The 72,089-nt window shown below is 29.0% G+C and overlaps 3 protein-coding genes and 1 long non-coding RNA gene across 4 annotated transcripts in view; 1 reads left to right on the top strand and 3 right to left on the bottom strand.

Annotated features, from left to right (window-relative positions):
- LOC107445907 (EF-hand domain-containing family member C2) overlaps window positions 1-24,764 on the bottom strand; it is a 33,888-nt gene extending 9,124 nt beyond the window's left edge. Inside the window, exons 1-10 of the mRNA XM_087165620.1 lie at window positions 24,520-24,764; window positions 21,907-22,050; window positions 20,506-20,656; window positions 18,741-18,955; window positions 8,398-8,649; window positions 6,495-6,635; window positions 3,088-3,232; window positions 1,974-2,136; window positions 346-488; window positions 42-235 (exon numbers count right to left, since the gene is read on the bottom strand). Of these exons, the coding sequence (XP_087021746.1) occupies window positions 42-235; window positions 346-488; window positions 1,974-2,136; window positions 3,088-3,232; window positions 6,495-6,635; window positions 8,398-8,649; window positions 18,741-18,955; window positions 20,506-20,656; window positions 21,907-22,050; window positions 24,520-24,555 (1,584 nt within the window). The 5' untranslated portion in view covers window positions 24,556-24,764. The remainder of the gene's footprint in view (window positions 1-41; window positions 236-345; window positions 489-1,973; window positions 2,137-3,087; window positions 3,233-6,494; window positions 6,636-8,397; window positions 8,650-18,740; window positions 18,956-20,505; window positions 20,657-21,906; window positions 22,051-24,519) is intronic.
- A 2,914-nt stretch (window positions 24,765-27,678) lies between these two features.
- LOC147807764 (uncharacterized) lies at window positions 27,679-33,891 on the top strand. Its single transcript, XR_015434570.1, has 4 exons — window positions 27,679-27,765; window positions 28,857-28,914; window positions 32,481-32,592; window positions 33,698-33,891. It is a non-coding gene; the product is annotated as an uncharacterized LOC147807764 (long non-coding RNA).
- A 1,106-nt stretch (window positions 33,892-34,997) lies between these two features.
- Strip (striatin interacting protein) lies at window positions 34,998-55,399 on the bottom strand. Its single transcript, XM_016060532.4, has 16 exons — window positions 55,043-55,399; window positions 53,422-53,491; window positions 52,788-52,862; window positions 51,706-51,961; window positions 49,707-49,873; window positions 49,179-49,303; window positions 48,438-48,626; window positions 47,211-47,564; window positions 46,366-46,437; window positions 44,485-44,559; window positions 43,365-43,462; window positions 42,406-42,633; window positions 40,246-40,312; window positions 40,059-40,163; window positions 37,608-37,812; window positions 34,998-35,660 (listed from the first exon to the last, which is right to left on the bottom strand). The coding sequence occupies exons 1-16, from the start codon at window positions 55,043-55,045 to the stop codon at window positions 35,389-35,391; spliced, it is 2,361 nt and encodes a 786-aa protein (XP_015916018.2). The 5' UTR covers window positions 55,046-55,399; the 3' UTR covers window positions 34,998-35,388.
- A 2,036-nt stretch (window positions 55,400-57,435) lies between these two features.
- Window positions 57,436-71,120, bottom strand: LOC107446008 (proteasomal ubiquitin receptor ADRM1). The gene is made up of 8 exons (XM_016060544.4): window positions 70,699-71,120; window positions 69,405-69,521; window positions 67,716-67,944; window positions 66,620-66,898; window positions 63,754-63,792; window positions 63,077-63,237; window positions 60,229-60,331; window positions 57,436-57,620 (listed from the first exon to the last, which is right to left on the bottom strand). The coding sequence occupies exons 1-8, from the start codon at window positions 70,900-70,902 to the stop codon at window positions 57,514-57,516; spliced, it is 1,239 nt and encodes a 412-aa protein (XP_015916030.1). The 5' UTR covers window positions 70,903-71,120; the 3' UTR covers window positions 57,436-57,513.
- Window positions 71,121-72,089: the final 969 nt, after the last annotated feature.

Here is a 72,089-nt window from a genome sequence, read left to right as displayed (position 1 = left end):
TAGCAAATTTTATTATAATAATGAAAGTTACTCATTATTACCACATCAGCATTCCTTTCCATGTAATCGTAAGTATACTCATCGGCTTCCAGTAATTCAAACGGTTTTCCTCGAACGTATATCACATTACCAACATACATGTCTAAAGGTCGATAAAAACATCGCCCTGAATTCTCGTGAATTGATTGCGGTTTCGTAACTTTCATTCTTCTAAATCGAGGAAGCTCCAAGCTGCCTGAATCACAAAATAAACTTTTTAATTAAAGTTATTTTTTGCTAAATGAAACAAACACAACGTGAAAAAAACAACACAAGTGTAAAGTATATAAGCTAGGTAGAACTTACTGTCATGATGATTATCCAGAATAATAATTGACAAAGTATTGTCTTCCAGGAAGAAACACACAACGAATCTGTGCAGTTTTTCAACGGGATCCTCTGTAATTGCCCGAGCGAAGAATTTAAACTGGTTTACATCGTAGCCGTACCTAAAATTTAAAGATATGTCCATTTCATTAGCCAAAGAGGTATCGAATATCAAAAATTGCTAACCTCAAAAACAATAAATAGAAAACCATCAGATGAGTCTACTGCTATGGATTCGACAAAATGCTTTAAAAAACAGTAGAAAATTACGAACTAAAATTTGCTGATTTTGGGTTAATTTTTCTGATTTTTTAAAAGGCTTAACTGAAAGAAAGTGGCTTAAGGATTTAAATTATTCAGAAGTAGTAGTGAGTAAAATTTCTATAAATCGAATTTTCTACATCATAAAACAGATGTTTTGAGAAGTATCTTTTGTGGGGCATCAACACTGCGTCACACTCTTTTTTTTTTTGGCTTTTTATTCTTTTTTTTTTTTGTAAAAAGAAGAAAAAGAAATAAAGGGAATCACCGAGACTCCTTTTTGAGCTCTAAACTTTTTTCGAATAAAACATACAAAACTGAAATGAGAGAACACGGCAAAGAACAAAAAGTAAAGATTTTTTTTCCTGTTACTTGATTACAGACATAACTGTATAAGACTTAATTGTTGATTTTCTTAGAACTGTATAAAATTCAACTTAAATTTAAAAAACATAAAGTTTTTATTTATAATTTTTAAGGACCTTATATTTTCAAATTTTACTAGTATGTTAGATTAAGCTGAATTTTTGCACTGATAATCTCTGCCCGACTGTATTGAGATCAAAGAAAAATTTGGATTTATGAAGATAGTGCTGTGGATTCACTTTGGGAATTCTGCTACCGAGTGCCGAAATTTAAAATGTAGAATTTACATAATTTTAGATCGAAATATGTCTAACTGTTTTCTGGTGACTACGAATTTCTTGTTTCTCTCTTAAAAATTTCACAAAAAAAAATCTTAAAATTGCAGATTTGTTTAAAATAAAATCATACAAATATCCGTTTTATTGGGATAATTATTCATTCAATGTCTCCGATGTCAAGAATATGGACATGTTCAATTCAAGTACGACAAGCTTAAGAACTGTGTAAAATGTTTAGAAAAGGATTTCTCTTCCGAACGCAACAAACATGTCAACACGCCTCCTAAATGTTGCCATTACAATAGCAGGCATACAGCAAATTTGTCTGAATATGCTGCTCATTCTTTCAGAAAAAGATTCGTTAATCTGCAGAAAAATATTCATCTATAACTTCTCAAACATAGAACTCTTGAAAATTCAAAATCTGGTTCAATCACTAATGACTGAGGGACTTTTGCCCACTATTTTTACCAGATGTGTTCTTCTAAGATGATCATTTTTCAACGTCATCATTCTTCAACTGATTACAAAAGTATTTATGTTGACAATTGTGACTAGGTCCTATAGAGCTAGAAGAGTTCTTCGTTAGCTGAAACGGAGTAACAACTTATTTCTAATGCTCCATTTGGATTATTATAATTTTTTTATTACTTTTTATATTTATTGGGATTGTCTCAGCTTAAATTATTTTTCATTAATTACCTGCTGTGTTTGAAATAATTAATTAGATCCCTGTTCTTCGGTCTTGGATGAAAAAGATTGTGAAGTCCTATTGTCTGTTCAGGCTCTCCTGCTCCTTCATGCTTGTAGATGAGTTGGTGATTGTAGCCTATTTTTTCTTCTGGTCTAGGAATCGGAATTAATTCTGAAACCAAAAAAATATTTATTTACATACATCCAACTCCTCTTACTTTACCAGGAGAATTTTCTTATAACCAACCGCTACCAATCACTATGTAATTTAAAAATGCATTCCTAATATGATAATCGTGAAATAAAATGTTCAAAATTAAAAATTTTAAGCTTATTTTATTTGTCATTTGGCAACCACTTTATTGCAAATGTTCTAGAACTTCTAAGAAGGGTAAGGGTACATCCTAACGACTCAAAATCATATGGCTATACAGTATCGGAAACACTTTCTTGAAGAGATAGATGGCATTGGTAGTTGCCGGAAAAATTCGTGATGAGCCTCGATTTCTCCAGAATATTTCGAATCCCATGACCAGTAGAGGGGAGGTCTGCATTGTAGTAGGTTGAAGAAACTTCGAATACTTTCTTTGGCCCATGTTTCATTTATTTTCGTACATTTATCACTAAAACAATATTCACCTACTGACTTTTTCCTTATGATGAGTTAAAGTGCAGGACTGCTTCTGGAAAGCATTTCCGACAATGCATTGCTACAAGACTTCTAGCCGTTAAAAATGCACCGTACCTCACGTAGAAGTTCTGAAGCGTTAAACTAAGATACTCTGTGTTAACTTTTAAACTATTGAAGTAATAAGTTCAAGATTGAGAAAAGAAGAGATGGTTCAAGATTTACGTCAGTTATTTTAATCACCATCATATTATATACTCCAGAATATTTATGTACCCTTACAAGAAAAAGAAGTTTAATTAACATAAATTTTATTTAGTAAAGAGATTCAGTTGAAGTCTTAAATGTCACAATTGAAAAATTTTTTAGAGTCCTGCATTGATAGTTGGTTACGCTATATGACAAAAAGAAATTACTTTTAATCACACACATATATGTATGTAATATTGTCATACAAAGGATGGAATAGAAGAATTGAACTTTAAAGTCACATACCTTTATTGTATGTATATCGGTAATAATTTTTCGTGAAATCATCGCAGTCATGCAGTAAGACAACTGCATTAAATATATTCAAGGGAACTCCAAGATCTAGATCTTTGTCTGTGTAGCAATCAATAATTTTTCGCCTTCCATCAAGCTAAGAAATTCAAAGAAAGTTTTTTAAAAGAGATGCTAAAAATATTGAATGTTTTAGCCAAACGAGGAAAAATATCTTAGATAAACTATTCAAAGTTTGATTTTTTCCCCAAAATTTAAACTACTAATTTGGAAAATAAATTGCTACTAAGTTTGTGCAGCACTATCCTGGTAAATCTCATAAATTTTTTTTAGGAAAATATTACAGTAAATCCTTATTGGTTTTCATTAAGCGGTTCAGCAAGCACATCATTTTCTTCTTTTCTTATGGGAGCCAATAAAATATCATTTTTATCATTTTATTTATTTTTGATATATAATTTTATGATTACCAATTTTCGCAGATATGTTGGAAACAGTTGCTTAACCATTGTGAGGCAGTCCTTGTAAAATGATGGTTTCTTTTTTTTTTTTTTTTTTTCTTTTTGGAAAAAAAAATTAGTAGATCAAAAGTTCCTTCTATCGCAATATATTAAGAGCGTTTTTCGAAGTTTTTTCATCAAAGCAAATAAATAAGTCCCCGTTTAAATGCCTGACACTTGAGAAAAATCTCTATGTTTAATCTTTATATATATTTACCATCTTGTCGTAAGGATTTATCGGTGTTTCATAACGGAGAAATAACTTAAATATTTAAAGTTATTAATTTTTTTAAAAAATCGCCAATATGGTGAAATTTTTTCACCTAAATAAAAATTATAAAAATCAATAAGTAGTTGAAACCAATGACCCTAGATAATCCAGCATTCGAATAACTTTTCAAATGTTAAAAATTTAGTTTACAAATGCATTTCATTTTCACAAAACTGTGGCTTTTTTTACATTGACGTTTCGGCCTTTTCTGAAACTACAGAGACAGCTGGTTAAAGATAGGCTAAACTTGACCTAACAGTCATGAATAACTGTTCCAAACTCACAGTAGTTAAGAAAATTGCATTATATTGCAAAAAAAAACTTTTTTTATGCAACGACAGACACTTTAATACAGCCTAAATACAATAAATATTTACATCAGAAGTCAACGTACAGTGATTTTTTAAAGTCAAAGTGGAAGGAGACAGAAAAAATTATCCACAAAAGAATATAAGCAAATATGCACGATGTATTATCTTTTTTTGGTACAAATGTTTTGCATGCATACACTACTTTTTGTGAATGTGAAATTATGGGTAAAACTTGGTTGATGCTGAAGCATTGCCATCGCTTACAATTCTCATCCATTTTTTTTTTTTTTACATATGCAGGTCTACCAACCTTTACTCTTTACGAAAAATTATTTCCTTTGTGGTAGACTTAATTGAAATGCAATTCTATATAAAAATTAACTTTTCACAATTGCTATGGCATATACTTATTTTCGTTTCTATAACTAACTCTTATGTATGATAGATTGATTTATTTGCATTTAGAGGTAGTCAAGATCATATTGAATAAACCGTATTGAATTAAGACAAAATGTATTATATTTATTACCCCTTTAAATATCTAAATAATAATTGTCCGTAGTTGTTGGCAGCTATGCACAAGTGATAGCAAATTTTACGTTTGATATTTTGTTCTTGAATTATTGCATTTGATTTAAAACGATGGACCATTCTAATGTTAAATCAATATAATGGTAAAAAAGGACTAATAAGCATTTGATAGGGTTTCAGATGCTAGCGTAATTTCAAAAATTGTAATTCCACTACCACTAGGAAAAACGTCTATCAGAAAAAGTAAATGTTTGAAGCTACGCATTGGTAAAAAGCAGTGCAATAATTTCCAACCTCTCTAGTTACGGAGATCACCATTTTTTTTATAGATATATAATATACACAGCTTAAAACAATTAAAGAATATCGTAAGTCTTGTATAGAATAACAGTATTAGCAATTTTTTTTGTGTGCATGAAAGGGAAAAGATAGTCACAAATGCAAAATTGTATTTTTTTCAAACTTCGTGGAAGAGGCAAATTTTGAGTTGGACATCGAAAACGACTCTTTAGCGACAGCTAATTTTATTTGGCTTTTTACTTAATGTAAGACAAAGCAGAAAAGTATGGTCGACATTCAGCAAGCGCGTTGTTTCGGTGAGTGCGATGTCTCAACGAAGTCATTTAACCAAATAAGAAGCTTGGAGAGTTGTTGACTGATTAGAGGGGAGCCAAACACAAGCCAAAGTAGCAGAAGCCATTGGAGTTTAACAAAGTGTGATTTCCAGGATCCAACACCTTCGCTTGGCTACTGGCACCACAGTTTCGACACAAGCTGTCCGATTCCGCCTTCAAGTTGTAGGTCTGTATGCTCGCCGACCAATGGTGTGTGTTACGTTAACAGCAAGGCACTGTCTCGCCCGCAGGGAGTGGACAACAAAGCATGTGAACTGGAGGAGAAATGAATGGCGCGATATTCTTTTCTTTAACAGGTCCCGTTTTACTGTTTATCCTAATAATAGACGTATTTTTATCTGGAAGGAACGCGGCACCAGAAACAATCCTGCATTCGTGCACGAAAGTGTAAAATTTGGCAGTGGGGAAGTCATGGTTTACGCTGGCATCTCGATTGATGGGAGAACCGATCTCCATATCATTCGAAATGGAGGTCTGACCAGTCAACGATATAGGGATGAGATCCTGAGACCTATTGTAGTTCCTTACGCTGCAGCAATTAGAGATGACGTCATGTTAAAGGACGACAATTGCAAGTCACATCGCGCGAACTTGGTGAGTGATTTCCTTTTAAAAGAAGGAATCATACGAATGGATTGGACAGCATGTTCTCCGGACATGAACCCAAGCGAGCATGTTTGGAGGAGTCTAGGTAGATGAATTGCTAAACGCCTAACACCCCCACAAACTCTCCAAGAACTAGAAAGAGCTCTTCGGAGGAGTGGGACAGAATACCCCAGCCCCTCATTAATAACCTTATTCACTGGATGTCAACTCGGTGTTCAACGCTGCTGGCCGTCCAGGGAAATCATATTCCCTAATAAAAATGATTTCTTTTAGGGAAACACCTTTCTTTATTCGTTTTTCACATATGCACAATTTTTGTTTTGTTTTGCATCCAAATGATGAATAAAACGCATTTTATTTCTGCCAAGCAAATGTCAATTTCATCTCATTCATATAGCCTACCACGTCTGTCGATAATGTATCAATCATTCAAATACTTCTCCAGGTGCAAAATCAACTCACAACCTCAATATCCTTTGATTGTTTTGAGTAGTATATATATACATAATGATTAATTGAGAAATAATGATTAAAAATTTTGTCTTACTGGATTAGAATCGGCTAAACCAGCTGCAGGGTTATGAATCTTGTAGTATTGTCCCCCAATTAATACAGTCTTTACGTCGTGGGCTAAATTCAACAATGTTGGATCTCCCATTTCACCAATGCAAAGAGATGGTTTCATTCCCTGTAAAAAACAAATGCAAAATTCTAATCACGAAAGAATAACATTCGCTTTAGTTACAAAAATCTGAGGAAAAAAAACATTGGTTCAATTTTGAATTTATTTTTACCTAAATAACGCATGAACCATGTTTCCGTTTAGTTGAACTATAGTATCGAGTTATCAAAATTAACTTAATAAGTACCTTTTTTCTTTAATTAGTACATAGTAGCATAAGTTTTTTTATTTCAATTAAAAAAATATAACCAATATTAACTAAGCATTTAGTATCATGAGGAATATGACCCGTTTTTACGGATCACTAAAGAGAATAAGTATCTTGCCCTCATTAACTTTGCTTTTTAGCATATTTTAAAATAATAATCAAGCATCATTGGTTTTTAGTATGATGATTTTTTACGATTTCTTTAAACGAATAAGTACCAATGGTCCATTGATTTTGCTTTTTTAGCTTATTTTTTTAATTTTAATTACCTGAATTAATAAAGCATCATTAATGTTACTAACCGCAAGTTGATTTTTTGCGTTTTTCCCTAACGAATTAGTGCCGTTTTACCATCAATTTTGTCTTTAAATACATTACTATTTTTTTTTATTTCGATAATCGTTGATTTTAAACTATATGCTTTTACAGAAACTCGTTTTTAAATAATTACAATAAACAAAATAAAAACGTTTTTTTAAATAACTTTAGGAATACTCATTTGGTGACGTAGTCCTCCCATGCCCACAGGACAAACAGACAGACATTCACTTATATCATATATATATATAATATACAGGGTTATTCGTAATTCCCTCCGGGGTTTCGAAACGTTATAGTAAAAAAAAGAAGACGAATATGAAAAAAAGAAACATATGAAATTATTCCGAAACTATTCAAGTTTTACTTACATACATTACAAGTGTTCCATGTGTGAACCCTTGGTCACACGGCATACATTAATGCGATAGTCCAGTTCCTGCCCGGAGGGAATTATGAATAACCCTGTATATCCTGTCTGTCTTATATACAACATTTTTAAACTTGTACATTTCAAAAGACAAATACACTGAAAATGCCATTAAAAAGAATGTAGTCTCGGCAGAGAAGCCGATTGCATAATTAAAATCAGTGATACAAAAGCATCAATGATCCGTTTAAAAAAATCTCATGCAAAATAAAAGGAAAGAAAAGAAAATTGTTTATGTAATATCAGAATATAATATCAGAATTTATCAACTTGTCTATTGTTTGTGCTAATTCACAGATGGTGCTGCCATTACATTACTTTTGGAACTTGACTCTTTCCAAAAAGGAGTTAGTTTTCGTTCTGACCGGCAACGAGCAAGGTTGTTCGGAATAAGATTGTTTATATCGTGTTTTCATATTTTGTAAAATAGTTTGTTAAGTTTTATTTTGGAGTTTCTTCAGTAAGTCCATAGTAATCGAACCGCAGTTACTACAAGCATGATTAAGCTACATGTCTTTACTTCGCTCTAAAACTGCTGTAAAAAATTTTCCGCTGTGTTTTTTTTTTTTTTTTTTTTTTGCAATGATTACACGTAAAACCGAAAAGAAAGTTTGTTATTGTTAAACTATGCGCATTACGTATAAAGAAAAGCCCATCAGGTTTCTTTTAGATACCTGCCCCTGATTCGGGCTGTAATATCGAGTTCCCCCTTCACTGTTCTGCGCTGTATAGCCGTTTCCGGCTCTTGCGCCAGTAAACTCTATATTCTACGTTTTAACCAGAAATAAAAGTAAATGAAATATTGAGTTTACTTTCGGTACAAGAGTTGGTCGCAGAATAACGCTGGTGGTCACTTTTTCTTCTTTCCGACCTCTTTCCTCAACCAACTTGATTTTACTGCTGGCAAGATCGTAGCAGAGCGTGATCTCTTTCCTCTCTTCAAAAAGACTTTTACCATCACCGTAGTAGCCATAGAATCTCAACTGCTTCGGATGATACTTTAAAAAATTGGCCCCCTTGTATTCCTTTACGAATGGCTTTCTGTAAGACTTGGGAGTATTCATCTGTATATACAAAATAATATTTTTTTGTCTTAACACATTGCAAGCGGATCTCGTAAAAATACGTTTTTGTAATTTATGCGATCCATGCAAAAGTTTAAAAAGTGGTAGCAAAACTACTTTGTCTCCGCTCTGTTTTTCAAAGAAATTGTCCGTTTATGATTACCACAGACATAAATGACTCAGAATATACGTAATCAGAACTATAATCGTTCGTCATAATTTTTTTTTTTAATTGAAGTTGTATCTATAGTGACAAGTTTGTTTCAACTTTCATGAGAACTTGCCTACCACTTTCTTAAAATTTTAATACGCAAATTTTTTAGAAAAGTTGTCCGCAGACAATGTGTTAAGAGCACAAATAACGAAACAAAACAATACAAAGAGCAGACTAAACAGGTCTGTTTATACTCGAGAAAAATATTAAACTGGTAGTAAAACTGTTTCATACCTTGCTTGTTTTTTGGGAGAAATAATGAACCTTAACTACCAAGATATATTTAAAGTTATAATGCTTGTACAAGACTGTTTCCCAAGATAGAAAATAATTGCATACCTGCCAACTTTTAATCCCTTCCATTGTGATTTTTCCCAGTGGTATTAAAACGGAATTAAAATTTCACTTTTAAGCAAAAAGATACGTTGTATTTGAAAAAGCTTAAGCTTACACGCATGATAGTAACACATAATAATATATATGCTTAATTTTTTTAAGAACAGTGGTGATCAAAATCATTTAAAAATTAAGTTAATAAAAGAAAAAATAGTATATATTTACTACCACTTTAAATATAAAAATAACATTTTACGCCAAATGCTTAAAAGTTGGCAGGTATGAATAACTTTGGGGAATAACAGACATTTGTTCTTTGTGGAAAAAAGCTAGAAAGAGAATGATACATGCTAAATGCATATTGTCATCCTGATAACAATGAAAAATTTTTATTTCTTATCTCACGGCTGTACTAAAATTTTGATAACTAGGAGGTCTCGCCCCCTGCTCGCTGGCGCTCACCAACCCCCGGAACTGCTTTCACAGTTCATTTCGGATTGCTTCGCAATCCAATGCTCGCTTTGCTCGCTCATTGAATACGTTCTTAACGTCTAGTTTTTGTATACTTTTTTGAAGTTCCGAAAACTTTTCACTGTAGAAAATTCTAAACCTGTACAGTCCGCAAAAAAAAAAACGAATCACCCTGAATAACTTTCGTTCTAATGATCGGATTTTCACGAACTAAGTGTCAATCTTAATGGTTCCTGGGGGTGACCTCAAATATGCTAATTAATTAGTGCTAACTATTAATTAAGTTACGAAATCAGACACAAAAACGTACTTTCTCTGAATAAACATGCATTTTTTTTTACATATTTGGATTTCTTATCTTCAAAATATAGGGGGTAGCCGCAATCTGGGAAATGTGGTCCCCATAGTTTGGTCAGGAGAGCGATTCAAAGTTCGTACCCCTTAATGTTAATTTCGCTTTTTGCGTTTTCAGTCATATTTTCAAAACTAATGAAGCAATTCAAAAAAAATTGCACCCACTCATAAAACTCATTTACCCAAAGATAATTTCATGCAAAAAATAATTTTTAATAATTATTTATTATTTTTTATTATTTAATTAAAGTGAGGATGAAAAAATATTGAATTATAAGGTATGAATTTTTTTATACCATATTAATCTACATATTTTTCAATTGAAAAATCTAAAGTTTCAACTGTTTTTATTTATTAGAAGCTGAAAAAAATTAAAATTAATTATTTTTAAAAAAATAATTTGGCGACAATAAAGAAATAACTAATTGGGGCGATTAATATTAAAATGTGATAAACTTGGGAGGAACTTGACTTCGCGCGCGTAGCGTAAAATTTCATTCATATTTTTTTCGCTAATAATCGTTTGCTAATCTTTTTATTTTTATTTCTTTCACACTATAAAATACGATGTTTCTTTTTTAGTCATTTAATAATTTATTTGCAATTTAGTAAAGAATTTTGAATAAAAAACACTTTATTCAACAAATGTCTAGTTTTAAAAAAGCGTGCTTCTGATAGAATACACCAGATTGTGCTTATTTAATGTGATTATTTTTTATTTTTTTAATTTTGTTTTTCAATAACTGATACAATTTCAATAATATACATACGTATGCATAGATTTGGAATAATATATTTATCAATTTCTTGAATATATATTTTATAAATATTAATAAAAATACGCAGTCAACATTTTTAAACATCTCTCACAACATCGCAAATTTCTCAACATCTTATAGGGTAAACTAAACAATGAAGGAACACTTAAGCTTAGCTTGCCTTTAAAAAAAATTCATAAAAATTTCAAAATTTGTAATTTTAGCTAAATGATGGTTTCGACATATTTGTTATTAAATGCAAATTATGTAAAAAAAAGTTAGATAACTTACATAATATTGTTTTAAGCTTTTGGTGGTTTAAATAATAAGTAGTAAGATGACCAAGTGAAGGAACAGTTCTTACCAGTGAATAAACACTAAATTTTCCAGAGAATGAACACTTAATTTTGATAATGTTTAATGCTCGTTAGGAATCCATAGGCCACACAAATGTCTAAAAACAAGATTTTTCTTGGAATTACGACATATAACCATAGTTAATGTGGAAAATTTTACTTTTTTTTCAGTCATGGAATGGAAAGTAAAATATGCTTGAATACATAATTTTAAAAAAATGTTTTTCATTTTTTTTCTCACAGTTTAATAGTCCGTTCTAAATTATGAATGTTTATCATTGTGTAATCTGATGATGTTTTTATTATTATTATAATTCGATCATTTTTTTGTTTAATCTTTTCCTCATATTTTTTAAGCTTTTTTTTAAATCTTTTTAAGTATTTTTTTTCTCTTCGTCATGAGTAATTTATTTCTTTTTCTTTTGATTTAACCTTCCTCTTTTTTCCAAATTTTTGGCCAATGTAAATGTATCTTCGAAATTTCTTTTGATTTTCCAGTTCCATTTCCAGAATTCCTCACTGGATAATAAATGAGAAAAAGGAGTTTCGAAGTTTGAGTAAAACCCATCTCTCATTGACTTATATGTAGTAGTTACTTATGAAACCAATATGGGATAGGGGCCGCTGCGCGGCCCAGGTGCCCAGTTCTTTTTAAATAAAGCGAAGCGAAGCGAAACCAATCGTTTTTGCAACTAACAATGCCTCAAGAGGACTTATCTCAAAATCGGTTTTCAAGATACTTTCATTATTATTGTTAGTTGTCTCAGCTTCAGAGCCAAAATTTGATTATAAAATTGTTCTTTTTGAAATAAATTCTTCAATATTGAGAAAAGCGCAGGCTATTGGATATTTGGGAGATTAAACTTTTCTGTCAATGTTCCTTTAAAAATTTGCAACATAACTTGTGAGATTTCCTTCTCAAGCTTCTGAAGAAATAGCGCATCGTTACTCTCGAAGCATGTGTTTTGTTGATAAGTTGTCTTGCTCATTAACTCTTGGTGTCTGTTTTGCATGCATTTGTTACAGTCAACGTTTTCTACATCGAATGAAAAAATATCGCATTTCATAAAATCATTTTAACTTCACCAGTTGATGCCTCAAATCTTATTTAAAAATGGATGTAAAATTTTCTAGACATATTGTTTTACAATTCTTTTGTTTTCAAGATCTAACGAGATTTCCAAGAATTACGTAGAAAACTAAACCAGAAAATTTGTTTTGAGGAACAAAACTTGCTCAGTTTCAAATTAATATGAGATTTATACCTATCCAGAAGAAGCAAAATTAGGAATTTGATTGCATTTTTAATTAGCCATGGGTAGAAACATTTGCAATATATTTGTAAAATGTTGCTGCGGTCATCGTTTCATTTCATGAATAGCTTTTTCCAATGAAATATGTAGCAGGGACTGATTCTGTAATATCTCTACGAATTCTTCTGTAAGGAAAAACTACCAATGGAGGTACTTTTTCTTTCCTAGGTACTTTAGAATATAAATCCTTATAATTTTTAAGGCCGCAGATTTTTCCCGTTTAAGGGCAGTATTCAACTCTTGTTTCATTCGCATTGTAAATGCAATCACTTTATAAAAGGATGCCAGGGCTACTTCCCTCCTAAAGATTCTCTGAAGTTCTTAAAACCAGTATTTCGAATATTATTCTCTAAGGGAAGTTTTGCCTTTTGAAATTATCTTCGCATTGCACTGAGTTATCGGTGGATGTCACCTTAAAAAAACTTCACCAATTTTTCACCTAGATAATTGTCTTTAAATGGATTTTTCCTACCAGTTCCCGTTAGGACATTAAAGACGGCAATAGGATAATAATTTAGCTAATTATTGGCACAAAATCCTGCAAAGATTCCATTCAAGCTTTTATTATTATATTTAGTTGTTATATTTAGTTAATAAACATAGTTTATTAAGGAGTCTAAGGTATGATGTAATAACTAATCACTACATTTATAAAGATAAATAATAAATTAATTATTATTATAATTCTTTAAATAAATTTAGCAATTAAATTTGCATATTTAAATGAAATAGTTATAGGAACTATTCATACAACATTTAACAGAATTTTAGGAGTCCTCTATGTCGCTGAACTACTAATTATCCAAGTAAAATCATATTTCACACATACTATTCATTCACTGGGAAATCTATTCTCAGTGAAGGAACATGCCTGTTCCTTCACTGGTTAGAAGTTGTTTTTTTTATTTTTAACATAATTTTGATTTATAATAGATATGACAAAAGGTACAAGAAAATTAAAATTTTTCTTTTATTTTCATTAACTTGAAAAAATCCCAGTAAAGGAACACTTGTTTATACATTGGTTTTTCATCGTTCTGTAATCCAGTTAATAAACACCCCCTAATCTCAGTACTTGCTTATGTTATGATGCTTAAAATAAATAAAACGTAACTTCAATGACCATATTTTGAATTCTTTTTTTCACAATGAAAAGAAAAAGCATTATTATATGCAATTAATTGTAGTTTAAACGGATAACAACAAACACTGACCTTATAATTTTGTCAAAGAAACAAGGCGTTGAACAGATACTAACAAATTCAAATCTTTTTCCAGAGAAGACTCAAAGACCAGATAACTAAATGTATTGTTAAAGGACTTCCTATTGTTAGGTAGTAAGCTACTCTTACCAATCAATCTAAATTAAAACGTTTAAAATCTTATTTCTAAGAAATATCTATGAAATGCTCCTTCATTTGTTGGTTTACCCTATATCATCCTAATCTTAAAAGAAATTTCCGGAAGTGTATCGCAGAACTATTTTACCAACTATTTAATAAAATTTTAACATTTTAAAATTCTTATTCTTTTCTATTTTACGTTTATTATTTCTTCATTAATATACTAATAAGTTTTTTAGAACTTTAATTTACATTTTCTTTAATTTAGGTTTCCTTTTCAAATTATAGTCAAGTTTTTTTAAAGAGTTATTGTCTGCTAGCTAAGAATAAAACCTTGTTAAGAAATTAAAAACATTCAGCTGTTTAAAATTATTTAATGCAAAACAGCTGATTATTTACTTAGCATACTATTTTTTGAAAAAAGGATATAAATTATTGATTGTCTTCTTTTTTTGTTTCTTGTGACTTCAACTTAGATTATCTAAAATAGTGTTGATGTTTTATAAGTCACTACAAAGTGGATAAAGATACCGAACATAAAAAGCTGTGGAATACGTAACCAATTTTTTTAGTGTCTTAAAATATCTCAGTATCTTAAATGTCGTCCTACTATCTTAGTTGTGAAATTAAATTTTTAATTATCTGACCACGTGTGATTCACTAATTATTTCATTATATCTTTTACTCTTTATGATACCAAGTAGATTTTTTTTCTGATAATATACTAAACTATTTTGTTTAATTTTTTACTTTAGCATGATTTCCAAGATATTATTGTAGTATAATTTGTTATCAGGAAAATGCCTTATTTTGTTAATCAGGAAATACTAAAAATTGAAATTTGTAAGGATTCCGAAGCTGTGCACACAATACACAATTTCCGACCTTATTTAAATTAAAAAAAAATTTAAAAAAAAAACGTGGCAAGTAGGCTAACATACTTTTTACAGAAACTGTGAAAACTAATTTTTCCTATACATATTTCGTCAAAAGAGGATAAGAATGATATTGCTCCAAGGGACCTACTCAATAATTTCGCTATTTCCAGAATGAAATCTGTTTGATCGAAACATATTATTCCTTGAAAATTACACGAGGGAAAAATTAACTTTTATTATTTATCTAAGCTTATTCCATTTATTTAATGATAGCGGTATTAAGGTTAAGGATATGCGTCGGAAGCTCCGTTTATTATTATACTATAAATGCATTAAATCATGTAGCTTGAATAATTTATTTTAAGTAAATTATTTAATAATTTTAAGCAAATAAGGGTGTAAAAATAAACTCGATCGAAATACTCCGAAAGTATACCCTGAAATATATGTAGAATAAACTTTGGAATCGATATATAAAAAATACCTTTTCAAACAACTTCGAGTAGGTTGGAAACGCTAACTTGTTTAAAAAAGTTGTCCTTGTTACTATTTAATTTCGATTCCTGGTACTAGGGGACATTCCATTTTCACATTCGACTTTTGAAATTTCAATTGTAAACGGAATGTTTTTATGACCTTAAACTAAAATGTTAAGGCTTGCAGCAAAAAAAAAAATTTTTTTTACTGCATTAATTTTTTTACAAAGTAGTGAATTATTATTTTTTCAATCTAAGAACCTGTGCCTATAACATATGTAAAACTTATTTTAATATCGAGTGAAATAATTTAATATGTTGTGTAACTAAATGGATAATCCCAAGAAACTGAATCGAAAATATAAAAACTTCATTGATTTAAAAAAATAATAGATGATAATAAAAATAGACATGTTTTGAGCGTCAATAATAAAAGTCACAAGTTATCCAAGCCTGACAAGTCTTGAGAATGGGCGATTATATTTGAAAACTCGAAACATGTCGACTTTTACTTCCCTCTTCATATGTTTTGAAGCCAGTTGAGTTTTTATCGTCAATTATACTGTTTTACATTTGGGTCTTGATCATTATTTTGATAAGGATTTTACACTAGTTAAAGTAAACATATGCATTTTAATATTTTATCAGGATTCATATGGTCTTTAAAAATGTAAGAACATCAATATTGTAAAAGTTATAAACTTAAAAATTAACATTTTGATACCAGATATTTTGAGTTAATGAAATTAAATATTTTATCTCTTAAGTTTTTGTGCCCCCATTTCAGTATCTTAAGGATCTTACGAGCTCTGTTTGAAAAGAGATCATCAGATATATATAAGAAAGCAAAAATAACCATAGTAGCAGTATTTGGTGGTAAATGTAGCTTATCGTAATTGAAGAATATGCTGTGCGACATTTTATGGTGAATTTGCGAACGTATAAGTTTCAGAATGTATCGAAACATGAGGATGCTATTTGCTAATCATCTTTATCCAAAGGAAACGATGTAACCTAAATATCTAGTAGAATGAAGCGATTTTTTAAGCAATGAATCCTACAATTTGCAACATATTATTTCAATATCTTATTCTTAAACATAACATATTTCAATCTTTTTAAAATGCCACTAAACATTCAGCAATTCTTTGAGTTATAGAAAAAAGAAATATCGTAAATTATAGAAAGCCTTGTGAATGTGCATTAGAATTATTATACAATCTACATTTTATTTTTCAAGCACTTTTTTTTTCTTCAAATTTTCTTGCCTAGAAGACTCGATTAAAACTGTAAAAATGATTATCCCTAAAATTTTGTATATAGCTATAATAAGTTATGCTCATTTTATTTTAGTATAAAATCCTCGAATAAATATAGTAAAAACAGTGTAATCTAAACAATATCAGATAAAAAGTTCAAGTATTTAAATTCTAAAAACTATCATAAATAATTTATAAATCGATTCAAATTTACTTTTCAAAGGAGATTAAAATAATATTTTTTTTGCTTTTTGGACAGAAATCCCCTAAAAAAATTGTTTATGGCCTGGAAACTTCGAGATATTTTCTATTAACAATAAATTAAGCCCCTCCGAGCAATCACTGAACATTATTTCAATTTTTTTACTATCAGAGTTTGGTTGCGTAGCAACCTAGTAAAATTAAGCACCCCTCTTTTGAATTAGTCAATGGGTTATCTTAAAATATTTATTTGCGCAGGCGACTTTTTTTGGCGGTTTTCTGGACTGTCGCCAAATATATAAACATTTATTGCGGCCCAATTTACCACCCAATTTTTTTAAAATTTTGTCTACCCCCACTAATTCAAGGGTCTAGATTCCAAATATGTAAAAAAAATTATATGTTTATTCAGAGAAAGTACGTTTTTGTGTCTGATTTCGTAACTTAATTAATAGTTAGCACTAATTAATTAACATATTTGAGGTCACCCCCTGGAACCATTAAGATTGACACTTAGTTCGTGAAAATCCGATCATTAGAACGAAAGTTATTCAGGGTGATTCGTTTTTTTTTTTTTTGCGGACTGTACATTTCAATATTAATTTGAAATTGCAAACAGTTCACATATTTTTCTTAATCACACTATTCTAAATTTCAGTTGTTGAGAAAAGTAACTGTTGTAAGTTTTGTTTTAAAGTCTTTCCCACCAGAGGGCTAAAGCCATGTGTTGTAAAACAATATGAAATAGTAGTCTGCCACTGAACGCCGGATGTAAAGCATCGGCTTTGATGAAGATAATTTTGTATTTTTAATTCTCTGAAGGGCGCCACCTTAATAATATGGAATTTGTAAAATAAATGTATATATTTTTGATTGTTGATGAAGCCCATCATTTTGTGTTTTCATCATTGCTCAGAAGCAGAACAACTTTAAGTTTTTTATTTTATCACAAAAAAATAAAATGTATAAAAAAACAAAGAAAAGAGTAAGAAAATGAGTATAGTCATAGAAAAAGTTAAAATTATAATATAGTATTTGTCAGTTAAAATAAAACTTTTTGTTTAAGTCATTGCTAACAATTCAAATTTCTCCGAGGCAATTCTAAAGTTTAAATTAAGATAGTATTGTTAAGTTGAAACACAATATTTTTAGTTTTGATGTCAACAATACAATTCAATTTTTCCCAAAAACGATTGTTTCCATTGTTAAGTTCAATCTCAACAATTTAAATTTTTCTTAGGCAACTCTTAACCTCTAAATATTACATTTTTACTATGTACACATTTCTAAATGTCAGTATTCAACCACAAAACAACTTAAAGTCCTCAAATTTAGCATGAAGTTGTAAAATGTAATGAAAGAGGTTCATAGCAATAATGAAAGTAGAAGTAAAGTTCTGTAAAATTAAAACAATATTTTTAATCAATGAGCCAAGTTCTTCAAGAAGCAGTTGTAGAAGTAGGTTGTTTATTTAAAACTTTTTATAGAATTTCTTTAAGGACACAATTGTTAATTTGGGCATTTGACGATACAACACTTACAGAATTGAAGGATTTGTTACGTCAAGCGCTCAGGTATCATAATTTTGATCTAGTTGCGCTTCTATGTCATTTTGATTTATGTTGCTAAGTTAACTTTCAAAAAATTCTATGGCTGGCAACAGCATTTTTATTTTTTAAGTTGTTCATTTTTATTTCTTTTAGAATTCGTTCTTTTTTTAGCGAAATGTTTTTAAAAACAGAATTCTTTGCCAACTGTTTTCTCTATGAATGAAGAAAATAAAGTAAATTTTTAACTGTTGTGAAAAGAATCTTATTTAGTTGTACAAAGTACTTCAGCCAAAATTTGGGAGCCACGTAAGAGAATTATATATATTAGATCAGAAACACATCATTAAAAGGCAGAAGCTTTGATATTTTCAAAACAAAGCAAACGTTGCCACCGGCGGAAAAGAAATACAGCCAAAATTTGGGAGCCACGTAAGAGAATTATATATAATAGAATAGATAAAGTACTTTGCAACGTTTGTTCTAGAATTTAAATTTCCCTAGTCTCTTACTTAGTTGAAATCACCTAATTATGATGGTAAAAGTTTACTTAGAGTTCTAGTCTATATTTAAATAACGTCATACCTCTTCCCTGTCCATCGTAATGGCGTCATAGACATCTGGTTGTGGTGATCGCACCCTGAATCCCATTTCGGTCAAGAAATTTCTTGTGAACGGGTCACAGTTTATCAAGATGTATTCCCGTCCATTCACAATTAATGTGTTTCCAATGTTCAGATCATCGATGGTGTAGTACCCTCCGTCCGGATTCTTAAATTTTCCTTTTCCAACAATGCAACCTTAAATGATTCATATTTTATACCTCCTTATATTTATTTAGGTCTATCAGAAAGTTCTGCCCGCGAAAGTGCGCACTCCCTTTTCTTCCTTTCTTACAGTAATGCAGAAGGTTCTTTTATTAAAAAAAAAAAGTAGTATAAGATATTTACCCTTTAACTCAATGGTAATATTCTAGCTTCATGTGATACAGCATATATGCATGGTTGCCAACTTGTATGGTTGTTGAGAAAGATTTTAGAGAGTAGTAGTCTTATAATGCTTATCGTATTAAGATTTTTCTAAAAATTAAGCTATTTTACTAACTAATATTTCCTAATATAATATAAAAAACTTAAACTGTATAAAGCATATGGGCACCAAATGCCGCTTGCGACCCCTTTCCCATTCATCTTTAGCTTGATATTTGTGGTGTTTCGATGAGGTTGTGGAATGCGAATGAAGTAAAGAAGTATTCATGTGGATCATTGAGGTACTAACTGTGTAATTATATGTAGAAGGGTGATAAGACTATATTGCAATATAATATAGTCTTCGTTCGTTGTAGCGCAACTGGGCGCCTGAGGCCATTATGGCCCTTTTCCCATTCATCCTGAAATTAGACTAAGAAACATACATGACAAAAATAAAGTTTGGGGAGAAAAATGGAGTTCGTAATAGGAAAAAAAATGGCACTTTGCCATTATTAATAATGTAGTCTTCGACTTGATATGTATTGTAGCAGAGTGCCTGCCCGCAAAGCGGGCATCTCCCTCCTTCTTCTGATGAAATGGTATAATGGCTGAGACTCTTTCTGTGTGCTGTTATCAAATGGAAATTTCGTATAGGTACTTAGGTACTTGTAATGTACCGATCTGGAAACCGTACTCTTGGCTATGGTACAATTTGATGAAAAACCCCCACCTTTGAAAAAAGTGTGGCCCTTTGCAAGCCACACTTTCCCGCTTTCGTGATGATTTGAAGTTGCAAGGAAAAAACCGTAAAGATAAGTTTATTAGGTGAATAAAGATATTTTGATGAAAAATAAAAATTGTACGTATACTCGATAATAATGAGTAAAATTATGCAATTTAAAATTATGCAATTTTTCGCATCTTTGCACAGTTTGTAAATTCCTATACGCAACTCAATAATTGGAATTGAATTTATGTTGATTTGATTAATATAATTCTACAGTGATAATTATTAGAAAAAATGTCCGTTTAATTTTAACATTAATGAAATATCATTATTTTTATAATAAAACCTCACGGATCATTTTGTTTATTAAAAGTCTGACTTTAAAATATAAATCAGTGGGGCGACAATTAAATAAAACTAATATATAACAAAACTATGAATATAATTAAAAGTTTCGAAAAGAAAGCTTAAGAAGAAAGTGATACATAAAGTAAGTCAAAGCATTTTTATTCCGACCTCAAATATATTGCTTACGGGATATTTTTATTAAGCTATTTTTACATTTTATCCTACCTGTTGTCACCTTGTTGACAATTGTGAAACTCAATAAAAAATAATAAAAATACGCACTTATGGTGAAAAGAAACGTTACCCTGAAACAGTCCGCTGTTCTTGTTACATGGTTCGTATATTTTCATTTCATCATCTTCTAAAAAGTAAGAAATGTTACATTTACGAAATCTTGTCGTTGACTTCTCTTCGTCGCCTAACTTTTCTCGATAGAATGCCGTGAAAGTCAAACTCTGAAAAAAATTGGCAAAAATTTAAACACAGTATTTAATTTCAGATGAATATATTTAAAAGGAAACAATAACATATTATAACCGTCGCTGAACAGTCAACCCAGTTTAGGGTTTACGACTACCAATCTTCAACTCCGTAGCCTTCTAATTTTGAACCCAATCCAGAAGACGAGGGAACTCCTGGATCAAGTATTGGGAGAAATTCGCCTTCATGGCTGACTTTTTGATGGAACTAATCCGCATTTGTGTTACATGAAAAGGAAGACGAAGAAAACCTCCCACGGTTACCCTGATGGCGAGGGGACTCTAACCCATTATCCGTCTACCACTGAGGATATTATCCGTCAGCACTGTGGTCGATGCGAGCCAGGTGTGGAATTCGTATCGACCAGCCATCACTGGGATTTTAACCCGGTTCACATCGTTGGAAGGCAATCGCTCTATCCCCTGAGCCACCACGGCTCAAAATAATAGTATAAATACTACGCATGATTTTAAATGCATAGCATTGCAGATATGTATCCATATATTTAAAACTTCATATGTCTTTAAATAACAATCTCCGCTTATTGTTTTTTTTTTTTTTTTTAAATTTCCATAACAATTTTATTGTTTCCGAACGCTTACGCCAATTTACTGTGCTGCATTTAGTTTTACAGAAAAATTTGTTAAAGTAGGATTTTATAGATTTCATAAGTAAGTGAATTATCACTTCTTGGGATTACAATAGCTTTATTTACTATATAAATGAATTCTGAGCTAGTGCATCTTTTCCTTTAAACATATTAATCCAAACTTTTCCATTTTATTCATTCTAAAATTCGAATTTGTAACTTAAAAACTGTCTTGTGGATAAATATAAACGAATTATAGATATAGAATAATTGATTAATAAAACATTTTTTTTTCTAATTTTGCTTTTAAAATGTACTAGAAGTTATGGCGAAATTGTGGTTTCTTTCCTTTTCCGTTTATATATGTCGTATTTTTATACCTAATTGTTATTACTTAAATACAATTATAAATTAAAGAAATGCGTCTAGATGTTAAAATAGATCAATTTTTGCTCATTAAAACCTTTAACATTTCTAATAGTCTCAAAATATATTTGTCAATACTTTTTAATTTTAACTTGTTTCCTCAGTAAATAATCGAATACTTATTGCAACATTACTTTAGTTTGAAATATGTAATTAAAAAATTCTAATTCTTTTTTATAAATAACGATTAAATAAATTCTTAATCCTTACTGGTAGGTTGTTGTAGTTAAAAGTGTCATTTCCCACTAGATAAGAGGCTCGACTTATTTTAGGTCCCTTTTCTTCTAGATTCTCTTCAATTTTCAATCCATTCCGAAAAACAAAACGTTGAGGTTTGTGGAAACTAACTTCGACCTATAATGAAAACAAAATCTTATGCTAGAAAAAATCGAAGAGTGCTAAATAGAAAGGTAAAATCACTAGCATGAAATTAACAAAGAATAAAAATGGACTGCAGTTCTTTCCACAAAAATAGAATATTAAGTCCTTAACTTGTGCGCTCGAGTTAATTCGAGCGCGATTAACAGGCTAAACTGTGCACACTCGAGATAATTCGAACGGCGTTGTGTTTTATACTGCTATAGTTTTTCACGCTTGAATATACTCGAGAATTGAAAATAACAATGTGAAAGCTAAGAAAAAAAATCGTTTTATTGATATTTATCATTTACATAGGATTGTAAGATACAACACTTATTTATTCAAGAATAAAATATACAGAGATGCCAACTTGCTCCGGACAGCAAATGTATATTTTAAAGAGGAGTTTATCAATTGTGATTCTTGGTTTAATAATTCAATTTAGTGGATTTTTATCCATCACTATTATATAATTCACCTTTTTAGAGTACTTATGTTACGCTATACCTTCTTTCTTTTTCCTTTTATTAACAAAACTGGGCACCTGGGCCGCGCAGCGGCCCCTATCCCATACATCATGAAAATATTTACAGACAGTGAATAAAAATATTTTGTGTTAAGCAACATTATGGTAGCTTTGTCAAAAAAAAAAAAAAAAAACCAAGCAATTTGCTTGATAAATAAAACATTTTGCATTGCAATAGACTTAGATATGAGAATTTATATACAGGCATGATTTGAAAATATATTATGCTATACCTTTTAAAAAGCAAGCAAAATTAGTCAAATATTTGCAAAATTTACTTTGTAGTTATTTACCGTTCTTTTTTAATTATTTTGGCGTGTCCGGAGCAGTTGGCTTCTCTGAATATGGGACAATTGATTTTTCTCAAACAAAAGCTCTCAGAAACATAAGCGCAGTGTATCAAAATCGTCCATCATAAGAAAAGACAATGTTCGAAAGTGTGTATTTTTACATTAAAAAAAATTTTCTGGCTGGTTTTTTTCAAAATATCTGTGCGTTACCGTGCAAAATATCCTAGACAAAATGCGGTCAATCTGCGTTATGCGTGCTAATTTAACCGAGTCAAGGGCATTCACTTGCAGGCCCGCACGAAGATTTTGAATTATTTTGGAAAAATAAGCAATAAAATAAGTTTATTCGCTAATACGAGGAAGGACCTAAAGTCAAACAGATGGATAAGACATTTTACATCCGAACAAGAGCTTTAGAGAGCGAATTAAACGCTTACTATGGTGATGAGCCAGTCATGTAATTCGACATTCATTAAGCTAACAACAAGATAGTTTAAATAGACTAATTAAACAAAATTGTTTAAGTAGACTAATGAAATTGAAAAAGCGCGAGACATGAATTGAAATCACAAGAGCAGCAGATTGAAAAATTTTGAAATGACCATCGATTGAAAGAGGAGCAGTTAATATCTTTGAACACATTGTTTAAAACGATTAAATGTATGTGAATCAGGGGTCGGAAAGTTTTTTGCAACTTTGTAACTATTCTCCGATACACTAGCTGGAGTTGTCTTTCTAGGACGCACTAGCTAGAGTTGTCTTTCTGAGTCGCACTAGCTGGAGTTGTCTTTCTAGGACACACTAGCGTGAGTTGTCTTTCTGGAGACTTTTTCCTCAATGCCTAAATGAAGGACGCATGCCTAAATGCATGACGAGGAAATCGTTTTTTTTTTTCCTTTATTCGAAAAGGGGATAAATGTTAAAATTAGGTTAACATCTTTTCATACTTACCCTTTTCAGAGACCGTGAAAAAATTGCTCAGACTTTTATCGATCAGTTGTATTATGGATTCATAATTTGGATTTAGATCTCTTTAAATGATAATAATAATAATTTTTAGTGCGATGTCAGATTCATACTGTATTTACCTTTTTCTACATCTTAAGTGAAAGGAAAGTTTAGTACCTTATTTTAAGTAATCAAATAAAATTTCTGCGAAGTGTTTTTTTCCTATTTGAGATTTCGAGTTTTTATAGAAAATATATTGTGATTACGTAACATTTTTATTTCAATTACAAATCTTCACGACTTAATGTTACTTTAGGAAATTTTAAAAATTTAAGAAGTAAAGTGTTTAACATTTGCTCGTATAAAATCATTAAAAGATCAGCTTAACGAAAGTAATAGCAATAATATTTTATAGAATAGCATAAAATTGTAAATAATACTCTTAATTGTGTAACTTTAGAGATTTTTTTAAGTTCCGTATTTAAAATTTCCGGGAACCAGTGGCAAAAAAATTATCACAAACAAATTTCAACAATATTACATCAATTTGTTCATTTTTGTATGTACGTCCGCAGATGCATTCTGTGTTAGAAAGCATTAAAATACATGATGTCTGAAAAATTAAAATCTAGTCCAATTCGTCATTAACTTATCCACCGTATTAAAATATTAACATTTGAAAGAGATGAAATTGCTTACTTGTTTGACCAAAAACCCCGGTACAGCAGTAAACATATTTTTATTTCGAGAAATTCTGCATACAGATTCTAACGAGATGTATGATTGTAAAGAAATAATTATTTAGTTATTTTAACAAGAAATTACTATAAGAGAATATTAGTGATAGATTTGTTTATTTGTCCAACGATCATGCATGTGTAATATTACAAATTCCCCGATGTATTAAAATTGATTAAGTTCTTGGATTTAAAAAGAATAGTGCTCTTAGAAATATGAAGTTTAAAGTATATTTAGGAAATCTGAAAGACGAACTAACTTATGCGGACTTCTTTTTTAGTATTTCCAAGTTGCGAACAAAAATTATAATTGTTTCATAGAATCATTGCCACACAAATAACTGGGTACTTGCACTTCAAGAAGAAGAAGAAGATTACGGATGCCCATACATGTGACCTAGCTGCTTGTTTATAAGCAAAATGACGCGTTAAAGTTGAGATAAGTTTCTACACATAAGATAGCATGTTGATTAACGTGAAGTTAATTAAATACAATACCGCCGTTTCGCACATCGAATTTATTGAACTATAATTCTTTCTCGTCTACATCTTTTACTTCACTTAGATTCATTATTTGTTTATGTATTTTTTGTGACAGTAATATATTTTCGTTTTGTGTACCTGTCAACTTTGATGCATTATTAGTTTGCTACGTGCCTGATTTTGTGTTAAGTAAAAAATGTATTGTGAAAGAATGGAAATCTTTGTGAAAGAATCTTTGGGTAAGAATATAGAATGACACTTAAGAGAATACTTAAGGAATCGGCTTACTCGAAATGGAAAGGAAAGAACAGTTGCTAACGTAAACAAATACCAGGTTTCAGCAACCAATCAGGATCGAGATACTCGCATTACGTCACTTGCAGGCATCCCATTGCCAGATTGCATTAAAAAAAATCGTAGTTAAAGCAGTCGCTGCGGAATACGAGTAAATTCGGAGGTTTACGCAAAACAGATCAAATGGGGTTAAAAACCATCAAATTTGCTTCATAAAAACATTGACAGCTTCCTACCTTTAAGAAAGTGAGGGAAATGTCACTAATACACAGTGGTGACAATCAGGTGGGAAAATACATAGTGGTAATCGAACTATTAGTTCAACTGAAAAATTCTGTTCAATTGGGTAGTTGCGACTCGAGAAGAAGTGAAGCGATTATGACTAATCATGTGATTTAAATTAGATTTAATTGGCTACTTTTAAGCAACGTTACGCGTGTGTGTTGAAACTGATTGACTTCTGTCGGACAAATACCACGATTTAACTACGATGACGTCAATTACAAGTATCCAATCCTTCTTTTTTGATGAAACTATCCCACATTTGCGTTACATGGAGAGGAAAATCTCGAAAACCTCCCACTGTTAGCCTGACAGGAAAGAAACTCTAACCTATGATCTGTCTACCACTGAGGATATTTTTACGTCAGCACTGTGGTCGGTGCGATCTGGATGCTGAGTATTAAAATTAGGTAGACCATTATCATTGACTTAAAGAGTAAATACTTACCATTTTCTTTTGTAAAAAAATCTTTTGTATTACTTTAAAAAGAAGCGTATACTTTTCGGCACGCCTATTAATTTTAATTACTAAAAGTGAAGCTAGCTAATTTTCCTAACTCATTTGTAATCGTCTTAACTGTTTAATCTTTTAAGTTCGCTGAAAGATTTTCTTTCATATTTAAAGTAGTAATAAAGTGCATGATTTAATATTTTTACTTTGGCTCAACAAAGTAAATTTTTAATAATTTTGACCGCTACTACGCTTGTAATAAACTTCTGCCACCTCCAAAAATTCCCCTTCTTTTAAAGTTTTTCAAAAGTGATGCGCTCAACATTTTTCATCTTTAGAGTGGCATTTATAATTTCTACATTTTAACCCTCTAGAGAAAGGTAATTTTTAATGATTAATAACGTTTAATAATATTTGACGATGTTCAAATGATTCATGTGTCGTAAACAATTTTAAATCGGATTTTTGAATGATTTACTAGGTAAGTAACAACAAAAATTGTCTATTATTTTACGTCGCGTCTATTATTTGGCTTGGCGTCATTTTCTCTCTATGTCACATTAGAATTTCGCCACTATCTTACAAATTTTTTAATTAAACTGTTCATTTAAGTTCCGTTTGAGATATTTATCCTTATAACAAAAGAATATTCACAAAATTAAACACACGTATATACAAATTCGTAACAATCGACCATATGACTTTTGATATAATAAATTTGATTTATCACTCCTAATCTGGGAAATATGGTCCCAATAATTTAGTCAGGAGAGCGGTCGAAAGTTTGCACCCCTTAATGTTAACTTTACTTTTAACTCTTAAAAAGAATTGAAACATTTTTGCACACATTGCCCCTTTCATCCACTGTCCTAATTTCAAGACGCTATCATAAACGGTTCTGAAGTTATAAGATACACAAACAAAATTATTTCATTATTATAGATGTAGATAAAATATTTAGAACAATAAATGATAAATTAAATAACAACATAAAATTTAATCGATTAAAACGAATGCATCAATACGTAAAGTAAAAATACGATAATTAAATCAGTAATAAAAACTACAAATTAAGAAAAACATTAAAAAATTTAAAAAATATATAATTAATTTTATTTAAAATTGACTAATTGGTGGTAGGTAATAAAAAAATCTAAATGTTAAATTGATAAACGAATAAAAATAATTATTCTTTTATCCGTTTATTTTTTTTTCAATCATAAAGCAGATGAAATAAATAATAATTAATAATATCGCAGGTGTTAAATAAATAAAAATTACTGTTTAAAAAAGTTGAGTTTTGAAAAAAGCCAGAACAAAGAAGTTGTATTTAGATACTTGAAAATATTGTTAGCATTTTTTTCTTGCCTTGAATTATTTTGAGATAATAAAGAGAAACATAAATTTTCATCTCATCTATTTATCTTTTCATTTTATTCATCGCATAACTGCATTTAACTACCATTATGTAGCTTTCATAAAGAAATTCTATGAAAGACAGAAGTTCGACATCTTTTTTTCTTCTCCGTTTACCCAATAATCTACCTCGATTATTGCTGTATACAACATGATCAAATATATAACAAGATCAGGCAAAGGCTTCGCTTATAACAGGTTTATTGCGTTGCGCCCAAGGAAAAAGAAGAAGAAGAATCACTTTCACCCAAATCATTCTAATACCTAATAATTCCTTATAATTAGGGCTGCAGGTTTGTCGCGGCGCGAATTTCCGCGATGATTTCCGCGAAATTATCATCTTTTTTCCTAAAATCCGCGAATTTCTCAATATGTCTTGACTTGCGCGAAAATTGCTTAAAATTTGACTTTTTTTTATTTATTATTTTTATTAAACAGAATTTTTTATTTTTCTGAAACTTAAATTGAACATGTAAAATTGATTAGATATTTAGGGGAGTGAACCAATAGCAAAATGACATGAAAATAGTTCGGAGATAAGAGAAAATCACAATCTTGTCAACAAAGGTGGTCTTTCTACACTTAGGGAGGGTAATTACCTTCCTGAAGTCAGTAAGAGTACAAAAGAAATTGGAATCACAAAAGAAGGAAAATTTTATAAATCAAATCTTTCACAGAAAAACTGTAATATTTATACTATATTTATACATTTTTTTATTTTATACATGCTATTGCACTGGGCAATGAAATTTCTACTGCCTTTCTACATATCCAGTTAATTTTTCCTAGGCAGCTTCTTCTGATCTCTTAAATATGGAAAAGTTTCCTAGATGAAGGGGGGGGGACTAGTAGTTAGTAGGGACTTGTAACTAGTAGTTTGAATGCAGAATGTTTGAGTTTTCACAGCAATTACTTCTTACAAAGCAACGGTCAAGGAATTGCACGTTGGTGAAGGAAAATTGATCGAGTTTTGGAAATCAAAGACCAAACGCTCCAAAATTGGCAAAAGTGACAATTCGAAGTTTGTCGGTGCCTAAAAACAGCGTTGACGCAGAAAGATCGTTTTCTAAGTATAAAAATGTATTAAATGATGAAAGACAAAGGATAAATGAGAATAATCTGATAATGTACAATACTTTGTACCAAAATTCTGTTCATTTAAATAAAAATATTAATATTGCTTGAAGTTCAAAGAAATACTTTTGTCGCGTATTTTTAAGCTTTTTTTATTATTTGCGCAATTTTTCTCTTTTGCATCATTTATATAATAAATTTTTTTATGTTTAGAATTTGTGTGATTTTTAAACTTTCCCGCGATTTTTCCGCGAATTTGGGGTCTTGATAAATAAAACATTTGCCACCCTACTTATAATCAAACACTTTATAGTGTAAAAAGAATTCTGCTTTAAAAACTATGTCTACCAGAAGTGAGTAAGTAACTATTTTACTTTAATTTTCAAAATCTGTGTACAGTAAATGATTGATTTGCTTAAACACTAATTAAACTATGAACCAGCTGCATTGTTTCGTTTTATACGTTAGAATGAATAGATTTGCTCTAAATACATTATTAAATGCACGATATGCACTATATATATATTAATGTAGCGTATAGACTCTATGTTGGCATCAGTAACAGTATTGTTTACATCTTAATGGTTGTGATTTAATATTCTGAGCAGTGGCGTTCTGTACGGCGACGAAAACGGGGATTCCCCGTTAAGCAGTGGCGTTCGGTACGGCAACGAAAACGGGGATTCCCCGTTGCTCCGGAGCCAGTTTACTTCAGTTCTTAGTACTACATATTGAAAAATAAATTTAAATAAAATTCAGAAATAAATAGTAGGCTAAAGAAAATAATGTTTTTTTAGTGAAAAATAACTGTTTAGAATCGTTACACTTTGCATTTACACATTATTCAAAATTGCGTTTTTCATAAAAATTTAAGTTGCTTTTATCGTCTCAGACAAGATTGGAAAAAAAAAACGGTTTGTTTGAAAAAAAATCCCGAAAAACTAGATTTTTTTTGTTCGGGTTTTCTTTTTTTTTGGGGGGGAGGGGTATTTTATTATTATTTTGGTTACTCATATTAAGCTTCAAATTAAAAGTAATTTAGCAATTAAGAAATTTCGAACAACTAAAGATGTAATATTTTTAACTATTGATTAATATTTTGATAAAGAAGACAAAAGTATTAACTTTTGCTCATAAATAAGTGAACAGAATTGAAAGTTAATATAGTAACTAAAGATGTTGAATATTTATTAAACTCCACTTGACAAGCAAATAAACATCTAATATCTAATTGCTTTTTTTAGCAATGCATGTATGCAAAAGTTAGTTCACCTCCTTGATTGTTAGTATATAAAGAAATGTGATTCAGAATTATTTACATTAATGTCCTAATTTAACAATATATTTAACAGTTATTTTTTTTTATTTATATAATATGAAAATTTTAATTTAAAAATTACAATAATATAAACATACTGCATACATAAAAAAAACTAATTTATTTACACTGACAGAAAATATTTTTAAAGTTAAACTGAAAAAATAAAATTTAGAAAATCCCTCATTATACTTTTGATTTCAACATACATAGTGCATTTAATAAGTAGTTAAAAATAAATTTGGAGAAAGTTGATCTCTTTCAATAATTACATTATTTAACTAATTTTTAAAACTTCAGAACATGGGATGTATATTTTATTTTAAGCATTTTTAAGAGACATTGACTTAATGATTTTAAATTTACTCACATTATTTAACTTCAAGGATGGCAAGTTTCTTCCACAGTTTAAAAAAACTAGTCCAGAAGAAATCTGTTTCTTCCAACCCAAGTAAAAGAAATTCGTTTTCAAAAAAAAAAAAAATCAAATCTTTAAAATATTTATAATTTTAATATAGCTTAAATATTAGGATTAATTTTCGAGTTATTTACTCATAATTTTTTAATAAGTGTAAACCAAATAGAAAAAATTATGGAAAATTTATTATTTTTTTTATGAATTTTGTTAAGAATTAAAATAAATAGTTTTTTTGTTATAGAGTACACTAAAGTTTAATTCTATAATTGTTCTAGCTGAATACCCGATCTTCCCATGGAGTGAATAAAACATATGTAAAGTAAAGAGTCAATAAATCATTATTGAGAAACACTACGAAATCTTGCTCGAAACTGAAAAACAAATACCGATTCTATTAAAGAGCTTTTTAAAAGAACCAGGAAAATGAAATTTTTGGGGACTTAATGAATCAGAGAAAATAACAAAAAGTGTTTGCATCAATATGGGTATGTTTAACGTTTCAGTGTTTTTGCCTTCATTTTTAATATTAACATAACTAATCCACATCAGTTTTTAGTATGTTTGAATTTTTTTAAATTACGAATTAGGCAGTGGTAAATAAAATAAAGCAATGAATTATTAGTCTCGCCTTCTAATAAATTGGTAATAAAATAGTTCGGATACAATTTTTTTTTCGTTCTAAAAATGTCACTTACCTGGTTCTTCCACTAAATTTTTTAAACTTGCTGAATTAAATGTAAATTTTTTTTGATATTATTTGTTGCCCTTTTCGGTGGCTTTAAGTTATTAAAATATGCAAAACTCGTTTTTTGTAGTTCATCTCATTCGATTAAAGATAAAACGTATTTCGCATCACTTGGTATGATCTATGGCTCGCTGTCAACTCATAATATTCAAAATTTACCACTATTAAGTAATTTTTTCAGGTACATATCCCTTTCGAGGAGATGGTAAACACTTATTTCCAAAGTATCGGTATTAAAACTGCTTAGTATTGGTGCTGTTTTAACATTCACCAAATATATCAATATAATATTTTATACCTATATTAGTATATTTAGTACTTATTACATAACCCTTCAAAATTTGATTACATAATTTTTTTTTTTTTTTTTTTGAAAAATACTTTCGATTTGAAAGCCGATTTAAAAAAAAAAATAGAATTCTTATTAGAACTTGATAAGGATTATAACCAATTCTCTATCTGACCTTCAATTTACTGTTAAAATATATGTGCCTGTGGAACAAACTTCTAATTCATTAAGCTACCGCTGAAAAAAATATTTTCTAACACTACGAAAAACCCTTGGTCAAATTCTTATCAAAACTGCACCAATTACCATAATACCAGTAGCACATATCACCGTCAGTGGAATACAATAATTGTCATCTGTGAAAGTCGATTTTTTACGTTTTCCTAAGCCAATTTCCCATTAACCTTTCCTCCTTTAACTTTGCTTTTTAGGACATAGCTTATTTTATTTTATTTCAATTGTTACATATTTACAATAAGTTATATACAATAATTTAATTACGTGTCTGAAAAGTGTATGAGTAATTGCAACAAAAAAAAAGTATTTAATTAACTCCGAACGGTCCAGAAGCTTTTCAAGTTTACTTCCAATCAAGTATAATTATAATGAGTTTAATTGCAAATATAACAACAATAACCAAGAAAAAATAATAAAATTAATTTTGTAGCCATATACTTTGTATTGGAGGTAAAAGCAAGTACAAGTGTCGCTTACGTTGTGGTTAACTGATATTTAACACCGAACGGTCCAAAAGCATTTCAAGTTTAGTTCCAATCAGGTATAATTATAAGGAATAATTATAATTACAATAAATAATTATAACTATTATGAATAATTATAATATTAATTGTAATTATATAATTAATTTAATTGTAAATATGACAACATTAACCGAAAAAAAAATAATAAATTGATTTTTTCCGCAATGTACTTTGCATTGAAAGTAAAAGCAAATAAAAGCGCCGCTTCCGTGGTGGCATCATAGACAGGAGCCTTTTATCATAGACTAATAAGTCTATGGGTGGCATTGGTACGTTAAGGGTAAAGGAATTAAAGGTCTCTTACGACTGATATTTTACAGAAGATAAGATTACGGTATAGAAAAAATAATTTCAGCATGATGAAAAATAAAGATTTCTATTTTTTCTTTCAGATCCTTCCTCAAAATTATTGGACATGTATGGCGATATGCCATTGACACATATTTACTTGTGTTTCCGTATTATGCTTGCATGGCAATGTTGTCTTACATTGGACTATGTGATGTATGTACCTACATTTTAAACTTTAAATATTTTTTTTACTCTAATTTTGTACACGTCAAGAATAAATGTAGAACCTTCGAATTCAGATAATAAGCTTTCAATAACTCACCAATTCGTGACATCCTTGCACAGGACAGCAGTACTATTCCTCCCTGCTTTGTGTTCCCTCTTAATTTCTATAATTTATTGAATTTGAAATGGTTGTATTTTTTTTTTTTTGGTAGTACTAGGCCTGCACAATGGAGTAATGGTGATGGCTTGAGAAACAGTCCTGAGGACGATCCGAAGACATGCCTTCACAATTTTGATTCTCTGCTGAGGGGATGGCTTTGATAGCCCGAAGACCAGCCCGCAAAGTCGAGCACTTTACAGTAAAACGAGAACCGATACCGCGCGCTCTCTGTCCTGATCAAATGGTCACCTACCTGCTTACTGATCACAACCAATGATGCTCGACTTCTGTGTCCCACTGTACCATTAGTTGTAGTTCATTTACGTCACACTAGAGCTGTACAATGGGCTGTTGGCGACGGTCTGGGAAACATCCCTGAGGATGATCCGATGACATGCCATCACAATTTAGATCCTCTGCAGAGGGGATGGCACCCCCGCTTCGGCAGCCCGGCGGCCTGCACTTTACGGTAGAACAGTTTAACGAGGATCAATACCGCACACCCTCGGTCCCTACGCAGTCTGATCCAAGTAGTCACCAACCCGCAGTCAGCGATGCTTGACTTCGGTGATCTACTGGAAACCGTGTATTAACGATCAGTCTACTGCGGGACCTGTGTTCCACTGGAAACCATGTCTTTACGATCTGTCCACTGTGGGACCAGTGTTCCCCTGGAAACCGTGTCTTTACGATCTGTCCACTGCGGTACATTTATCATGAAATATATTACAGAAATTGCAATTTTTTTTCCTTCAAAAAATGCACAATTTATAAAAGGTTATACTTTATTTTTTGACTGTTTTTATTAATATTTCTGTTAATGACTAAAAAATTATTATTAAAAAAAAAATCACATTTTTCCTTTGTTTAAGATTTTGCAAAGAGTGTTAAAATTTTCTTCTATAGTTTATTATTATTCCAATTCTTTTTCAGTGTCAAATAGGTATCCTTCCTTCAGGGGCATTTGTGTTTGCTGCCGCTATTTCAGATCGCATCAGGAGAATTTGTGACTGGCTTCGAAATGACGTTCTCAATTATCAACAATTAAATCAAGTGAATCAAGAATAAATAGAGATTTTTCCCTGATTATTCTTATACTAAGAATATTACCATATTAGTAAATAAATTATTTTTAGAAAGGTATAAATGTTATTTTCATTTGATATTCTTTTCGAAATAAAATAAAAAATTAATTAACAAATAAATCAAAATGAATAAATATAAAATAAATAAAAGTATTTTAATACGAATTGATACTTGTTTTGTAAAAGGGTTAATGATGTGATTTAAATCATTTAAGAACCACTACACTTAAATAACCACACACAATTTAAAAAATAATAGTTACTATAGAAATAGAAGAACTATTATTTAACAATTTATAGTTTTATGAATTTAAATGTATTTGAAGCATTATCTGATTACAAACTTTTTTCGCTTCAAAATTATATAAATATCAAATATTTCTTTAAATACATTTTTGAAGCTAATGAGTTAAGTTTAATATCTTACCGCTTCAGCTTCTGGGGATTATTTAATTAATATTTTAAACATATTGAGACATATTAGATATCAAACATATTTCATCACCGTTGTTGAACAGCTGACCCAAGTTTGAGTTTACGACTACCAATGTTCAACTCAGCAGCCTTGTAATTTTCTACTCAATCTAAAAGACAAAACTCCCAGATAAAGTACTGGGAGAAATTTGCTTCTGTGGAGGACTTTTTCATGGAACTAACCCACATTTGTTTAACATGGAGGGGAAAACCTCCCATGGTTAGCCTGACAGCAAGAGGAATCTAACCCATGGTCCGTCTATCACTAAGGATATTTTACATCAACACTGTGGTTGGTACCAGCTGGGTGTGGAATTCATATTAACCAACCATCACTGGGATTCAAACCCAGGTCACCTTATTGGGAGGCTAGCACTCTACCCCCTGGGCCACCACGGCTCTGTTTTGTCTACTTGTTTAAACAATAAAAATATTGGCATCATTATTTTGCCCTCAAGAGTCTTAACTTTCTTATAGTAGTAAAAGCATAATGGACTACAGCATTACTACTGTTAATTATTAAATACAGGAAAAAATCCTGTAACAAAAAGAAAATCAGTTAAAAAACTACTTCCTGATGTTATAAAAGTTTGATGGAAGAGTGTTTCTTCATAAGGAACTTCTAACAAAAATGAAATAAACAATCAGATTTTTGTAGAAAAATAAAGCAGACATAAGAGGTGCAAAAACATTTATTGAAAAACAAACAATTAATAATTTAAAACAAGACTTTTATTTGCGGGTACTATACCTAAGAATAAAGGCAATTCACTGGCATTATTTTTTAAAAAAATTTTTAATTCTTTTTCAGTTCATAAAATACAAAGCATCCAAATGATAAGGAAGGTTACCAAACTATAGTTTGAGTATCCTTAGCAAAGCGATCATGTGAGATGAGATGGTAAAAAGTTACAAATGAAAATATATCAGTTTACAGCCTGTCTCATCAAATGATATTTTGTATAAAAAAAAGGCTTTAATGTAAACTATCAGTAGCAGTAAATAATACTTTATTCAAAGGTACAGTAGCAGCAAAACCTAATATAATAATTTATAGCTAAAACATCACATATACTGAACAGTTAAAAGTTGATCCCAGTCAGTGGAAAGCTGAAAAACTTCCCTTTTCAGCCAGCTCTCGTAGTGGTATTTAAATTCATCAGTGAGTTCGATCTCCCTACCTAACACACTTAAAACGTTGTTGTCCACTGGTTGGTAATCAGGATCGAGAGCTATTAAAGATCCAGATCGATCGTAACGTCTGTTATGAAAACGATTGATGCTCGCTTGAAGAGCAAATTCTTCAGCTTGGAAGTCCCATGGTCTTGCATCAAGATCTGTTGAAAGAAGTACATAAAATATATATTGATGACTATTAACATTTCCCAAACAAGGATTGGATTTTACACTGTAGACTTATAAAATTGTTTAATATAGACAAAAAGAAATGTGTTATAAAAATACTTAACCTTTTAAAACTAGTGTTTTTTTGGAGAAGATATAAAAAGATACAAAATGCAGGCATAAATATAGGAAAGGATACAAAATACAGGCATAAATATAGAAAAAGATGCAACATACAGGAAAAGATGCAAAATACAGGCATGTATATAGGAAAAGATACAAAATAAAGCATAAATATAGGAAAGGATACAAAAGACAGGCATAAATATTACTGAGTCTAGAATATATCCTAGTGTTTTTGTTTTATTTATTTATTTTGGATTTGTTGGAGATAATCAATAGCTTACACTTAAACTACATAGTTAAAATATTTTTATACAAAATACCCATCCAAAAAGTAATAACTAATAAAAAGGAGGAAAAACCCTTGAACTATCAATGATTTACAGAGGTTTATTATTATTCATGAGTTAGTTATTAATGGTTTCTTGGGATCATCTTATAAATTTTTAAAAAACAACACTGTGTTTTAATTTAATTTACAAAAGAACTTTGAATTTTAATTTAAATAAAAGAAAAAAGCATTATTAATTTATATATTGTTAACATATTAAAATATTATAATAAATAAAAGATTAGTTTAATTAAAGCTTTTAAATGATATGACAGGCACACATATTTAACATTATACCATTTATCAACTCTTTACAATTATATTAAGTTACGGTCATACTGGACAAACATATTTTTCTTGGATGGAAATATGTTATGTTATACCTCTGATACTCACATTCAAATCCTTTAAATTATGAATACAGGATCACAAGAAATGAGTAGGACAAAATTTAAAACAAAATACTTTTAACTCAAACTCATTTTAAGATATTCTTTTTTGACCAAAAAAGTTTCTCGGAAAAAAAATTCAATGGGATATTGTTCTGCAACACTGACTGACAAGTGGTGCATGTTTATATCTCTGCATTAAAACTGGATATGATCACTTTGGAAACTTAAGTATGTTAACCATTTTACATGTTTATGTTTTCATGTTTATTTAAAACTTTAGTTGGGATATTTCAATAAGCATGAAAATTATAATGCATTATGTGCGTCCTCATTATTTCTTATCACCTTGTATATTTTTATTTGATCTAAAATTGGTTAATATGAATATAAATAAATTACTTCAACGAAATAATGAAATAATTTATTACTTTAGTAGTTCATTATTTCCCCTCACTTCAAAGACATATCCAAATCTTAAAGGTTTATCTTATATACATAAGCAATAAAAAAATATAGCATTTTGAAAGGTTTTTTTTTCTTAAAATTTAATTCTTCAAACATTCCATAAGAGTTACGTTATTCTTCTTTTTAGCAAGGAAAAAAACTAAGTTTCAAGCAATATACTTTTTCATAGTGATATTTTATCACCACATATGAACTTAAGTTTTTTTTTGGAACTTTTTCATTTCGCAGGGGATTAAGTCGCATTCAAGTTAAGTAAATTCAATTGTTTTTTTTTTTGTCTTTTTTTTATTTGTTTGCTTGTGATTTTTTAAGTGATTTCTTTTTTTAAAAAAAAGTAAATAAATAAATAAAGAGATAAAATAGCCGAAATTACTTGCGTCGGCAAAATGGAAAAGTAGCTTTTCTTTCTTTTTAAGCAATGCATTAAACATACTCTAGTTAATCTAATTTTTAGTAAATAACTCAAGACAGTGGAAGCAAGTAGGAAAACCAAATTAATGCTATTAACATTTTTAGTTCAACATATATTTAGGAATATATAAAAAAAAATTAACATCATAACTATTTTGGAAATTTAAAGTGAATTTAAGTACTATGTATTTTCTAAAGACATTTAATAATTTAATTACCATTTCCATAAGCCCAATCATCATTTAATCTGTGGCGAACTTTTTGATAAATTGCAGAAATAGTTTTCATATTGCTCTTTCGCCATTGTCTTCCTAGATATTTTGTCTGCATTTTCAGTAGCTTTAAAACATAGAGCTGCATCATAGCGTGCTTCACTTTCAGAGCTCGTTTGAGGATGGGAGCAGATTTAAAAACAACAAGCATCTGTTAAAAGGGAGAAAAATAAATAGATGTGCAAAAAAGAATATTATAATAATTATAAACGAAAACTATATTATGTATTTTTGAAGAAAAAAATTGGGCTCACTACTCTGTTATCATTACAGAAAAAGAATTTCCTTTGTTTTTAAGTGCCTTCAGAAATTTAGTGTGCGAAAATTTGCAGCACATTTTAATAGATCAAAGTTTCACAAATCAGTACTATTCTTTCCCTCAAAAATTTGTACCTATTATAAGAAGCAGAAAAAGTTGGCTTCTTTTCTAAATAATAGTCATTTTAAAAATAACTATTTCTTTTACAAGCTTATAAATTAATTGCATTGTATTAGACACAAAGGTACTTAATAGAATTAAAAAACTTTTTTTTTTAATTTTTGAAACTTTACATAGCTGATAAAAATTGTAGATATAAATTGCACATTTTCTATCTAAGGTCTTTAATGATGATACAAAGGACTATGGATGATACAAAGATTGTATTTTACAGAGAAACCTCTCCGGAGCGACTACTCTCTGTTCCACAGTAAAATGGTCATTAATGGGCGTTGGTCGTTCTTAGGGGTTACCTCTATTGATTTCAAAATGCTATCGAAGGTACATGATTTCGCAAACGATTTTAATTTTAGTGCAGAAGTGCCATTTGTGTTGGCATCATGAAAGCCGGTTCAAAACCGATGAATAAAACTTAGCGTAAAAAAAAATGACCCCTAATTATGAGTAAAAATAAATATGCCAATTATGTATGATAGAACTATTTTAAATAAATAAACAAATATGTTTTTTGTTTAAGTTTGCATTCAATTTTATATCAAAAAAATTAGCTAGAAAAAGTGAGAAGAAGTTTGTTTACTTGAAATGTTTAGTCTCTTTTTTTAAATTTAACTTTAAAAAAAAATTCATTGATAGTATCGGTTTTAGTGCACTCTACTTAATTCTCTTATACTCAACATGAGGTTGTCAATCTCTTTCAGAGATGGTTAAAAAGAGCTCTCTAAAAAAAGAGTCACTCACAATATTTTGAATACATTTGAATCTACTTATATGTTTTTTTGTTAATATTTTTTGTTTTGGTAATTTTTTCCTTTTCCTTATTTGATCTTTTCCACATTTGGTGCAAAACTTTTCCCAATCACTAGGAGAGGTTTTAATTGTCCCTCCTAAGGATTTTCTTCAACACAAAGTCTATGGAAAAAATTCTTTGCTTCCCAAAAGTGGTTGCTACACAGAGGTAGTCTTTCCTGGGGATTGATTTCACTGTATAACAAGAAAGATTATTAAAAAATTAAAAATGTATGGTAAAGCAAAAAATAACAGAAAAAATAGAGAGTGGCAATAAATTTTATGTATACATTTCAAATTAGAAAAGATGTAATTTAAAATTATTCTGATAGATTATTTAGTAACTCAGTTATGTACAACAGTTTCAGTAGAAAATGATACAAAGGTAATCAATTTAATTACATCATATAAATCTTACAATAACTTTCAGGAAGTATATGTTTTGAAAACAATCTTTCAAAAATACATACAATCCTGTAAAAAAAAATATGCATGTATAACTTCAAGATTTTTACTGGTAAATGTCTTAATTAAACAAAAATAGATAAGAAATATACTTGTTTTCAAAAAATAAATTCATTTGACAAAAAAAAAAAAATTATCACGTTAAAAAAGATGTAATATCAGAAAACACTTGCAATGTAATCAATTTGACTATATCAAATGAAATGCATAAACATTTAGGAAAGGTAAGAAAGTAAAAGAAAATAAGAAAAAATTAAACAATATAAACATGTACATGACAAAGGTAAACATGTACAAAAGTAAGTCTGTAAATATATACGAAAAGTATTCAAGTATACGTATGCCTATTTAAAACTTAAAAATGCTTTACTTGTAAAAAATTTAAGGTAAAACATTAACTTATTTGAGTGAAAAATAAACTTTTTAAATTAACTTTAGTATTTAAATTAAGCTAAATTGTTTTTAACAATGTAAAATTAACTACCATGCATCTCATTACATTTTAGGTAAGAAACAAAACTAAAAGATATTAATGTATTTCTTTACATATATTATTAAAAATGCATTAATATAAAAATGTATTAAAAAGGCATTCAAGTACTGAAGAATTAAATGTCAACCAATAAGAAGCAGTTTTTTTTATAACACAGATATATTTAGGAAAAATATTAAACAGTATCTACAAATATATTTAATTCTCTACTTACCATTATGCGAGAATGTTTCCACTTAGTGAGTTTATTTAAAAGGCGTAATAAATTTATACAGGAGAATAAATTTCGCCAACAATATGGTAATTGGTCTCCCATTTCCTAAGGAAAAAAACAATAATAGTTTAAATAAAGTTAACAAATATTACACAATTACTAAAATATCAAACACTTAAAAACATACTAAAGTTTCTTCACTTAATTCTGGTTGTTCACCAATCACACAGGCTGGAAAATCAATAACTGTTATGCTGCAAGAAAATATATATGCTTATAAATATTAAAATAAACTATACAAATGTCACATGTATTTTACCTTGTCATGTAAATGACATGTAAATAAACATGTAATCCAAAACAGTTTAGATGGAAAAAAATCTTGAAGTTTTATAAAATTTTTCATGAAATAAATCATTTTTATTTTAACAATCATTCTAAAAAGTTATCATTTGCAAAACATTTTATCAAATTAACCAATTACTTTAATTTATAATACGGAATATCCAATTGGGTACTTGTAATTCAAGTAGATCACTGATACACAGACACCTGACCTATTACTTTAGCATCAGCTGGTTGTTTATAAATGAGATGAAGTGTTAATATTCATCATATGACATAGATTGGAGGTAAGTTTCTCCACATAAATTTGAATATAAATTAAAGTGAAGTTAATTAAATACAATGCCATATTGCACATCGAATTTATTAAAATATAATTCTTTCTTGTTTATGTATTTTATTCAATCGAGATTTGTCATTTTTTGTGTATTTTATCGTAACTGTGATTATTTTTGTTTTGTGCATCTGATAAATTAGTTGTATAATTAGTTAGCTTATGTTCTACATGGCTTTGTGCCTGTCTTTGTGTTAAGTAAAAAATAAACCATATCTTTCTTTGGGGAAAAACATAGAATGTGTCATTTAAGAGAATTCATATTTTAGAGGCTAGGCTTACTCTGAATAGAATGGAAAGGACAGTAGCTAACATAAACAAATGCAGCATTTCAACAGCCAATAAAGATGGATACACATGCTGACATCACTTCAGGCTGACTTTTAATGAATACGAGAGTGATCAAATTAGAATTTCAAATGCCTGATAGTGTTAGAATTTTAGTAGTGATAGCAGCCACACCCTCCAGAGTTACAAAGTAACGTAAGAGAATGGCACTGCAAGAGAGCATTTAAAGTGAATGTAAAGCATCCAAAACAGAACTATGTCCAATAATACAATTTTTAATGACATAAAGTTAGCACAATACGAACTGTGAAAAAATGGTGTTAAAGTTTTTGTGAAGTGTTTGCATAAATATCAGATCTGCCGAGACTCAGGCCAAGCATATGCCATGATGTAACATGAATTCACTCCCGCTTTTGATGAAATGATTAGATGTCATTGAAAAGTATACATATATATATATATATATATATATATATATATATATATATATATATATATATATATATACTTGTGATATCTGTGCAACACTTTCTTTGAAATAAGTAAAAGTTTGGTGCATCACCTTCTGGAACTAATAATCATACTTTTTCGTGGAGTTCTATTTTGAACACATCCACTTTCATTTCTTATTAAATGCTTTCATATGAACTAGTTAACCAGTTCCACAGAAGTGTATTGTCTATATCCTTACCTTTCGTTATAATCCTGAACAACAGTGATACCTTCACTAATATGTTTCTAATCCTATCACTCTTGTGTACTTTTTATACAGGAACCCCTTATTTTAACCCTTTAACTGTTTTGACATTTGATACTAGGCAAAATTTACACAAAAATTTTGTGCCAAACTCAGTATCTTCATTGTATAAATTTCACACCATGTAAAACAAGTTTATAGAATTGATAAATGAATATCACATTTCCTTTTAAAAAACTTTTAAAAAAATGAATGAAAGAAAAAAAAATTCTATAAACTTTTAAATAACACAAAACTAAAATATGTCTACAGAATATTCGTGTTAAAGAATAACTTTAATAAATTCAAAATTTTTTTCAATACATTTAAAATTACAAGTGCTTTGCATTATAACTTTTTTTTAAAAAAAATTTTATCGTTTAACGTACATTTGTATGAAAACATTATGACATTTTTACGCTCTTTTCCTACATGTACCTATATGTTTAACCCCTGACTTCAAAATATTTGATTATATAATATTTTTAATATTTATTTCAGAAAATTTCTATTATTTCGGATTTTTTAGGTAATAAAAATCTATATAAAACTAAATATATTTTATATAAAAAATATTATAAAAAAAGAGACTAGAGATTATAAAAAGTAAACTAAAATTATAAGACAGCATTGGGAAAACTTACGTATTTTTTGCTCCAACATAAGACATGATATTTTGGTTGAAAAACTTTAAGACAAGAGGGATGCAGTTGGCAAACATAAGTTGTTGGCTCATGTATTCAAACTGATAAACATGATTTATTTTTAGATGTTTCAAAAGCAAGAGAATGATGGCTGATATTGCTTTTACAATGATTTCTTTATGTCTATTCACATCAATTCCTAACTTTAGTGACTGGATGACTGTCATTCTAGAAAATACATAAACGTGTTTACAATATATTTACAGTTTTTAAAAAATAGTAACAAAAAAATCAACACTTAATATGTGAAGAGAAATCTAGACTTTAGATATTAACTAGAAATGAATACAAAATCTTCTCATATCAAGTAGAAGATTTTGTTAAGAACATATAAGAAGTTTATTTCAAAAATAGTTCAAAATTTATACAAATGAAAGGCACAGGCAACATAATTATACATAATTATATTAATGTATTTTTTACATTATAAGTGTGTATTGTTTACATAAAAAATAACTCATACAACATGTATACATTTTTAAAATGTCAAATAAAAACTTTAAAATTCATATAACACCCTAAAAACATTAAGCACTACTGAAAGACATAAAGAATGTCTCCAAATATCCACAAGATTTTGATTTCACATTAATTGTGCTATAAATTGTAGCTAAAATAAGGAAAGCAGTGGGAGCCGATTGTTCAACAATATTAAAATTGAGCAATATTCCAAAAAACAATACATTTTCATTGTTGAGCAATATTTTGAGCATAGCTATTTCATTTTTTGATGCGCAATTACCCATTTTGGTGATCAAAATTACAAACTTGAGTTAAGTAAATTTCTAATAACTAATTTAATTCAAAACTTTAAAGACTCAAGTTCAGAATAAAAAAAGCAGACAATTCAATCACACTGTATTTTATTTTAAAAAAATTAAAACAAAAAAAAAACTTACGGCATTTCTTCCGGCAAAACATCAGCCATTATATTGATAGATTCCGTTTTGGCTTTTGAAGTAGGAGCAGCTGCAAGCAGTATTTTTAACAGAGCTATCTAAAAATAAAATAAAACATATAAGAAAATGATCATTTTCAATTAAATCTTAATCATCATAAATTTTTCTTACCATAAATTTTACATAAGATTCCTTGCAGAAACAAAACTAGTTTGTAATGATTATTATTTAAGACTTTTTTGATAAAATTCACAATGATTCAAGAAAAAAAAAACTATATGCCTATTACTAAAGAAAATATTCCTTCATTTAAAATCTATTCATTTTAAGTCCTAAATTATATTTAATTATTATTTCTTAATAATCATCTTAAATTTTGAAACATTATTAATCACATTATAAAGCAAAAGAAACAAAAAGACTAGTTCAAATAAAAAATTATATAAAGAGTTAATCACAATAGCTTTATCTAGGAAAGAGATATCTTTTTTTGTCTTTATGAAGAGTTTATTATTATTTTTAACTGAAACATGATTATAAACAGAGTATCTAGTACAGTAACAGTAATCTAGTACAAAAACACAATGACTGATGATTCTTGCTACGCATAAACTTGACCAAAGGCACTTCTTTTGACAAGGAATCATCTTCCAAAAGTGAGCACAACGCTGAATAGATTAAATTATTAATAGTTTATTTATGTTTTATACAAACACTTTATAAATACAAAAAAACCTAAATTTGCATAATTTAAAGAAATCCTCACTATATCTCTACACATATATACAGATGACAGTTTTAAAACAAAATGCCACCTGTTAAAGTATTTATAATTTAACATGTTAACTCCTTACTCCTCCATCTTACTGACCATATGTGTTCTATTGATGACTCTTTATAGCTGCAAGAACTTGGGCACAATATTAAGAAATCCACCTTGAATGAATTAGCAAGGAGATATGGATAATTATCTTTTTCTTAATAAAATGTACCCTTTAGAAATACTCTTTTTAACATTACATTTACAAGTATTTAAACAAATATTGTACACATATAAAATAGTTTTATAATTTGTTAAAAACATTTAAACTGGTAAACAACAAATCAATAAAATTTTTACCATGAATTGGGGTAAGCTTGGTAGGATAGAACGGTATAAAACTTCTACTCTGGTTTCTGGAATGATTATGTCTTTCTAAAACAGAATAAGAACTACAATTATTACCACAAATAACAGAAAACATAATTAAAAATTAATAGAGAACAAGTAAGACAAATTCATAGTTAAAACAAGTAATATTTTTTTTAATTTAAAGTTTATATATGTTGATTAAAATGTACCCGTGACCAAATTATTTTAAAAACGCATGAAAAAGATGGCAAATAAAAAAAAATATTTTTAAACAAAAACTTTATGTTTTAAAAAGGTGTATCATGAATATGTTTTAGTTGATTCTTAGAGTATTTTTTGTGCAGAAAAAAAAACACATACACATATCACTGAAATACACAGTAAATGACTTTTTACAAGTCAGAATTACAAGGTGCTTTGGTGGCTTGAAAAGCAATGCAAACTAATTTTAATGAATTAATTCCTTTTCATAGCAAGTAGCATGACAAAATAAACACAGACAATAAGTGTAAATTTTTTAGCTAATTATTTTACCATGTATTAATTAAAAGCTGTGTGATTATTACGGCACTCATATAGAATCAAAATACCACTTGTTAGGTAGAAATAACTATGGATTCTGAAGAAAACAAAGGTTACAAATGAAAAATAAAAACGAATTTAACATATTGACAAAAAGAGCAGTAAGAAAAATAATAAAATAAAGTAGAAGAAATAAAGCAATTTTTTTTTTAATTTATAAACAATTTTTCCTATTAAACAAAAATTTAAAAAAAATCTGTTATAGTAAATAATAACAACAAAAAAACGCATAATCAATTGTGCAAGTTTTTAATACATGTCAATTGTCTTTACTTCAGCACAATTTTATCTAAAAACTCCAAATTTAAGTTAGTTGGTATATTTTAATTTAACATAAAAAAAATCATTATAAAATATAAAGAATTCAACTTATTAATTTGTAAACATATTTATCTTAAAATAAAGACAGAAACTTCAAATTTATTAAACAAAAAAGGTGTATTGCTTATTTCCAAAATTTACAGTAAACTATCAATAAGTTTCACTGTAGCAGCATTTAATGTCATGAATAAGATTTTTTTCCTTTTTTTATGTTTCAGTTTGGCATCAAACACTTATGATAAAATTTGAACAGAATCAATGTTTCAAAAGTTTCTGAATGTTCTCTGTATAAAACTAATTGATCGTACTCTTTCATTTTGCTAAAAAAAAAAATGCTTGCTTGATTCTTACATTAAAAGTCACTAATATAAATAATAACAACAATCTAGTAAAAAAGAAAAAAACTGTCTTAATTATGAACTATTTAATCTATAATTTAGTGAAATCAGTGTTACCTATTATCCAACTTAACAAATGTTTTAAGAATTTGTAAATATTATAATTTTTTATGAAATAATCATTTAAATACCTAAGACGTTAAGATCAAAAATGACAAATACATTTTAAACATGAAACAAGTTTTTTTTAAAAAAATACCTAGAAAAAGTTATCTAATTTATTCCATTTCCTCCAGAAAACATAACTTTTTAAGAACATTACAAACCAAAAATTTTATATTTTTAAGAAATAATTACAGCAGTAAAAAGTAGAACACTATGAGAGATGTAAGTATGATTAAAAGTGTATCTTTTAAGTTGAGAAGCTTAACATTGCGTAGACTTATATATGAAGTATAGAATGAAATTTTTAAGTACAGTACTTTAATCTGTAAAAGCTATATTTTAAACTCTCAATACTATTTAATACATCACAAACAAACCAGAAAAAATTCTGTATTGAATATGATATATTACAAAATATAATTAACAACAATTTACACACAAAAAAGAAATAATTATCAATTACCCTAGATAATGGCAATTTAGCATTTTCTTCTTCTTGTTTAATTTGGACATCAGATAATGAAATATACACATGCTATTAAAAATAAAGAAAATAGTTAATTGTGCACACAGCAAAACTATATCAAACTCAAAATGTAATTAATAATAATCCAAATCCTTTAACCCACTGACAGTTCTGCACGTAAAAAGTTGTATTTTAACCTGCTGTCTTCTCCATATAGCATAGCTTTTTCCATGCTATTCGATAGGGTAAAAGGGAAGAAACATCTTCCCAATTTTGCCCATTTGCTAAACCGCCAGTCGGTTGGGTGAACATGTTGGTTAAATTCAATAACAAGTACTAAACAAACTTCTCTAACTGTTAGTGTTTATGATTTGATAATGTGTAATATTTTATAATATATTAAAATGGATGATCCCCTTCATCTCCAAAGGAGAGAATAGAAAAAAATTTCAAAGATAGAATAATTATTAAAAAAAAGAAGTTTAAAAAGCATTAATACAATTTTAGAAATTTTCAATGAAAAAAAATCCTTTAGTTTTTCCTTTAATGTATAAAAATAAAATAAAATTTTAGAAATTTTTATTTGCATTTTTTGACATAAAATAAGCAAAAGAATTACTATCATCCATTTTTGTTTTATTCAAATAAACTAAAACAGTTGGCAGTTTCAAATCTTCATACATCAAAAATCAGCTTTTGTTATAAACAGCATTTGAACAATTATAACTCATAAATGAAAATATTCAAAACTTAAAAACACTACAAATGAAATACACTGAAATTTCTTGTATTAAATAACTATAGTTTTCCTCTTACTAGATAGATTTATTTCAGAACTTTACCTGTTTTAGAACTTTTAGACCTTCATGTATAGGCAGTGGCAATCCTGCTAAACTTGTCTGATCATTATTTAGCGAATATCCGATAAATTTCATACGGGTGTGATCCAGGAAAGCATCAATATCTTTTGGGCGCACTTTTGGAACCCAAGGAAGACCTTTATTTTGTAGTTCAGCCTCTTGATCACCGAGGGCAGTGGGCAGAGGTGTTGATGGACGTGGAGTGGGTGGTCTATACTCATCTTCAACCCCTTCCTGTTCTTCAATGTATCTCATAATGTCATCTGAATTATTATCAGAATCCAAATCTTGATAGGCCATTGAGTCATCCATGCTGCTCTGTTTAATTAAACTTTGCTAAAAACAAATACATATGAGCTTAGAATATAAATATTCAGTATATATATTGAAAACTTACATTAAATAATTTTATTAACAAGTTCAAAAATTAAATTTAAAATTTGGTATATTTAATGTTCATTTGATAACAAAGAAAAACGAAATACACTGATTGGTTTGCCCCTTTAAACCTGAAATGATTTCATAAAATGTAAGCTAATTAATTAATAATAAATAATTTTCATTTAATAATAATTAATTAATGATATTAATTAGCATACATACAGTCTCTGATCAAATTATCAGACACACTATAAGGTCAAATTAAAATCTTAATTATCAGGTGATACTATACAGCTTTATCGTTTTTACGCCGCTGAAACCGGTTTGCACTTGTTCACGTTTGTGTATCAATTGGTTAACATTGTAATGAGCCTAGCCTTTGACAGCATTCTCTTAGTGGCACTTACAGATAATGGCCATGCATTCTGATAGTTTAACTGAATATAAAATGCGTAAAAAAATAGATATGATCAAGACATCTGTTCATCAAGCTGTCAGGAAATTTAACATTTTTGGAAGAGAAAAACTGTCAATAAGAGCACTGTTTGTCCGTGAAAAATGAGTACATATGTTATTTGAAGAATGGTGGTATGATGTCTAACAAACTTCTTCAAAAAGATTTAACATACTCTATTGAAAAGGATATTGACATTAGTAGGAGAACCTTTTCAAGATGTTTTAACAAAGATTTCACTACCTTTTATAAACTTTCAAGGAAACCTCAACTTAACCTAAGTATTGAAAAGGTGGGTGTTTTTTAACTTTCGATAATAACAGTTAATCTATGTCTCTCATCCATCAGTTTCCAGAAAAATTCTCTAAACTTACTCTCTTGAATGGTCTGGTGTTTTTTCTTTGCTGCTGAGCTTCTATCAGATCTGCTGCTGATGCTGGTGGAGAAGCAGCTCTCATTGTCCTAGTCACTTGAATGGTATCATCAGGTACCGGATCCAGGTTTGCTTTCTGACGATTGGTGTTTTTAGTCTCTATTAAAACTTCATACCCACCTAAAGACACCTAAAATATTCAATATACTTTTTTTAATAACATTCTTTATAAAACAGGGCAAACAATCATTTTTTACAAAAATATTTTTTTAAAAATTATACAACATTTTCAAGTTTAAACTGATTTCCTTGCTGATTTTAAACTTTTTTCCTATATATTTATGAATATGTATCATAAAATATTCATTATTTGGTTTTTGTAAGTTTTTATATAAATAAAAGATTGATTATTTTAATACTTTGATACAAAGTACTTCAAAAACAATCAACAGTGACCATATTAATTGATAAAAAGTGTGAATTACATTTTCTTTTTTATTAATTTACCTACTAACATTTAAAGCTTGGTAAACTATAAATGTATGATTTATCTAGCAAACAGGAAATAGTCAGCAGAACAATAAGTATAAGTTTTTAACTTTATTACAACTGTTATTTAGTTTTGTTTAATTCCAATATATGTATAGATTGTATAGCATTACATTTAACGTTACACAATAAATGAATACACATGTTTGCAATTATAAACTATTAATTCGACTATTAAAAAAATAAGTAATACCAATATTGTTTTCCATAAAAGCAGTAAAATCTTCTTAATTGGAAAATGTGGAGCATTCCCAGAACAAAACCTTGTAACCATTTGGAAAAGTGTATGAGCAAGAAGTTCTCCACTCAGAGGTGATGCTAATAATTAAATATATTTACAACATGGTTTAAAAATATTATTTATAATTCATTATAATGTAATAATTAAATTTAAAAAAATTAAGATTGCTTAAACACATAATATAATTATATAATCATAATCAATAACTTTAAAACAAATATTGTGATCTTACAGTCTCTTAATGCTTAATTATACTTCATTTTCATATATGCCAAAATATTTAGGGAAAATAGCTATGTTTTAGTAACGTAAGTTATATTTAATAATAACAACACATAACCAAATAATGCAGATAATGTATCAAAAATATATATTAATGTATCGAAATTACTGTAGATAATGTATCAAAAATCATGCATTGCAAAATATTTATACAATTTTGCAATGCATGATTATTACTTTATAACTTAAACATTGTACCTAGTTCTTCAACAAAAGTCTCTCTAATCTTCAAATAGTCTTCGTCATTCAAAACTCGCATTACCTCCACAAAAGTATACAAAACATTCAAAATTATACGCAGATCAATACTATCACCTAAAGAAACAGCCGGTTTCCTTAAAGCAGAAGTAGCAGCGCTGCTGTTTCTATAAGAATAAAAAAAGAAAAATTAATAATGAAATGCAAAAAATTAAAGCCATTTCATGCTAATAAACTAAAGCATTTAGTTTATAAGAATTTTAAGAATATAGGATATACAACTTAAATTACTTTTCTATTTCTTATGCTTTTAAATTCCCATCATGCTCCATTACTTTTAATCAGTTTGTAAAATAAAAAAATACAGTCATAAATACAGTATTACTATAGTTCGTTTCACCTCAAATTGGCACTACAGGGAAAAGTAGGAGATGTAATAATACACCATTGAAAAAGCAGTTCTTTGCTATTTTATAATTAATTACAATTTAAATGTGCATACAAATATAAATTAATGCTATATAATAAGAGAAGTTTATCTTGAAACATGTATTAGAAGTTTTATCATGTTTAAATGCATTTAACTTATAAATACCTTTTCAGAAAAGCAAATGTACAAAGAAGAAGGAGGTGTTCTAGTTTGGCGATGAACTAATTTTCGAGAACAAGAAATAGGCATGTTGTCTATGTTTTTGCACTGTTCAGTCAGCTCTTATTTTGCTTTTTTTCACTCACATCGCTTGTTTTTTATTAGTTGGTTAACTATTCATTTGGGGTTTTTTTGCTAGTTAATTATTGTTAGCTTGTTTTTTTATATTTATTAATTGTTATTTTTTGCATTAATTGTTAATTTTATATGCCTATGTTGACTTTTCCTTCCCCCACAGAACACCAATGTGGGATAAATTTAGATAAATCTATAAATAAAAAAAGGTTGCATACAAAAATAAGTATCTAAAGCGAAATAATTATGAGCATCTCTGTATTTTTTTCTTAGATTTAATTTTAAAAAATTATCTTTTTAAATATAATTTTGTTTCTTTAAAATTAGTTTCGTTCAGTTAAAAAAAAATATTAATAAGAAAATCTGTTTTTTAAAAATTATAATTAGAAAAATCTGTTTTTTAAAAATCATAATAAGAAAATCTTGTTCTTTTCTGTATTTTGAACAAAATTTTAGTAAGATTCTTGGAAAAAAATTAATTAAAAAAAATCAGCGATTTGTTTTCTTTCACGCCAATATTGGCCATTTTTCTAATTTTTTGCTACCTCATGCCTCCAACTAACTTAAAGAGTAACCCAGTTTCCATGACAACGGCTGCAATCTGGTCTACCTACCTTTCTCCAGTGCCAACTTGAGGTGAATCGGAGTATAGTTGAATCTTACAAATAATCCACAAATCGTAGTTCTATTAAGTTGTTTTACCATTTCAGATTATATTTAAAATAGATGGATCCATTTAGCAATAATGCATTAATCAAGCAAATATAAGAAAGTAAGATCAAGGGATAACAAATACAATATCATAGGACTAAATATTGTCCTATCTGTGAAAAAAGGTACCAAAAAATTCTATCCTGAAATTAATCAAAATTTCGTTTTTTTAAATTACTAAAAAAAAACTTTTATTCTAAAATTACTTTCAAAAAAAAATATCTTAACATTATCAGTTTTTAAAAATACTAACTGTAACACTATATGCACAAATGAGGTTTTGCCAGTAAAAGAGGTTCTGCTTGACAGATGGTACTTTAGAAAATTCACTAATAATTAAGATCTGACATAATTATAGAGAAAAGTTAGGACATGTTATATTTCTTAATTAAGTACAGCTGCAAAACTGTATTGAATACGCCATATACAATAAGAAAAACACTGTTTTTTTCAGCTAAAACAAATAAAAATAGAACTTTAATCCTAAAATTTCCTTCTTTTTAATTTTTCAGAATTCAAAAATATACTAGGTCTGGAAAAATTAGAAAAAGTTAGTAAACATACTCGATTTCCATATTGAGTAGTTGCACGAATGTGTTGAAGACACCGTATCTATAAAGCAGAACTACATTTTTTTTAGCCATTGAATATTGACCTTCAATCACAAGACATTCACCAAAACCACCCTGCACCAAATAGAGAACAGCTCTAGCTGCTTGCATACGAGTTGTCCGCTGTGACATCTCTATATAATCAAGCAGATGCAATATTGCTTTTTCCATTTGATCATTAGTCATATCTGTCCATCGAACTGGTAAGCCTGAGTCAACAAAAATAAAAACTTAGTGCAAACTGTTCTACAAAATTTACACAAATAAAACTGTAATTAAACTTAACTCCAATAAACTTTATTGATAATACAAAAACTTGTCCTCAATTTTTTTTTACTTTTTGAGACAAAGGAAGGAAATTTAATGGAGATTAGTTTTGATAACTTTCTTTATTATTCATAATTGTTCCTTAATTTATAAAAAAAAATTAATTTCTATCATATTAAGCTAATAATTAAAATCAATACAAAATTATACATTTTAATAAAAACATAAAATTAAATAATATTATGTTTCGTCAACTGAGTGTTTTGCATGAACAGTATTAAGTTGCCTTATTTCTATTTTCTGCATTTCATCTGAAGTTCTCAGTCAAATAAAAATATTCCCTCCTTGAATCTTCCTACTAATTGACAATTAATGTTTCTTCAACTCTGCTATGAGTGTGCTGAATTCGAGAACAAAATTTTTTTTTTATCCATTCTTACAGAATACTGTGAAGAAAAAAAAAGATTTATTCAACTAACAATGAAAAAGTTTTACAATTTTTACTCCTTATTCAAAGAATTAATTAATTAATGTTTTAGTTAAAAATTAAAAAGTTTTTATCATAACTAAAAAAAATTATAAACTAAAAAAAAATAAAAATATGATAGTAAAAGATATCTTAAATGAAACAATGTTCTTTCTTTTATTACCATTCTATCTAAATTTGACTGTAAAAATAATATTAAACCCTATACAATGTTTAATATTAAAATTTAAATACAAAATGAAATTAAAGCATTCAATTAGAGTAAGGTAGTTTTGTTTTACCAAAATCAGACATCAAGTCTTCAAATGCTTTTTTCTGCAAGCAAAATTCTGGTTCTTCGGTATAGCTGTATAGTTCTAAAATGAAATAGAATTGAACAATCTTTTTAAAATTGATCAAATATTTCAAATGGGTCAAAAAAAGAAAAGAAAAAGAATGCAATCTAAGCATTTTATTAAACTAATTTTGAAATTTATTAACAGCTTAGAATATGTAACTAAGCTGTCATTAAAACATTTAAATGAGCATAGATAACTAATAATAAAATTTCATATTTGATTTATTTAATTGAAATAAAAAAAGTAAAAAAAAGGAGTTAATCCTGCAAAACACAAATGCTCAAAAAGCAAATTTTCTTAATTGATATAAGATGCATCAATGAGTTAATGGACTTATGAAACATTATACCTATATGTATCCACTACCATAAATTTCAATTGAAGTAAATGTAAATAAATAATAATGCAAATTAAATCAATACACTTTTAAACTAAAAGTGTTAATTACTAAAGGACTTTATCTTATTTAGACTTTATCTTTATCTTATATATATATATATATATATATATATAAACTAGAATTAAAAATAGATAGTAGATGCAGAGATGTAGAAAATAAATTATAAAACTAAAATACCAGCTATTTCATTCCCATGTTCATCAGTATCACTGTACTTGAAATCTAAATCCGGGGACTCAGATAAATTCTAAAATGAGAAGAATACTATTAAAAAATCAAGCATTAAAAAATGAAATAAAAAATATCAGCCAATAATCGCAAAATAAAAATCTCATCTACTTTGTAAAAGATTAACATATTCAAAACCTTTTTGAAGAAAAAAAAACATTCAGATTATAAATTATGCATAAAAAAATTAATAATAAAGCGTTTAAAGTCCATAAAAAAAACTACATAATTCTGAAAAAATTAATCGCAAAATTTCAAAAGTTTTAACTAATAAATTTAAAAATTAAGAGGATGGTGAGGATGTACTCAGGGGTGCCACTCTAAAAAAATTTCAAGGCTGAACTTATTTTTTGACCAAATAATACTGTCTAGCATTGTTTACCAAACTTTTAGAAATTTATAGCTCACTGACACCAAAATTTACCTTTCTTTGATAATAGCCTACATATTAAATCAATCATTAGATTATTTTTTTCTTTATTTTATGTTTTTTTAGCAAACAAAACGAAAATAACAGTCAACCTTGTATATTTATTTGCAACTATTACTAAACAAACTTGAAACCATTCATATCTCTATTTTTCACTTGTTCTAGCACTATAATTTCCTTCTTTTTTTAAAAGATAATCTTGATTTAACTTTGGCTAGCATGACAATAGGTTAGGGTGGAGGAAGTAAACTCAAGCAGATTTAGATTTAGCAATAGCACAAATTTAATTATACAAGTTAAATGAAGTTCAATCAATCCCATTTGTCAAGACTTTAAGAATAAGATTTAGTGAAGCTGACAAAAAGAAGATAAATAAAAGTCCTCACATCATTATCATATCATATGTTTTCATTAAGATATATTATTTTTTCATTACCAAAAATTTTTTAATTTCTAATGAAGATAAAAAAATTTAATTTAATTGATAGAATTTATTAGTCTATCAATTTTTCTTAAGGTTGATTTCAGTCCCCAGGACTGAAGAGTGTGTACTTAAAGCAGTAATGGATGTACTTGAAGCAGTAATCTTATGATGAATGTAAGCATAAAATTAAATAATTTATAAATTATTGAAATAAATTATACTAGTAATGGTATTCAGATTTATAAGGGTTAGATTTTAATAAAAAGTCTAAACATAAATTAAATTGAAATTTTTTGAAATGTGAATGAGAGCTTGGAAACAATTTTTGAAATGGAGACTAGTTTGTTTCATAGCAACTTGCAAGATCAGATTTCATTTTTTTAAAAGATATCTTTCATCAAGCAAATTTTGAAACAATAAATTGACTCTGGTATGGTAGTTAAAAGTTACTTAAAAAAGAGCATCAATCAGTTTACTAAAATGCTGCATTCAATGCAGCATGCAGAACACAGTTATTTATAATTTAACATTTAAAGAATATAAAAGAAAACTGGAATTGATTATAAAAAATTCATTTGAAAGTATTACATGGTGAACCACTGCGAAATTATAACAAAACATCAACATCCAAATAAAAAGACTTCTCAATTTATGTTGTTTTAAATTAAAACTGTAATTATGAAATTAAAATATAAATTAAAAATCAGCATATATACCATCTTTGAGGGCTGATAAGCCCCCGGATAAGTAACAAATTTATCGTTATCCGCCAGGATTGCAAATTAATTCTATACCACTTCTCTCATAAATTTTAGTTTAATGGTTTAGTTAAAATGAACACGACAATCGAATGTTTCACATCATAAAATATTAGTTTTTAAAATGCCTCTGTAAATGTTTTAACTGATCATTTGAATAATAAATAAAATAAAATGTTTAATTATATCTTATTCATCGTAAAACCCGACACAAACTACTATTTACTATATTTCTTATGGCTTATTTATCTATTTTCGCCAAATTAGAAGTTACGCCAACAGAGGGCAACTGCTCAATAACGTTTCCGCCTACTTGTTTTTGTTTCCCTCTTCACAAAATTATTATAGTTTAGCGACCAGAAGGGCGTGGCTTTGTGGAACACACTGGGGGAGGGGCATCTTGATCAACATCATCACAAATCATTGTCTATGATTCTATGAAGTGTGTAAGCAACTCGCGAAACAAATTACAGCTCTGTTCGCTGGTGATCTGTGTTTTCATCTTTATTCATCCTAAATTCTGTAATTTCAAAGAGAGGAAGCCAACCCCTCACCAGAGGATGTTTGACGGCAGGTTCATTTATTTTAGTTACTGAATTGGTGGAAATAAGGAATTGAGAATAATGAAATCGGGATTCTCAGAAATAATCTTCCTTATTGTACGGTGTGCAAAATAAAATATGGACACCCTGAATAACTTTTGATCTAATGATCAAGATATTCACGCTCTAGAACTCAATCTTAGAGATTGGAGAGGCTGACCTCAAATATGCTAATTAATTAGTGCAAACGATATTTTAAGCTATGAAATCAGACACAAAAACTTACTTTCTCAGAATAAACAAACCTTTTTTCCCGACGGATTCGGATTTTTGCCACCCACCTAAAATAGAGGGGGTAGCCGAGAGCTGTCCAAAATTAAGATCTTAATGTTAGTTTTGCTTCTTGCGTATTTCACCATATCTGGTGACTTTTTAAGCGAATGGAATACTTGCAAGTGTCGTGGTGTGGGTTCTCGATCCTGATTAAAGGGATTGGAGATCTCGATCCCCGATTAAACGCGAGATTTGTTACATTAGCAAGTTATTTCCATTCTATTATTTCGAGTAAGCCAAGCCTTTCAAGCATCAATTCACTTAAATGATGCATTCTATATTCTTACACAATAATTCTTTTACAAAGATTTAAATTCGTTCACTATATATCGCTATCCATTAACATTACGATATTTTATTATCCATTAAGATGTGATAATTTTTTATAGTTTGGTTTGCTAGTGCCCTAAAACTACTTTCTTCCATCTTTAATTTAAGTTTCAGATTTATATATGAATACGATTCGCATTAAAGTTATTTATTAATTATACCTATCACATTTAAATACTTTAAGAATCACAAACGCGATTTACTATAATTTTCAACGCGATTAGCGACTTGTTAATTGAAATTGTATCACTCGCTATTAATATTGATACCATCTATGAATTACATTCGTAACACATTTATATATAATTTACACAATTTTAAGCTTCTCATTAATGATTTAATAAATTGTTGTTGTTAATTTACGTCGCACTAGAGCTGCACAATGGGCTATTGGCGACGGTCTGGGAAACATCCCGGAGGATGATCCGAAGACACGCCATCACAATTTTGATCCTCTGCGGAGGGGATGGCACCCCCGCTTCGGTAGCCCGACGACCTGCGCGCAAAGTCGAGCACTCTACGGTAGCACAGTTTAACGAGGACCAATACCGCACACCCTCGGTCCCTACGCAGACTGATCCAAGTGGTCACCCACCCGCGCACTGACCGCAGCCAGTGATGCTTGACTTCGGTGATCTGCTGGGAACCATGTCTTAACGATCAGTCCACTGCGGGACTGATGTAATAAATAAAAAAAATATTCCATTTTGTGTTTTATAATTATTTTTATCATGATTTATTATCAAAGCATTGACATTCTTTATTCTACTAGTTTATTTCTATCTCTTCAGTCTTAAGATAGAAAAGAATAAACAGTTGTTTGTCCACTTCTAAATAGTCTAAAATAGTTGAATCAGCATTTATTCTTACATTTCATTCATGAAAGGATTTCTATCTTCTCCAAAAATGGAAAAGATGAACTTCTGGGCCAAAATTAGCATACTGAATTTTTGGCTAATCCAGCCATAACTCAGATCAGAATCTATAAATCCAGATTGTTATGATGCCTGTAGAATCAGAGCTCATGTTCAATATTTATTTAAATTGTAACATAAAAGCAAAAACTGTCGTAAAATTCAATATTTTTGTAGTTCCCTGACTTACACCATAAAAAATTTAATAGAAAACAAAAAACAAGACATAAAATAAATTAATACAGAAACTTTATTGTCAAACAAAAGGTTTCAGAATACAGGATAGTTCAGCAATAACTTTTTTCTTCCTTTAATCTAATGCCATATCTTCATCTTTATCTTGATCCTTCTTGTCACTAGAACTCCCTGAAGAACTATTTTTAGAATTTTGAAGAGCTTTAACAAAAGCTTCCATATCTAACGAGAAAAAATATATTTATTGCCAGCATACAAGTTTTCAAATGAAAAGTTCACCAAGCATACAGTTTAAATACTCAGTAAACAAACATGAATTTTAAAAATATAGTAAGAAATGGAGAGATTTACTATAGATTTAACAAATCACATAGAAAATGAATATTATGTTTACTTTTCGGCTAGAAAAGAATTTTAAGATGCTAAAAATCATATTACATTCATATATAATTACATATACATAAAAAAACTAAAAACAAAAACATTGGTAACATAACACAAGCATTTCAGATTTTAAACTATATGTACCGGGTACTTAATCAAGACAATTTCATTATTTTTCTTCAAGATACTCTAAAACACCATTGAAAAAATACATGCTTATTTAGGGATGTAGAATTCTGAAACTCAAAAAAAACAAAAACAATTCTCTTAACATAATGATAACTAACATTGAAACACTATATGTAGGTAATTCTACAAAAAACATGTCCAAACACACATTATCACAAGATAGGCTTGAGATAGAAATGTGTTATTTTTTTCATGCTTTTAAGGAGTAATTTTTTCCATATATAAAAATTATTCACTTACAGTTTCTTAAAAAAAATATATATATATATATATATATTACTTTTATGTCACTTTTCTTGCCTGTCTGAAACTTTTTCTTAAATTTATTTATTTAAAGTTTGCACACCAGCAATTCAATAATTAAAATATATTAACAAACTATGTATTCTTAAAGAAGTAAAAAAACTTTTTTTAACTGTTTAGACATTTAACTCATCAAGTTGTACTAGTTAAATGTTTGTCCCAAGTATTTTATGTCACTTTCTTGAAACATGAAATTTTTTTAAAATGCAAGTATGTCGTTCGCCAGACATTTTCTGAATTAGAAGATGGACTTAACAGTCAACATCGTTAAAGTAAGTTCCCTTTATTTTTCATGCTAAGTACCTTACAAAAAAAGTAAGTATGGATTTTCACAGATTTCTAAAAAGCTAATAACTCAATTTAAATTTGGAATTTAACTTAAATTTTGTTTTCTTTCATAACATTCAATTACTGCTGAGAACACAATTACTTTATAGGTCTGTTATATTGGAAAAAATATTTTCCTCAACAAAATAATTGTTTTTTCTCAAACAAGTCCATGGTTTTAAAAGATTTCTAAAAGAATAATTGAGAGATTTTACACTTTCTTTTAATATACTTATGTTTTGAGCAACTGTGTAATTTGGGATACAAAATGTAGAAGATACAAATGTATGTTGGGATACAAATGTTTGGGATACAGAAAAAAAGAGGGTGCAACAAACAAGAATAAAATAGAATTCATTGCAGAGTGAGATACGCATGACAACACTGATAACATTATTAAATCCGACAAAGATGATGTTCTGGAATCTTCAAATTTGTTGCTTTAAGTTATGTTTTAGAAGTTTTCATTATATTTTTTTGAAATACTCTTGAATAAATTATCTAAGCTTTTCTTATCCTCAATTTCTTCCTTCCTTTCCTTTTTTTTGTGAAAGTAATTTAAATGATTGTTTCTAAAAAATCTTTATATGTAGAGAAAATATGGGAGAAAATGCAAAATTAACTATACATAACTTATAGAAAATTGTTTTTGGAAGGGGTAAAGTTATACAGAGTTATTCATACCAATCTCATTGTCTTTATGACATCAATATTAAATGATAAACAAATGCATAACTTTATCACCATTGTATAAGTCAAACCCAGGATTTTCATAAAATAATAGGTTTGAAAAGTTGACTTATGCACTGGGATCTACAGTTAAATGATAAAAGAACTCAAAGTTTAAAATACAAATAGAGGGTTAATCTCAGAAGTAAAAATTTCAGGATACTATACATTCAAAGTAGCTAAGTTAAACGGTGTTTGAAACTATGTCTGATGCAAATATAAAATGAGCATAAAAAAATTTTAAAAAAAGGGAAAGTGAAAAAAGGCAACTTAGAACCATAAAATTTGCAAAAACTAACACAAAGCAATTTTACTATTGTTTATAAGTACCTTCACAAAAACCAAACCAATAAAGGTAATACCTTTACAGCAATAAAAAAAGAGAAATTAGAAACCTAACTATAAATTTAATTTTCTATTTCATGAGCATAACTTTAATTTATAATGATTCAATACACTAATAGGAAATCATTTCTATAATATTTCCAATGAAAAATGTCATATAATTTATTCTAATTCATTTAAAATAGAAAATTGTGGTATGATGTTAGAAAAATATTACAATTATACTTCCTCCCCCCCCCCCCAAAAAAAAGAAATAAATCATACTAAAATTAGTTACAAAAATAGATTGTCAATACAATGACTAATAAAAATGAGCAGCAAGATAGAAAACCTAGATTGAATACTGATTTGTTTATTTTTTTTAACTGAAGAAGACAAATTTGAGGCAATGTGAAAGATAAAGAGCTCCACAGAAAAAAAAAAGAAACGCTGAGTAACACAGAAAAATGCTTAAAAATTCAATAATTTTATATAATCTGGCATGTTCTTATAAATTTATAACAAGTGTGTATCATATGTACTTTACTGTGATGAAATAACTACAAATACATACCACCCGAGTTAGCCGCAGCAACAACTTCAGTTGTCATACCAAATTGTTGCATTAAGGGACCTAGTTGGCCAGACTGTAAAGCAGCACTGAACATTCCAAGAGCCTAAAACAATAATCAAATTTAAAAGGATTATAACCAGCTTTTTTTTAAAAATAACAATTATATAGCCCAAGTTGATTGCTATATATGTGTGTACTTGTATTTAAAAAAAAAAAAAAAGAGTTTCATATATACTTTATTTTTTCTGCAACCATCTGAATTATGAAGGTTAGCAACTTTAAATAGAAAAAATCCAGACCAATAATAAACCATGAACTAAATACTTTTTGAAATATTTATCTATTAATTACCCTTTTTACAATACAAAATACTTTGTTGAGCAAAATTTTTTGTCAATTTATGTCAAATTAAATTAAGTTCACTTTTTTTGCGAATAAATAGTATATAAAATTGTTTGTTAAGTTCATAACTAATAAGCTGAAGTTTTTATATAAGCATTTTCTAAATATTTTTCAGCACCCAAAAACTTATATCTTATTGCAGTATACAGCAATATTAAATCTTCAGCATTAATATTCTAAAGATATCAAATTTCAATAAAAAAGGAAGAAGGGAATGAAATAAACGAATGAAATTTTTTAAAGAGAACTAAATCTAAAATTGAAGTGAAATATCTTAGCTAATATACAGACATGCCAACCCGGTAGAATTAACATTCAGGAGTTTCCTCTACAAGAATTCAGGATGGGTAAAAAAGGTAAGATATGTGACATATTTAACACTTCTAATAGAAATATTTAAAATAAAAAACACTATATAAATATAGGAATGCAAGACATTTTACATTATAAAAGAGAACGAATTGTGGAATAAATGTAACTTTTAATCAAGTATGAAATTTTCTTCACAGTTTCATCGTTGCAATAATGTGCTTTTGTTCCACCTTCTGCGCTGTTAGTTCCTCCACAGCAATAAAACTTACATAAAACGTACATTCCTTTAAAATTTGTTTATTTAACTTTAAAAATAAATTGTATTCAATAACCATATTCACTAATACAACAATAGAGCACAGCAAGTAGTCTTGGAATATAAGTTATTTTGTCTGTTGCAATGAAAGAGTTAAAATCAAATTGGTAATATTTACAGCAGTTGAGTCTCCTAAATTTGGCACAGACACCAAAGTGCTCTACACTGTCATACTTCTCTCATTGTAGTATGTAACAAAAGAATACAACTTTGCATCCGACTTGTTGGTACCATCAGTCGATACTGAAAATGGATATTGTTTTATTATTTCTATCACACATTCTTTTTCAACTGTAGCTATTTCACCTATAATGGCTTTTTTTCTGTTCTATCCGTGGCATATTTCTTTGCAATACTATCGTTCGGAAACATTTTCCAGAACAATGGTCTGCGCAATTTATGGTCAAATTGTGCTCTATCAAAAATGATGTTTTAACTATGCTTCTGCCCTTAAAACGAATTATCGTCAGTGATCAGTGGAAAAAACTTTCCACCCATTGGTGTTTGCCCATTTACATGCTGCAAAAATTATCTTGCCCCTGTGAGCGATTAAAACATCACAAGCACAATTGGAACAAAAAGCATATGTGCTTCCTTTTCTTGTAACAATAACGGCAGGAAATTTATTGATATATGATTGGTTAAAATTATTTTTGCTTGAACTTAGACACCATAAAAATATTTTTTGGTTAAATATATGAAAACAAGCAATGATAATCACGATGCAATCCACGTTGTCTCAGTAAACAAATGAGCTCACATCATTTTGTTGCTGAAGGATGGAGAAAAAAAAAAGAACAATAAATTTGTTGCTAACATTTGAAAAAATATGCACAAATTTTTTTTAAAAAACAGCAGGATATGATAACAATTTCAATTATAGAGAGTTAACATGGTAAAATCTGACTCTTGATAGCTGAAATCGATATCATATCCTGGTGTCATTAGTCGATATCGTTCTGTAATGTCAATTCATTCATTTACGCACACAATACAAAATGATGAGTCCTATAAGTAAGGCGGCAAGACAAATAGAAGTGTGAAAGGAGAGGGGAAATGTTGAAGAGTCAAATACAGCTGCATTTCGGACAGCTAGTAGTTTGATAAGAGGGGATGAAATGTTACACAGGGAATGGAATTCACACGAAAAGAAAATCAAAACTCCCATTTTTACGGAAAAATTGAGTAATTTTGAGCCTGGCCACCAATTAAGGTAAAGTTCGGGATATTTTCAGATTAATTCCGAAAAGCGGGAGAAGAATACAAAATCCCCCGTAAAATGCAGGAGAGTTGGCATGTCCAGATATAATTTCAAAATAAAGCTTAGGACATAAATAATTATTGTATAAATAAATAAATCTTAGAGACTTTTTACAATATCAATGTTTATTATTAGATAATTATAAGATGCTTTAACTACACATTAAAGCAAGTCCTGGAAGATGTAATTAACTTCAAAAAATTAAATTACAACTATTTTATGTGAAAAAATCTTTGGAGATGGATTTTATTAGCAGTGTTTGTTACCTATGCAGTATTCTCTCGCAGACTTTTAAGAATGTTGCTGATATGTTTCAAAGATTCATTGTGAATGACAAATATTGAATAAAGAATCTTTTAAAAGAAGTTTTTCTTTCTTTTATTTTTGATTCCCTTGTTACATTAATTTTAAAGAATTGTAATTAAGGAATGTCATAATAAACACTGACATATACAGTAAAGCAATATAACTTTAGGTGAAAAAGAATACAATTGTTCATTTATTTAACCATATCCACAGTCTTGCATGAACAACAGCTAAATAGAAATAAATCATACTTGTTGAAACTGAGGTGATTGCACAGTGGACCTCAGTTGATCACTTGGCACAGGTGGAACATCTGATGATGGTGGCAAAAAACTTCTAACTCTATCCATCAATTCTTGGTTATTAAAGAGAGGTTGCAAAGCCTCTGCAGTAATGGCAGATGAGAGATCAACTAACATAAATGAAACAAAATTATAAAAATCTCTGCAGTAACGTAAACAAGTTAAAAACAAAAAGATTATTTTGATTTTCTTTATATGGTAAAAAAATATTTATTAGAATTGTTCTCAAAAAATTGCATAAGTATAGTGGGAGAGCAATTTGCTTACTTTTGGTGAAAAAGGATGAATATAGCTAAAAATTTCAAAAATATTAATAATAATAATAAATGCTTACGTCATATTTATGCTGTATTTGATTTGGTTTGGCTGATAACAATGCAGTATAATGAACTATTGTTAAGAACATAAGATTCAGTCTTAATGATTCTGAAGACAATACAGGTACATATGCACACATAATACACTATGACAATTTAGATCAGATAGTGGTAATAATCACTTGGCTTCACACCATTAATTTTAAGTGATTTTCGAAAGAACCTAAATGCTCAGAATAGGTGTATGACTATCAAACAATTTAGATTTCTAAAATACAAATATTTTAATTTAAATAATGAATCAGTTACCTGATGGCTTTGGAGCACTTTCAGATGCAGTGGCAGGTACTAAATAACAATGAAACAAATCAATTAATTTATATCATAATAAAAATGTAAGGACAATGCCAGAAAGTAAATCTAAGAGAAAATATATCTTATACTTAAGAAAAGTTAAAAATTTCCAATTGTTTAAAATCAGCACAGATAATTAAAGAGTAATATTATATACAAGCATAAGCACTACTTAACTGGAAATACATTTAACTTGCTGCAAAACTATATGATGTCAATATATGTAATACATATAAGAGTATAATAAAGCTTAAAGGTCCATCAATGTTCGTTAGTGAAAGAAATGAATACTAAGAGCAAACATTTTATTACAGAAATCAGATCATAGTGAAATAAATTAATATAATCTAAAAAAAACTTAAAGATTTGTGAAGTATTCATTCGCATCTTATAAGGTTTAGTCAAGTTGACAATTTTACATGAACCAGACAAACATCAATTCTGGTTTTCCTGACCAATTTTCCTATCAATTAAATCAGTAACAAAAAGAATTGCCACAAAGAAATTGGATGCCGTGCATTTCTTTTTCTTTTTTTAATTTGTTTTAATGCAACTTGCATCAGCAACAGTTATTCTTTAACAGAAGTAATAACAGCAAGTTTATAATTGTGACGAATGTTAAGAATATACTTTAAAAAAAAAAAATTTTCCCAACATAGTAACAAAATAATTTAATATATGAAATAAGCAAAAATTACTATTTCTTTCCTTTAGAACCAGTGGATGTTTACTGAAAATTGATATGACTGAATTGCTTCAATTTTTAAGTTTAATATGGTAATTCAATTACTTGCTTTTTGAAATGACACAGTTAAGAGTTTTATCATAGTATCATAATTCTATTTTTTTAATATTAAAAAAATTTAAAGCAGTGAAATGAGAAAAAGAAACCAAAACAGTACAGATTAAGAAACTTATAAAAATATATGACTAATCATTTTCAGAAACTTATAATTTCCACTTGCCAGAGATGTAAATACTTGTACAATAGACTAGATAAGTGTTAGAGAAAGAAGGATAAGAGAATCTGAATGGTGAAATGCATTCCAACCAGATGCATTTCAAATGCCTTTTACCAAAACAATATTACACATGGACTTTCACTTTAATGAAAGCACTTGCACATAAGTATATAGTGTTTTTTAACAATAAAGATCACTCATTTACACATATCATTTATTAAAATAATAAGTTCTTTGTTTAGAAAGAAAGTTGAAAGATAATTTGTGCTTTCCTTTATTTAAAATGTTGAATCTTTAATCAAAAGAACAGGAACAGTTATAATAATTTGTGGTTGTTCCCCTAGCTCAGGTTTGAAAATGCCCAATGAAGTTAAAGGGAACATTTATTGCAATTTTGTGAAAAACAGATAGCTAATGAATTTGGAGCATATGATGAGTTGGTACAATCAAATCAATGATATTGCATTACTTATTTATAAGGACCATTCAATAAATTAACACAAAACTACAACAGTTTTAGATTAAAACTTAGTAAGAAAAGCAACTATATTTGAAATTTTAACATATTTTGTTTTTGATGATATTCTGTTAATAAGAAATTGGAACCCATTTCACCAATTTATAAATTTTTACGACAACTGTACACCATACGACATAATATGCAATATAATACTAAATTCACTCCTGTTGAGCAAATTTTTTTCACCCTACTCAGACTATTTTCACTATACTTTTTATCACTTTTTTTTTTCAAATATGTTCTGTGACTATATCACATTGTAATCATTTATTTATTTTATTTTTGATATTGATCTGCTTTTCCTAACGACTATTCGATTCACATTTATGAACTAACTTAATTATAATAATAATTAAGTTACAAAAAATGATAAGTACAGAATAATTACATAAATACCAACTGGCGAAAAGGTTACTAAAAACTATATAATTACGAAAAATCTACAATAATTATTGGTATACTTTTCCATTTTGCCAAAGCAAGTAAATTTGACTATTTTATTTATCTCATTGAAAAAAAAAAAAAAATAGCCATCATCTAATAAAATAAATAAAAAATCTGTTGAATTTATAAGCGCCTGGTGATTTTGCATTGGCAACTTTAATGGCAAAATGAAAAAGTACCTAATAATTAATAACACGAATAATGAATATAAACTATTTTAATCATTACAAACAAGGATGATGATTAAAACTGAGTTAATCTAACTAAGCAAATTGTTTTATTATAAGAGTCATTACCTTTTCACATATATTTTTTAATAAATTAGTTCACTCATAATTAATATGTAATTAATTTTATATTATATAAATGGAAACCTAATGCATATTACAATTATACCATAATTTTAAAAAATTCAGTTTTAATAAAGTAAAAATAGGAGACATGATTTTTTTTTTTTTAAAGAATAAGATTCAGGTAGTTTTAAATACTTATGTTGTGTTTTCTAATGCCACTATCAGCAATCTTGCTTGGTAAAACCACACAAATTTTAAGCAGAGGGTGTGTTTCGTGTTTTTTAGTGGTGCCACCTATGGCCAAGAATACAACTTCAGCCACACACTCGTCACAGCCCGTTTATAAGGAGGACCATTTCATTCATCCACAGATCACAATTTTGACCTGAACCAGAGAAGGATCAATATACAATTCAGTACACCCAGAAGTATAATTTGTTATGGGAACATGGAGGACTGATTTAACATGCAACAGTCACCATTTACTACACGGGGAGTCTTCGGCCGGCTGGGATTAAACTCTTGGACATGGGCCCAATGTCCGACCAACCAGGCTATCCCAGCCCTTTAAATATACATAAAACTAAGAAAAAGTTACTCACAATTAATGCCAGATAATATGTTTTGAAGATCACTCAATTGAATAGAAGAAGCAGAGGCTGTAGTAGTTGAAGTTGTAGTAGCTGGTGACGGAGTTGTTGTCACAGCACTCTGGGTAGTGGCTCTAGTGCTGGGGGCAGTAACAGTCTCAGTAACATTATGAGAAGACTCTGAACTGGATAAACCACTTGAGCTACCAGTAGCCGACTGACCACTAGATGGTCGACTTCCACTCAAAAGGCTGCTCAAACTAGGCATTTGATTTATTCCTCCAACTCCTCCTAAAAAACATATCCATGTTAGCCATTAAAATTCCCTGATTCTCTCAACACAATTTAACGACAAAAACATTCTGTAATTCAAATAATTTTCAAATGGCATATAAAGATAAAAAAATTCTGACATCTGAGTTTAAACAATTATGATGACTGTCAATATACCACCAATACTTTAGCCAAATGATGGTTATAGTTAATCTAATAAGGAATTTTGAAATTTAATATCTAGATGACAGTTTTTTTTTCTCCAATAACTGGTGAGCACATGGATTAAAGAAAATGTCTTCATTGCGGAATATACAATATATGTTAAATTATTTAATAAAATTTTAGGCTACAACAATATGAATAGATATAGAAAAAAAAACATCAATATAATGAAAGGGTTTGCATCAGTGAATCTTGTGTGTTGTGAAAAAATAATAACATTTTTTCTGACTAGATGTGAACATGCCCCTTGAAGCCTATTAACCAAATTTTTGGTTAGAAATGTCTTTAACCAGAATTTTACATTGGATAACAAAAAATTACACATGATCAACTTGCTGAGAAAGGATCTAGGTTAATATAATTAAGAAAGTATCAACAAGCTGAGTAGATTTAAATTAAAAAGTTGTAAGTTAACATACTGAAAACAGAAATCATATAACTTAATGTTTTAAATAAACAATATAGGTTATGTTATTTATTAACTCTTATGAGGCAGCAAATAGAATGTCTAATTCTTAAGGAAGAGACAACAAATTACTTTCATAGAAGTCAACATGACAGGAAGACAAAAAACATCTGTTTAAAATAAAAACAGTTCTAATTTTCTCACCGAGAAGTTGTATTAGTTGCTGTTGACTCATATTGTTCAATAAACTTTGTAAATCCCCATCACCTAAAGAGCTTAACTCTGATTGCAAGCCTCCACCGCTCTGAGAAGGAGTTGATGATCCACCAAGAGATCCTCCAGTTCCACTGCGAGAGGATCCACCAGCAGGAGGATTGTTCAAATATTGGTTTACTTTACAGCAAAACTCATTATCACGATCAGTTTTAGGTTCCTGAAAGAGATAAAGGAATAATCATTAAAAGAAAAGAAACACACTAAAATAAAATTCAAAGTAAGTTTAATTCTATTATAAAGTATATGCACTTTAGTATGACCCTTCCATTATAACGACTGATACATAAAGTTCAGTTTGCTATTTTATTTGAATATTAAGTCAATGTACATTAGAACATCTCTACTAAAGGTTCATTCCAATTTAATAAACAAAATTAAGTCATTTAAGTTGGATAAAGCTTCAAAGAGAAAATTCAAACCATTTTTAGATTTAATGTTACCATTCATGCATCATTCATTTAATGTGACATTCGTGTATATTATACATACCTGATTTTCATAGAATACAATAAATTTCTTAATCACACTTTTTGCATTTGAAAATTATATTCACTCTTGTAAAATGTCAATCGCAATCACTCTAGTGAACTTTCATTATTTTTGGGAGGTTTATTTTAGAGTTAAGACATATGATTTTTGCAGTCATCATGATGTATGTTTTTTTTTTTTTTTTTTTTTTTTTTAAATAAAAAATGGCAGCCCCGAGCCAACATATTATTTTGAATGCATCTATCAAGTATTATTTTAAAGGGTACTTATACATAGAGTAGCAGAAACTCTCCAGCAAGTCAACAGATGCTGAAGATTGTTACAGCATTTAACTTTCACCCTACATTTGAATTTTTCATAATAATTATTATTTCAATCATTTATTATGGAAAAAAAAAATTGTGATCCCACATCAAGGAAGAGTTTGAGGACTATGACTTCTTATGAACAGTCTATGAGAGTTTAGCAACATTAAAATAGTGAGCCACACAGAAGTGTTTCATCTTAAAAATGAATTCACAACAAGATGTGATTATTTTTCAACATTGCATTTTCTTTTTAACCTTACTTTTTGTTGGTGTTCAGTGGCTACTAAAAAAATAAATATTGAAAACTTGATGGCTTCCAGAAAATTTGTTTAATGTCAAGCTCCTTTTTTTAATCTTCAAAAGTCCCGCAGTGGACTGATCGTTAAGACACGGTTCCCAGCAGATCACCGAAGTCAAGCATCACTGGCTACGGTCAGTGTGCGGGTGGGTGACCACTTGGATCAGTCTGCGTAGGGACCGAGGGTGTGCGGTATTGGTCCTCGTTAAACTGTGCTACCGTAAAGTGCTCGACTTCGCGCGCAGGTCGTCGGGCTACCGAAGCGGGGGTGCCATCCCTTCCGCAGAGGATCAAAATTGTGATGGCATGTCTTCGGATCATCCTCCGGGATGTTTCCCAGACCGTCGCCAATAGCCCATTGTGCAGCTCTAGTGCGACGTAAAGTAACAACAACAATAATCTTCAAAAGGTTAGTGCTGATAGCTAATTTGTCCTTTTATGTACCTAATTATTAAATAATGAAGAACAAATCTGATAATGTAATATAACTTTGATAATGTAAAAAATGCTTATTTTTCATACCTGCAACCAATAAAAGCATCTTCTAGAGGATGATTTAAATTTTAGCACATAGACTCTTCCTGTGGTGCACTCTGGCACTTTTTTGAAGACAACATCATCAGGAAAAATAATAAGATCCTAAAACACAGTAATTCATTAAATAATTTCTAAAAAATATTTAAATAGCAAAATAATACAAATGTTTGAGAGGTCACAGCAACCTCCCATCCCGAAGCCCCTGTTTGCAAACTATTTCTAGAGTTAAAAGTTGCGCAAATGAAATATTTAGATATAAGAAGATTATAGTTAGTTTAACTTTAAAAATTAGTCATGTGGTATTGAAAGAATTCAATTCGCAAGCTACTGTTTTTGAAAACAGATTCTACAACAATACAAACTAATTGACATATTTGAAAGTTAACTTTAACTTCAACATATCTCAAAATCATTTTACAAAATATTTGGTGAAGCACCAATGGGACCAAGTACTAAAATGAGGAAGAGTGGGAACTGAAATTATCAAAGATAATATTTTATCTATAATTATCAATTCATCAGAATTTTCTTTACTTAATTTATTGATGTTTTTATTTAATTATAACCTTTATAGTTTTTCTCCCCATTTACACAGAAACAAGTCTGAATATTTTTATTTGCATATTTATTTTTAACTATTCTATCTAACAATCTATAATAACTTACATATTTATGAATCATTTATTAATAAAACTTATACATCAAACTGTTTTAAGCAATTAAAAATATTCCACATCTATTTATTGTTTTCGTCTTTATTGACTAGAATTCTTAGCAATAGCTACAAGGAATAAAGTATCACAATCCCAGCTTAACAATAAAAATGTAGGGTTATGTTGATTGCTAATTTCGCAATAGTATAACTGTCTTAACCTAGCACTATTGCGTTTAACTTAGCATAATAATATAAGAAATTTTCTTAAGAATCTTTTCTTGAAGAAAAGATGATAAAGTGAAAATTAGCAATATGTACATTAAAGTTCCGGAACCACGTTTCGCCTCTCTAAGAAGTACCGGAACGTCATATTGATGCGGTCGGGCTACTACGCAAGATTTCAAGAAGAGTTTGATATTAAGGAGTACAAGCCAAAATATTGGAAATTATGATATCAGAACATTTATAAATAACTTCAAACTGTTATATTTTTGATGGAAATACCATATCAAATGCAAGGTATTGATACAGGATATCATTATTTGCGTTGGTTAAAATTTTAAGTTGAATCACAAGTAAAATAAATTATTAGAAATAAAAAAACTACTCCTTTAAAGAACTCACATCTTCAACAACTCCAGTAGTACGATCTTTCCAACAGAAATGCATTAGAGAATCATCAGCCTGATAAACATAAACAAGCCCTTTTCTTTTGTCTGCACTAACAATCATATTCTTCATACTCATTTTTCCAGCCCGGAATTCTACCAAATATTTGTTTTGAGACTGAGAGGATGAAGATCCCCCAAAGAGAAATGGACGGGTCATTGTTGTAGAACAACTAATTACTTAAACGAAAATATGAATATACAAAAGTAAGTTCTTGCTTCTTATTATAATTCGGGTATGACGAGCACAAATAAGAATTTAATCGATTCTCTCTTCTCTTAGAACTAGTTAGTGAAATAATGCTTCGACCTCAACTTCTATCATCATACATGAAAGGCGATAGGAATCAAGACCATTTGCGATCACAACGCTTGAATGCGCCATCTGGAGAGAAGACCGGTTCCATGTCTTGACCCTCCCCCTTTCCTTCTCCTCTTCTTAATTGTATATGAATGTAATATGATATTTTCCTTTTTCTTAATATTTTTCGCATTTAATTGTTACAAATATTTCTTAAAAATTCCCCAACGCTTTCTTTTAGAACTGTTCAATATAGTTTTAAGTTTTCTAGAGAAACTGACGTATACTTCCTTCTCCACTGGCTAATGGTGTGGTAAAAACATGTGAAGTGTTGTCATAAGTAGAGAGTTTTGCTTTGCGCTACCTATGGATGGTGTTTTCAATAGAAATGTAAACAATAACAATCTCGAGCTCGGGACCTACTCTAGTTCCGGTTAAAAAGTTTGCAGCTGCTTACTACATGTTATTCTGATAGGCGATGTTTTCAAACGGATAATTTTGTTTTCAATAAAAGAAATAAATTAGATAATTTCTGAGCTCAAATCTGCCGTCTTTCATAAGATATTAATGTTATTATGTAATTATGGGGAGTTAGGAGTGAAAATGTGTTTTAGTTATTTTGTTATTTATTATTAAAAAAGGTGACATGGTTGCTAGATTTTGAATAACTCGCTTTTTTGGAAGTCTTGATTTGGCCTCTTTCCATTTGTTTATAACTGTTTGTTCGTGTTGCAAGCTGTGCACCATCTTACGTTAGTGTTAACACTTTTAGTATTGTAAACACAAGTATTGTTAGCATTTTAAACTTAAGTAATAAGTAATCAAATATATTGTTTGCAAGAATCTCAAAACACAATGATGCCAAATGGCTTTAAAATACAACTGAAAAAGTAACCCGGAAATTTAGGCAGTCCCGAGCTTGTAGCGTTCCCTAGTGTAGAAAACACCATCCATAGCCCATTTCTATGGCTAATTCCCACTGGCTGCAGATAATTAGCGAATTCAGAGGGGTGAGTAAATATTCTTGTTGCATAACTACCACTACA

This window comes from Parasteatoda tepidariorum, chromosome 6 (genome assembly GCF_982258835.1).
Source record: "Parasteatoda tepidariorum strain Cologne lab strain chromosome 6, Ptep-v5.0, whole genome shotgun sequence".
Taxonomy (NCBI): Eukaryota; Metazoa; Arthropoda; class Arachnida; order Araneae; family Theridiidae; genus Parasteatoda; species Parasteatoda tepidariorum.
The sequence above is the reverse complement of the archived record's forward strand: the minus strand, read 5'-3'. Positions and strand labels throughout refer to the sequence as shown.

Excerpts from the sequence above, each read along its gene's own strand:
- LOC107446008 (XM_016060544.4), bottom strand. The coding sequence starts at position 70,902 with ATGACCCGTCCATTTCTCTTTGGGGGATCTTCATCCTCTCAGTCTCAA. Across the intron at positions 66,899-67,715 it reads GCAACTAATACAACTTCTCG|GAGGAGTTGGAGGAATAAAT; the intron begins GTGAGAAAATTA and ends TATGTTTTTTAG. Across the intron at positions 63,238-63,753 it reads AAGTGCTCCAAAGCCATCAG|TTGATCTCTCATCTGCCATT; the intron begins GTAACTGATTCA and ends CATTTATGTTAG.
- Strip (XM_016060532.4), bottom strand. Across the intron at positions 44,560-46,365 it reads CTAAATTGCCATTATCTAGG|AAAGACATAATCATTCCAGA; the intron begins GTAATTGATAAT and ends ATTCTGTTTTAG. Across the intron at positions 40,313-42,405 it reads TATGTTGGAGCAAAAAATAC|CATAACAGTTATTGATTTTC; the intron begins GTAAGTTTTCCC and ends ATTTTCTTGCAG.